This window comes from Chaetura pelagica, unplaced genomic scaffold, assembly GCF_000747805.2.
Source record: "Chaetura pelagica isolate M959 unplaced genomic scaffold, ChaPel_1.0 scaffold344, whole genome shotgun sequence".
NCBI lineage: Eukaryota > Metazoa > Chordata > Aves > Apodiformes > Apodidae > Chaetura > Chaetura pelagica.
Genome location: NW_009953098.1, coordinates 3,176,227 through 3,232,084, shown reverse-complemented (window position 1 = coordinate 3,232,084; position 55,858 = coordinate 3,176,227). Strand labels below are relative to the sequence as shown.

At 36.9% G+C, this 55,858-nt stretch overlaps 1 protein-coding gene across 2 annotated transcripts; it reads right to left on the bottom strand.

The window, feature by feature from the left end:
• Nucleotides 1-25,501: 25,501 nt before the first annotated feature.
• On the bottom strand, nucleotides 25,502-48,029 carry FMR1 (fragile X mental retardation 1). Of its 2 annotated transcripts, none has more exons than XM_009997096.1 (14): nucleotides 47,973-48,029; nucleotides 47,070-47,163; nucleotides 46,015-46,086; nucleotides 45,603-45,751; nucleotides 44,438-44,531; nucleotides 44,232-44,348; nucleotides 40,893-41,063; nucleotides 40,709-40,787; nucleotides 38,768-38,877; nucleotides 36,024-36,110; nucleotides 32,833-33,028; nucleotides 31,376-31,555; nucleotides 29,987-30,069; nucleotides 25,502-28,175 (listed from the first exon to the last, which is right to left on the bottom strand). In XM_009997096.1, exons 3-14 carry the CDS (start codon nucleotides 46,027-46,029, stop codon nucleotides 28,065-28,067), a joined length of 1,392 nt encoding a protein of 463 aa, XP_009995398.1. In that variant the 5' UTR covers nucleotides 46,030-46,086; nucleotides 47,070-47,163; nucleotides 47,973-48,029; the 3' UTR covers nucleotides 25,502-28,064. The 2 variants fall into 2 exon arrangements, with proteins under 2 accessions (XP_009995398.1, XP_009995397.1); XM_009997095.1 differs by having other exon boundaries at nucleotides 25,974-28,226.
• Nucleotides 48,030-55,858: the final 7,829 nt, after the last annotated feature.

The following is a 55,858-nucleotide window of genomic DNA, read 5'->3' as shown; positions in this document are numbered from 1 at the left end:
GAATCACGTTCACTAAATGAGCAACGATTCAATAATTTCTCCTTCTGTCACTGTTCATTACTGGTCTAGAGCCTTATTTTCTGCATACTATTTAGACCAAGTTCTAAACTGAGTGCTGTTTCTGTGTCTGCCAGTGCAGTATCAGACCATTTCCAATACACTAATTGACTAATTCTCGCAATTTCCCTGTGAGATAAGGGGTTTTATTATTCTCATTTAGAAATGCCAAACTAAGCTATCGAGTTCTATTGTGCATGTGGCACAAGCTGAAGGAATTCAAAGCAAGTACAGGGGAGAAAAAATAAAAGCCCTGTATGTGTAACTACTGACCACGCTCACAAATTGGAGAATTGGATCCATGCCTAACATTGCATTTCCACACACAACTAATTGAACCTGCAAAGATGTGAGCCCCATTATCTGCAAACACAAGATGCCAATAACACTTAAGCACCAAGGCTAACAGTCTGGTTTGCAAAGCTCTACTAGCTTGTGAGGACATGCTCACTTGCAGTGAGGAAATGAATGTATTGATGTTACTAAGGAGTGAAACAGAAAGTTGCACAAGATCTACCACAGCCTGACAGACTGTGGGCTGCCATCAAACACGTGCTGAGCAATTTACAAACCAAACTGAGCTCCCAACCAAACAGGCACCAGCGTGGTTTGGCCAAAATGCTCAGCAGTTTGTTCCAGCTCTACATGGACATTCTAATGAAGGCCATTTCTGAAGGCATCCCTGGCTGCTGAGGAGGAGCCTGCAGCAGCCCTTAAGCCTCCATAGCCCCTGAAGTTGCAGGCAGGGCTGGAGCAGCTGTGCTGCTCAGGAAAACAGCAATTCCATTAAACCAACAGCTGGGAACAGAGCAAGAATTTACTTCACTGTGACTTTGTTTTCTGTGATTTTTATCTACTTATCTTTACTGAATAAAGCAATTTAAGTCTGATTTTATTGTCTCATCGCTCAGACTAACAGGTGTCCCAGTTACAAGAGCCCCCAGTGAATGCATGTTTCCTCTGAAACTGAAGGAACAACTTCAGACCTTTTTTTTGGTTCTGTATAAAAGGGATTTTTCAGAGAGGAAGAATCAACAGGGTTTATTTTAAATTTTATTTAAATATTAGCAGAAGACATTAATTGATAAGAACAGCCCAGTATTATTGTAAACATAGAAAAGGCATAAAAATGGAATTTCTCAAAGTGAGGTAATAAAACACTACCCTTGTGATACTAAGCTTTAGTCTGTGTGGGCTGACAGTACCACCACATTTACTGCATGCTGACAGCTGAGTTAAAAAGTGTAACACCATGATACAGAGGTGTCAAGATTGCTGAAATTAATAGTGGGATGTGTGGTGTTTAGCTTGTTGGCTCAGCTGACTTAGGTGTGTTAGAGAAGCAGTATCATATGACGGCAGAGGCACTGCAATTTAGCATAAAGTAAAGCTATTTCTTTCTGGAAAGATTTCAGATGCTTTCTTAGAAAATGTATATTTTATAATAGACTTTTAGCTGAGGATATCAGTTTCCTGCACAGGCATATGCCTGTTATTACAGATGGGGAAAATGTAGCAGAGATGGAGCTACTCAGAAGGAGAGCAGCCAAGTGAATGATTTAGGATTCTGAATTACGATGCTCTACTGCCATTCCCCCATGGAAGACAAAGGCTTTTTACTGTTACAATAAGTGGCATTCTTTCAGAGCTCAGTCATTGTCACTGGGCTGAACAAGATGACTCAGAAACTTGATGAATTTCCCTAAAACACCCATGTTGCAGAATAGCCTCCTGGGGGCTGGATCACCTCAGGCTGAGCAAGAAACTAAATGCAAATCTCTCCTAGTCTGGGCATGTGCTGTGACCACTGGCTGTTGTGCAAAGCCCTCTCCTCAGAACCTCTCCTTCTGAGTGTATTTTCAAACAGGGGAAGGGGGGAAAACAACCTCACCACTACTCATGGTCTCCACACAGCTCACTCAAAATGTATGGAGTAAATTGCAGTCTTTCCCTTAGTCCCAACAGTATTAATGTAGCCATGTTAAGCTTTCAATAGGTCAGTAGGTGTTGTAAGCTCTGCAGCTTGTTACTGCTTCAAACAAGGACCTTACCACCTGATCTTGCATGCACTGAAGCTAATGACAGAACTCCTATTAGCCATTCAAGGACACACTAAGTCATTGTGCAAGTTTGGCATTTAGGGTGTCCATAGAATAGAATTTAATTTGAATAACCAATAAAACATTACAAAAATGAAAACTATAAAAGATGTGCCTTGCTGCTCTAAATCAGGAGACTTACACCACACCTACTAAACAGAAATCATAAGAATATTGCAGAAGAAACGGAAGTACAGGTCTTGCAAAACTGTCACTCTTCTCTCTTACTATATGGAGAAGGAGAACACACATTCCACTGAGAAACTCTTAGAATTGCCTCCAGGAAACACATTTCTGTCATTCACATGTCTTAGGGTAAGCTTGAATCCAAAATGTAAACATCTAAGGAAAACTTGAGTAGGGCTTGGTCCAGCTAAAATTAGGGGGTTACTTAGCCTGACTAGGTACATCAGAAATGATAACACAGAGCTGTGAAAGACAAATTAACAAAGAACAGTTTTAAAGTTAATCTGACATGCAGAAGGCAAGTGATTAATTTCTTGTTTCTGCTCTATGCAAGTAAAGATACTATACACTTAAATCTATCTATGAGTTCAGCTTGAAATTTTCTTCTTGGTTTAAAAATATTTCACTGGGCTACCAGCTACAGCAGAAGGAAAATTACCAAAATGTCTCAAACATCTTAGACAGCCACATGTGTTAGCTTATCATAACATGCATAGAGATATTTACGTTCCAGGCTCTACAGCAGTCACATTATGGCTTTAAGTGTGTATCTCCTGCAGACAAAGAAATCTGAGGTTGTCAGTCATTACATTCATGCTACCTGAACATCTTGCTTTTTACTAAAGTTTCCATGAACAAGCAATATTAACATCTGTTTCAAGGATCTCTGCTGGAATTGTAGCTTCACACAGCCAAATTACCTATGCTTCCACTGAGGAAATGGCTATTTATTTTATGCAGCCATCTGGGCTCTAAATAGTATATTTTGTCATTTGTGGTCTTGTTTTCCAGGGTTTCTTGTGCAAAATTTGTTTACCTTCATAACTTATTTCTTCCATAAATTACATTTTTTTCATAATCAAACTTGTGAATGAACGTTTCATATGAGACTTACAACATCAGTGTCAATTCATAAATATTTTGGATGTATAGCCAAACCCTAATTGCAACTGCTTTGATGGCCTAGATTTTTTTTTCTGTAGAATCATATGTAAAAATAGTCTTTACAACACCCTCTTCCAGTTAGATGAATTACATATGTTGTTGCAGAATTTAATACTTCAAGGATGTTTTTTGCATGGTTTGAACACAGACCTTTGTTGCAGTCTCAGAGCCCAGGCCCATCTTTTTAAACAAAGGGACCTATGATAATGACTAGCAGCAGAAATATTCACAGCATTTACCTACAGTCTACTATTTTTACTTGGATTATGACAGAAATGCAAACACTTCTTTCCTTCCTCATATCATACCTTCTCAGATTTCCCCTGAATTTATTTTAGTCTCAGAGTTACATGCCCCAATCCAGAAAGTATCAGGTATCCTGGAAGGCCACTTGTGGAAAGGGTAAGAAATCCTGAATTACAGAAGACAACAGCTGACAGTCCCAATGTCTTTTTGCTGTAGTCACAAGCTCATTTGTGTTACACCACAGAGCTCACAACACAAAGGAACCAAGAACAGGGCTCCAAGCACTCTCAAATCTGTTTACCGTTCTCTGGATACACAACCAGTATTTCACTGTTACTCATGAGAAACAGCTCTCTGTAAACATTGATCTAACACTCCATCTGTCCACAAAAAACAAACTAAGAGGTCTCTTCTCCCAGAGATCTACCTGGCAAAGGAGCCAAGACCACAACAGTCCATCCTCTACAGCCTGGTACACCTCTTCCCTACCCACATCCTCCAGCAATGGGGATTTTCTCACTCTTCCCACCATGGGGTTAGTTTTCTTCCCACACAGCCACACAAAACAGCTGACACTGCCCAAGCTGCCCTTTCCTCTTTCTGAAATGGTGGAGAGAATAGAGCAAGTAACAAGCTACACCACAAAGAATGAAGAGACTATAGGGAAGCACACAGCTAAATCAGGCTGCTCAAGCTTGTTCAGTTCACTTACCTCCTCCTCCCAGCCTAATCACCAAGCAGAAGAAACAGCCCCATTCTCTCTCTCCCCTCTCCATCCACTATGTTATATCCACTCCTATAGACCCTAAACATAGGTTCCAGACTTCAGGAAATACAGAAGAACACATTGCTATCAACTGTCTAGATCAATTTCTTTTGTTTCCCTTACCTTCACTGTCACTTGTCTTCCTCACCAGCTCTGCAAAATCCATTCTGTTTCTCCTCATTCTTGTTCTTTAACTTCTTTTCATGCAGGTGCAGTGGCCCAATCATCAGGTTCATCATCTTCACCTGGACTAGCCACGAAGTGGTAAACAGCTGCTGGCAAATGCTGCAATGTCAGTCTCTTCCTCTAAGCTATTTCTTAAAACCTCTTCTTCCAAGAATTGTTTTACATAATCAACACATCTTCAAAGACAAAGAATTAATGATCCCTACAGAAAACCCAAAGCCTGTTGCATTCAAGCAGAATGCAAAAAGGAAGAGTATCTTGAGTAACCTAAGACTATATGTAGTACGCAGAAATTCCACAAAATTCCATAAAGCATCAATTTAATACTGACCTTTTCTGGAGCTGGTATGCAGTTTCTCTTCCTTCCAAGCATCACTCAATTTCAAACTACTCTTCCAATCTATCAAACCATGACTGGGATAGGAAGAGTCTATCACAAACCCAGAGAGAGGTCCAGAGCATTTGTAAGAAGACAAATCTGAAAGGAAACAAGCCCCTTTCCTTGATCCATTCAGACAACCAGGTGAAATAATTATTCTTTCTTCCAAAGCTAAACTCAGACAGATCGGCAGAATTCTCCCCTTGCTCAGCAGAAGTAAATATAAGTAAAATGGGCTTGAGCAGTTTTGCTACTTCAGGAGCCTTGGCTATGTAGGAAGTTTTACCTAGCTTCACCTTAGACTGTGACATTAACCACTGGTCTCTTAAATGCCTGCATACTTTCCTTTAACAGGAGTCATTGAGCCCAGAAAAGTGACATCTAGAATATTTGGTGATTATCTGTGTGGATGATCTAGTTCAAAACTAGAAGACAATTAACAGCCAGATGCAGATGTGAAAGGCACTGGTTGGAAGGGTGTATAACACCTGCCCGCACCAGCTCTAAAACTGGAAGTAGTACTAAAACAGCAGAACAGCTGAAGCAGGTAAGTGTTAAAGCAGCTATTCTACTCACACAACTAGTGTGAGGACCTGAACATCCTGCCCTGACCATTGGAGGTCATAGTAAAGTGAACAATCCTCTGGATGGTAAAAATACACCCACTAAACAAGGAAAACTCAGTTACTAGTTACACCTCTTGCTGCTGTTTCAAATAATTGCATAAAGGTGAGATTCATGCTGTAACAAATCTAACCAGTTGACCTACAGATTATGTTTTAAATTTACCATAATATTTTTTGCAGACTTTACAGATTCTAAGCACATCATTCTGTATTGGCTGCATGCTTCTTATTAACAGCATTCAGCAAATAAAGAACCAATTGTTCTAAGAAAAAAGGTTTGTTGAAATATATGAAAATTGCTGCAGTAGATAGCAATAACTCCTTTGGGTTTATCCTTGCATTCTTAACAGTATATATTACTTAATTGATACATCATAACAACTCATTTAGAGCTATTAGGTCTATTGCATAAATATGTGGTCAAGAGCTCTTTAATGCACACCACTTACTGTAGACCGTAACAGCTGCTTTGGAGCTATCAGCCTAGTTTGTCACAATCTCTTTTAATCTGAAAAAAAAAATAAATTAATAATAAAAAAAATAATCTCTTTTACTTTGTAGTTGCCAACATGCAACTTAAGCTGATTGGTATCATAGCTTAACACTGAGCATGGGAGATGAAATACTGAAGCAACTCTGAAGACCAGGCACCACTACCATCAGACAAATCACAGGGGACTCAACTTCAAAGTTAATGATGGAGATGCTTGCCATATGTTTACAGAGAGCAAACAATGAGGAAAGATAAGATGAGAGACAGATTATTTCTCTGTTTAACTCTGTACTCAGCTAGTTTAAAACCTATGAGGAACCATTATGCTACATTTATAGTTAAAAAGCAATATCTGCTTAATACCCTCACTTCCCAGCTCAACTCTCTACTGCCAGCCAGCTAAGAAAGCTCTGCTGGGAAAGGGGGTGCAGCTCAGCTGTCCTGGTTTGAGCCAGGATAAAGCCAATTTTTCTTTTTACTGATTTTTTTTCCTTCAGTAAGCTTTCTTGTAACTAGCAACAGTGTGTTCTGCTAGGCTGATAAGACAGTGGAATGTTTTTCTAACTACTGAGGCTTCAAGGCTGCACCGGCACTCTGCCGGCTCAGACACTACAGGGAGATCTGTGACCCCCCCGTAGGAGGCTGAGTTAGACAGACAGCAAAATTGGCCAATGATATTCCATTCCATATATCTATGTAAGCTCAAAGGAAGGTCAGAGATCACAGAAGACAACTTCCTTCCTTCTTTTTCTTCCCTTCTCTTCCGTCCATGGCCGGCGTCCAGGGAGGACTCTGTTCATCCATCACCGTCGATCCTCAGGCTTGATCTCTCGTGACCCCCATAACTCTCTGCTCTTTTCCAGCAGCAGCTCCGGGATTCCTCGGGACTCTTCCCAGTTCAGGGAAGTGCTGTGGGAGTTGCTGGGGTGGGGGGAGGCGAGAGGCTTTTTGCCTACACCTGAATATATATCTGTATATAATTGTATATATTTTCTTGTATCATTCATTAGTGTTTTAATTAAAGCTGTGTAGTTTAGTTTTCAATCCAGCCAAGTCTCTCTCTGTTTCTCTCTCTCCTTCCCTACCTGGGTTGGGGGGAGGGGGGATCGAGAGCATTGTTGTCGGACCTAAGTCAAACGGTGACAAAAATTTATTGGTGCCCAACGTGGGGCTCAAACCCTCAACCCTGAGATAAAAAGTTCCCTGCTCTACCAACTGAGCTAGGCAGGCACCAATAAGTTGTTGGCCAATTTTGCTGTCTGTCTAACTCAGCCTCCTACGGGGGGGTCACAGATCTCCCCATAGTGTCTGAGCCGGCAGAGTGCAGGTGCAGCCTTGAAGCCTCAGTAGTTAGAAAAACATTCCACTGTCTTATCAGCCTAGCAGAACACACTGTTGCTAGTTACAAGAAAGCTTACTGAAGGAAAAAAAAATCAGTAAAAAGAAAAATTGGCTTTATCCTGGCTCAAACCAGGACATCAGCTCATCTACTGCAGCAACAAGTTTGGATCTACTAACATATTGAGAGCTTCCAGCACAGGAAATCAACAGAAAAAGTGATGCCATCTCTTCCTGTCATTTGGCCCTTTGGCACATTACATTCCGTCTCCTCTGCTCCGTAAGTACAGACAAGTGGTTGAGAAGGTCAGAATTTGATGCATAACTTTTCAGGTAAGACATGTACGGGGCCCAGGAAGTAGATTTCAGCTGTTCAGGTAAAAGCTATTATAAATGCCCAGGAAATCCAGCTGTCTGTGTCTACCTGTCTCTTTGCTCAAAATGTGATGGTCTATAATCATGTCATTCAAAGAGACTTTTGCTAAGTACTGAGGGAAAAATGGTTTCCTTTGGTGAGGGGAGGAAAATGCTTGTTGCTGCAAGCTATCCATCACCTTAAAAGAGTCTAAGATGTTCTAAAGCTCTCTAAATTTTTATTCACAACAGAGCCGGAGAAGACCAGTGTTTTCTTGATAGGTGCTCCTCCCATGTCAAAATCTGCTTCTCAGAGCAGTTTTGCAGGCATCCACCTGCCTGCTAGGTTGGATAAGAAATAAAAGCTCATCACATCTTTATTTGAGAAAGATTTTCTTATTGCTGCTTTATTCTTTTTCCTTACACATTTGGGCAAAGACACCCTTCCCCCCAGCCAGGAAATAACCATTTTGAGGTAAGACCTTAAAATTGATGATTTTGAAAGTTTTCCCTATTGCCATGCTGTTCTGCTCCTGCATTCCTGTGGTGCCAACAGATGAAGTTGTAAGCCTGCTTGCCTCCCTGCATCTAATCCTGATACTACGCAGCAGCAGGGAAGGTGGGCAAATGTTCACTAGCAGTTGTTGGCAAAGAAACACAGCAGGATTTAAACTGGATGATGCCGCTGCATGTGTAAAACAACCATTTGAGCAAATGCTGCTATAGTAACATCTCTAACTAGTAAAACAGAATTTGCTCTTAACCTTTTGCTTCCTAGCTAGCTGCACTGATGAGTTAAGATTAATTGGAGTTGTACTTTAAAAAGACACAAAAGGCTTATTGATAAAAATATAAGATAAATGCTTGTAGCAGTTGATGTGACAGACTTTTATATGTGACTGCACTAACAAAAATAAAGTGCAAAAGCCAAAAGGGAATTAGATTGTTATATTGTGGTAAAATATTCCACTTTATTTTACACAAGGGCATTTTCTCCATGATCTTCTCTTTCTTCCCTTCCAGTTTGCAAAGCCTGGTCTTTAGTTGATGCACCCCAATCCCAGATGTTTCACGGTTTAACCATAGTAATTTTACAGCATTCTAGGACTGTTATGAATGCAGAGCACCATAACAGTAATTTGCCATGCTTATCCACTATTTAAGAGCTACTGTGTCATCAAAATATCTGGTCAACACCATCCCAATAACTGTTTTTCCCCAGAATCTCAGGTTTCCTTGCTTCTGATAGCTGTTCATACATAATAGCTCCCTCTCCTTCCAACTAACCTCCATCATTCTTTAAAGTTACCAGTTGGGTAATGAGAAAGAAAACTAGAAATATCAGCTAACAATGCATCCAAAGTTAGGAACAGGAATGAAATTTTTCCTGACTTTCCTTGAAGATGATGGGAAAAGATGCATCACACAGCCAACCACAATTCTTACATGCTTAGTTACTGCAATTCATAAGGGGATGTTTAACTGAAGAAATCGCTTTTCAGTAATGCTGCTACCTGCCTGGTGCATTTAACTGAAACAAGGCTCTTCTATTAGGAAATTCTCAAAAGACCATTGTGTACCTGTGCATTATAGTATCATGGAATGGTTTGGGTTGGAAGGGACCTTAAAGGTCATCTAGTTCAAATCTCCCTGCATGGGCAGGGACACCTCCTACAAGAACAGGTTGCTCAGAGCCCCATACAACCTGGCCCTGAACACTTCCATGGATGGGGCATCCACAACAACCCTGGGCATCCAGCTGAGCCATCCAGTGTCTCATCACCCTCACAGTGAAGAATTTCTTCCTAAATTTCCCCTCTTCCAGTTTAAATCCATTATCCCTTATCCTGTCACTACACGCCCTTGTAAAAAGTCAATTCCCAACTTTCCTGTATCCCCCTTCAGATACTGGAAGGCCACTATAAGCTCTCCCAAGAGCCTTCTCTTCTCCAGGCTGAACAACCCCAACTTTCTCAGCTTGTCTTCATAGAAGAGCTGCTCCAGCCCTCTAACCATCTTCATGGCTCTCCTCTGGACTCACTCCAAGACCTCCACGTCCTTCTTCTGTAGTATCTGACATTGCATGAATCTCAGATGGGTAAAACATGTATCAGAACTGAAGAACCTCAAGCCTTTAAAAACATGAGTTCTCCCATCACAGGGATTTTGTTTAAATACAAATTTGTATATGGCTTTGATTTTTTGAGGGTTTTGGTTAAAATAAGTTCTCTCACTATAACTCTGAGAAGCTTGGGTTTCAGTCCATTGTATTTATTTCTTAAGTTCAGTTCTCATGACTTGGAAAGCTTTCTAAAGGTCAGATGGAGAGAAGTACCACAAATTGCCACAAGTACCTGCAGTGTATGTAGTAATTTCATACAGCTTTAAAGCTTCCCAAAAATCTTCTAAACCTTTTATCTTCATCTTACAGAATGTGGTTAAAGGTGTGGGTTAGGTTTCAGAGGGAGCAGAAAGTGAGAAAACCCCTTTGCTATTAGACATGGCACAGGCTCCAGATGTGATAAAAGAGCTGCACTACTGTGGAAGCCTCATGACAGCTCCTGTCTCCAGGGTAGAAGCATCCACTCTTGGACACAGTTATTGTGCATTGGAGCAGGTTGTTTAGCTTTGTATTTACGTAATCTTTGTGAAGATAAAGAGGGATGTTCCAGTGAGAGCTCTTTTGTTTCACTCTGTATCAGTTCAATAGGAGAGAGAGCAGATCTAAAGCCACAAGCAATGGTTTGTATACCTTGTAAGTCTTCTAAAGCCTTGTCATCATATGCTGTATTATGTTGTCTTTTTTACTGAGTGACCACTGCTCTATTGTACACTATCTGCCTTTTGTGACTTGATGAACCACATTGTAAAAGGCAGCAATCAATAGTTCTCCAGAAAGCAAAGCCACTGAGAGAAAAATGTTTTCCTGCAGCACCATCTTGTGGTCTCTGATTTTAATACTGAAAGTCTCTCTCCCTGCTTGGGAAGCGAGGTCTGCTCTGCAGGATCGGGAACCACACCCAGCCCTAAACAGCTTCTTTTACTAGCCCCTCCTCCCTGTGAGGAGCCTTGTAGGAAGGTTTGTGCCTTCTTCTAGCTGACCTAAGCACTAATCGAGATATTTGAAGGGATAGAAAGGTCAAAGAAAAATGGAATTTGGCTCAGCAACATGCTGGTGGGTATACAAGATACATACCTGCAGTTTAGGTACTGGGGAAAAGTCATCTTCCAAGTAAATCTGAAATAACCCCATGTTGAAATTGTTCTGTAGTATGCTAAGGTCCAGAAACATAAAAGCAAACAAGAAATAACTATCAAAGTGACCTGTGAACATAAGCAGCTGATTAAAACATCCACATTTGTCACAATGTTAGTTGTTAGCATCACACATGGGCCTGTTAATCAATGTCTGTGATTTGACTCTAAGGTGATAATATTGACCTTCAATAACAATGAAATAGCTATTATGCCATTTTAGGCACTGTTAACAGTAGTTTATGCAGTACACATGCTTGACAGCTACTGATTCAATGAATTGTCAATCTACTATAGAAATCAAAATTTAAAATCAAAGTTTTTGTCTTCTCCAATCAAAAAGCAAAACTTCCAGCCTTTAGAACACCTTTATAGTAAAGCTTCTATGTGAAAAAGGACATGACCCAAGTCTATGCCCTGAGCTCTTGAATACTGTCCTACTAGCGGAATATAACCCTCGTTGTGTCTTTTTAAACTCACCTCATCCTCTTACAATGCATTTATTTTGCTTATGCTCATCTAGTTCTGGTGCTGCCAGATACAGTTACTGCAGACACCTGGGATTGCTTACTGTTAAATACAGTTGTTTTATCAGCATGTGTCCCTTTGTCAGAATGTTATGTGACATTGGAAGCAGTTGTGCTGTCAATAGCATGGAAACACAGAAATTATTACCCTTCACGTCAAAATCATGAAGCACCATATGAAGCCTAACTTTTTCCAGAGCACAGATCTCTTTCTCCATAATCACCATCATCCATGAGGATCTATGTGATTTGTCACATGCACATTTCAGCTGTGACAGTGTCTAAATTCATGCAGCAGGAAACTCTTTTCATCTTTGTCAAAATGTCTCTATACATACTTCCAGATTCAGAAAGGTTAACACCAAGAAAGAGCACTTACACACCAGATCTGGGAGGCAAAGACTCTTATCTGCTCCTCTACATTAAAAGAATCATAATACTTTTGCTTACAAAATTATAACAAAATAATCTGTAATACAGTGCTACTGGTAATGGCTGCTATGTCAGGCTTTAAACCTCCTGCATATATTCATGTCTGACCATCAGTAAGTACTCTGACAAGTCCATGAGATTGCCTATATGCATATTCTACCTCTATTACACTTGGATTTTAAGTAATGCCTAAGACAAATTTATTAATGGGAAATCCTGAAAGTACACAGTTTCTAAGAATCACTCATAATCTCTCTCCAGCTTAAGAGCAAGGCTCCATTCCTCCAGTTGGTAGCCCTTGGAAATTCTGCTCAATGGACTTCACAGACCAAAACAAAGAACATCAGTGATTGGATTATTATGGGTGATACCGATTTCTACCGACACTCTTATTTTGTACTCAGCTACTGAAAGCTCCTACATGTTTGTTTCTTTTATTTTTGTTACACTACAGAGAAATGAAAAGAAACTGCATTTTAAAATCAGCTACCTTGGGAGACAGGTCATCCAAAGATCAAAGAAAGTTCTGTGCTGCAGTGATGTCCTGCAGAGAGAAACAACACCAAAGAAAATACTACCACATTTCCTCAAGTACTTCGTATTTTTGCCAAGCATATCTTTAAAGCAACAGCCCGACAATAAATCCTCTGTAAGGAATTAGCCATTTTCCTCAGTAAGAGTATCTAATAGTGAAACAGTAAACTTGCAGCCTTATATCCCTCCACAGGGATGTTATATTAGTAAAAGAAGACTGGTGTCATTATTCAGTTGTCACAAGCAGCATTTATCTTTTTGTTTCAGTGTTTCTTAATGAGCATGAAGAACTAGAAATGAAGACCTGTTGCAAAATCAATAGCATTGTTAATAATATATGTTGACAAGATTTTATTATTTTGATACTGAACCAAAATATCTAGTATTCTAGGGCATACTCAAGTAATCCTGGTGTGCTTCTGCTTGAGGACTCCATTCTGAAGTCAATTCAGTAAAGGTTCATAAACACTTCCTCTCTCTGCTCTTTTCTTCACAACTTGTTTTACTTTCTTGTTTGCATTTCGTAAAGGATTGAAACATCGACTGCAACATATTAAAACAGCATATGAATTTGGTTGACTTCCAAAGAAGGAATTTAGAGATGATCACCATGAAATCCTAGCTCCAGTGGGGAAAAAAAAAAAGCAAAGCTACAGTTGATTTCAGGGGCCATCACAAGATTTTACCAGTAGAACACAGATTAGGGCTAGGAACAGCATTTCAATGAGCTTTTCCCACCTCTTACATTTTCTTTATCAATTTAAGCACAACTTCATATTGATAAAATGCAATCATGACCAGAAGTTTCCCCAGTAACAAGTCAACTAAATTCCATGGCTTGCTTCCCACAGCTGTACTAGGAATTCAGCAGAAGGAAATGCAAACTCTTCTAATTCTCAATTTTAAACATGTACACAGTATTACAAAAATACATCACTAGTTAAGTGTACTTGTATTTTCCTAGCCTTTTAGACCTTAATATACCCATCATTGCAGGTGGCTGTTAATGAAAACTAACAGAACCGAGAGAAGATAGGATAGCACAGTTATGGAGATAGCACAAGCATCAGAGAACACAGCTCATGGAGAGAGATACTACGTTGATGGCCCCCAAGAGAAATGCTCAGTTACCAGGGAACAGTACACTCTGCTTCCTGCAAGAAAAGTACCATTAGAGTGGGGATACAGCAGTAACAAAGTCCCACTGACTTGGGAATTTCTAGTTCTGCTCAGGTGTGGCATGGTGAGGAACACTCAGCTCCCTCTGTCAATTTTACAGGAATTCCATGCTCCTGGACACTTTATGGAATTACTTCTGCTGTCCTAGTCCTGGGCATCTCTTCACAAACAGCCCCAGCTACACAGCACAAGTGGCTGCAAGAGCTTTCCAAGGCCAGTACTCTGGTTTGGTGCCTTTTAAAAAAAATAAATACCAACATCTGTGGGATACCTTGGAATTTGCTCTAGAAGAGGCATAGCAGAACTAATCAATCACCTCAAATTTCATCAGCAAGATCCCTCTCACTCTTTTGATAACTCTAGGGAATATTTTTTACTCTTGTGCATGCCCATTCCAGTACCATTTTTGCATTGTATGCTGGAGCCTCTCAACAATGGCCTTACAACCTTGGAAATAAAAGAATTTATATTCAGAGAGAAGGTTTTAGGCTTATTAGAGGAATGTTTTTCAAACCGTATCCTCTATCAGCTGTCTCTAAAACTGCTAAGACTCAAACTTACAATCTTACAGGATTGCTCCTTTCCTAGAACTCAAATATATGACGTTGGAAACTAAAACCATTTAGCATCTGGTTAATCACTGCATTAAAAAAACAAAGCAAAACCCATGCCATAACAGAACAGCAATATTCCTAGTTTCACCGGCTATGAAAAAAACACAGAAATGTTCATTTAAACATTAAGGTGAATTCTCTCAAAATGAACACATTAATCCATTTTCCAGAAAATTTACGATAATTTAATGTTAATTCTTTGCCTCCTGTTTTCAGAGTCACTGATGACTCAGTGCAGCTATCTGTATGCTGAACATCAGCTGTTCAGCACAGTGCAAGATGTAATGTGGAGATTTTCACAGCAGGCTTTGTCTAAATGTGGAACTCCATAGCAAACAGCCATCTGCTGAGCAGCCACATTAGTGAAGTCTATGTGTGTGTACGTGCATGTGTATGATGTCACACAGTCTACTAATACCTTAGTAAAGCAAAAGTTTAATACCTGGAGAAAAATAAAAAATCTTCACAAAAAAAAGATGACTCTGTCACATTAACCAAGCTATAGCATTTGCCATTCCATATGAACTACCACCTTAGAAAAATAAAGCACAGTTATGTTAATACATTCCACCTTAGTTTAAAGATTTTGATGTTGCAGAGCTTACATTTTCCATTATCATAAGAACAAACACATGCTGAAACTCTTCATAATATCAAACAGTAAACTGCTTGCATAGCACTCACAGGCTGTAATGTGCCCTATACATTAAAAAAACCCACTGTGCTGCACATTAGAAGCATTAGAGATAATTAATTCACTCTTCTCCCAAGCACACTCCCAGCCCGTGGCTCTTACTCGATTCAGGTCTACTACTTTGTTCTTTTCTTCTGTGTCCTACTACATAACTATAGATCTAGCTCACAGAGACACAATTCTACTTGTTCATCTTTACAGACTCCTTTTCTCATTAATTTCTTCCCTATTGTTTTTCAGATAAATAATTCCTGCTTGGATATGTTATTTCCTGTGCTGCAGTCAATTGCTTACCATAGGTAATGTCACTCTTTGTACAAGAGCCTTTGAAGGCAGTGGTAAAAGAATCATCTCCCTGTGATTTTTGAGAGCTAAGGCAAGTTGCAGTAAGCTTTCTCTTGTTTCTATTTAAACTTCAGTAACAAAGTGAAATCAACTTCTCCTCAAAACTTTCCTCGTCTTTTTTTTTTACTGGGTTTTCTTTGCACTCTAATACAGTGTGTCCTAAAACCTATTCTGGATTGAATAGGATGAGCTGTGTGCAGTGTTACAGACTGCCTGATAGTTTGGTCTGCTCATTTCCCACATTTTTTGCTCACACTTGTTGGTTGCCTTCCTCCCAAAGAGAATGAAAACTAGGTTCCTTTAACATATATGGATATACCAACCTTTGGTGGGGAGCAGGGGCAGAAAGTGGTGCCAGGTAAGTGGAGCTAAGGGAGCAAAAGCCTGGTCTTTCATTTCTCAGTATACTGGCCCAGGAAAAGATCTGCTTCCTGCAGAGCTGAACCCACCTGCTGCACAAGCTCCACTCAAGGCTTTCTGCACAGACTTACTTTCTAACCTGCGAGCTGTGTGCCTCATGTTTTACTTGCTGCTTTCCAAGCAAGAGAGGAAAGAATAAGTCCAAGTCCTTTAAAACTAGGCCTTTTGATATTAACAAACTTTTTTTCTTAAGGCATGTTTGATCTGTTTTATGCAGCTTCAAAAAAGAAGGAATAATTTTTTAATGTTCATACATTAGTTTCTTGCCTTTTTTTTTTCAAGTCTTCTCCTCTCACCAGTTGTCATGTATGCCAGTTGTCCATATTTGTAGATACGGTGCTTAGAGACATGGTTTAGTGGCAGAGTTGGCAGTGTGCTGGGTTAACAGCTGGACCTGATGACCTTAACAGTCTTTTCCAAAAAAAATGATTCCACAATTCTATGATTTTTTATGTTTAGAAGCAGTACATCATGAATTCTGTCTGGTCATATGCTAATGCTTACCTTCTCTGCAAACAGATTGGTAGACATCCCAAAATCAGAAACCCTCCTGCCACAAGCAGAAGCAGTCGAAATGTCAGTAGCATACCTGTAGAGTCAGCATAAGTTTGCATTAGTTTGGAATCATTCCAAGAGATATATTGATGTAGTGATGACTGAGACTAGACTCCAAGACCAGCAACATAATGGGATGAAGTAGGTTAGAAATGAGCTTAGATGAGAAAGATAGTCTCAAATTTGACCTAAGTTTTAATACTGCTGATGTTTGGTTAGCTTCAGATTTGAGTGAGCCCAGCCCATGGTGGAGGGAAAAAAAAAAAAAAAAAGCAAAAAAAAGCGCCATTTAAAAGCTTCTTTAGGAATGGAAACAAAATAATGCAAATGAATGCTATTTATTTTAGTTAATAACTTTTGCAGCGTTTTCCTAAAGCCTCATCTTATTCCTAGTGAAATTCAAGACAAAACTCCCAGCAAAGAAGCAGCCTGCATTTTAAAATAAACAAGTGCCATGAGTCTAATATCTGCTAAGTGCTTGTATTTTGTCAACAGATTGCTACAAGGCAAACAGCATTGGCTCCCAGGGCAGTAACTGTTCATATTTTCTTTGGACATATGTTGTACATCCAGGAGCATTCAAGTAGCTAATTAATCTATGAACAAATAATTCTGTAAAACAGTCAGTCCTTGATATTTATGTCCAAACAATAAAAGCTTAACTAGAATGAGGAATCAAGCATTCACAGCTGAATAAGCCTATTTAACATTTGCTTGAGAATGTCTGAAAAATGAGAAGAGCTGTAATTTTCACTGTATAGCTTCTTTTCTTGCTAGACCAAAGTGTCTTTTATGTATAAAGGCCCAAGTGGGCAACTAGTATTATTAAAGTGTTTCATTGCTGCAGTATGCTCCTAACAGATTTTGATGGCCTCATGCTGAAGGTACTTCCATCTAAAGTTACCTAGCTAGTAGTAATTACAGCTGCCCTAGCACTGCAATGTGGAGCTGCTGAACAACAAGAAACATCTCAAAGCTTGATCCTGACCTCTGCTTGCTTCTGAGCAAGTACAAACAAGCAGAAAGTGAATTCATGTTAGCATACCAGTATTTTCCTAGGGTTTCAAATCTATATTAAATCAACTCTTCCTGAAAACTGGGAATCATCTCTTGAGATAAATGCAGGTATGCTGACTTACATCAGGAAGACCTAAACCTCTAAGCTCTAGATTACGTTCTTTTTACTAACTTAACATACAAATCTGGCAAGCCAGCCTGTGTCTGAGACAGCTGAAATGTTAATGAAAAAGGATACAATTTAACAGGAATTGCTGTGTTAGAAAAAGCATGGTAATATTTGGCTCTGTTCCTATTTAAGTCTACAATGACTCTTCAAGTATCACTCTAATACCTTGACAATGTTCTTGACAAAAAATAATGATATCTATCTAGTGTCAGGGTATGAGACAAAGTACACAAATTAAGATGCAAATTCCATCTGAAGATAAGATTTTTATTAAATAACCAATCAGCCTCCACAACATTAAATACATCCATTTCCTTCATCTTCATAGCACCTTCACAAAGTCACTACTACTTTGGGTTAAACCCCCTCTCCACAAATGAAGTCTTCCCTCCATTCTTTGTACTAAGATAAATTGCTGGATTTATTTGTATCACATCATTTGTCCTTCGCTTGTGCTGGTGTTGGCAAGATTTCCAGACCATTCTTTATCAACAAATTTCTGTACTAACATATGTGCAGAAATAAATGCAAGCTTACACTTACTTTGAAGAGAGTGGTGATCTGAAAAATTAAAGAAACAGCAATGAAAACTGCATTGTCTGACCAGAAGCAGCGTTTGGCTGTGAGGCAGTAACCTGCAGAATACTTACCATCTTTAAATGGCCTGTAACACTTGAGCTTCTTGCTGTCTTTGTAAGTACAACATTTATTTTTCAAGCATTCAGTTGTGTTAAGGTCCTCTCCTACACTACAAGGAACTAAGGTGTGTTCACCTTTGTGACGGCATGCTTCAAAAAAAGAAATAATACATAAGGTCTGTATTCCAGGAACAATGCTGAAGTAGAAGGGAATTATCATTTTGGTGTCCCTAGTATGCTTTTGAAAGGCTACATTTGCCACAACACAGTATCATACTTTCAAGTATGTTCTTTCCAAAAAACAAATCATTTTTTTATATTAACAGAAAAGCTAAAATCATGTCACACAAAATCCGAAGTTATTTCCATTGTTTCTGTAAGAAGTATTTACAAAACTGCAACTAAATACCCACATTGTGACACTTTTTTGTATCTTGGTTTGTAAAGTAAGAAAGACAAACTAAATTTTCTCACTGGACTGCTTCTAATTAAAAAAAGAAAACTGTAATTTAAGACAAATTTCTTTTTTTTTTGTTTTGTTTAAGGGCCCAGCATAGAATATACAATGAACCATCTCTCCATTGGCCACTAATTGCATTTTGAAGAGATCTAGTGAATTTTATAGCATCAGACTGAGGGTTTTAAATACAATAAATGCTGACAGGTAGGAGTGCGAGGGTGGACTTGGAAGTGAGGCAGTCAGTAGCAAAATGGAAGAGAGAAACAGTGCTGCAGTGATACTTACTCATTGGCCTGAAGAAGCTTACAACACTTTGAAACATTTCCTTCAGTTTCACATTAAGCATGCTGCATGCCACTTCATTTTTTTCTAAAACATGCTCAGTTGGTGATGCAAAACCTGAAAGCTCATAATGATTAGCTCATTACCACCAAAATATCTGTAATTAATTAAATGCAATGACATTTTCATACTGATTATCTTTCATTACAAAGGCATTTATAGTCATTATGAATTGTGACTACTGATGGCTAGCAAGGTTAGGATAGATGTTGTTCTGTTGCAGTCACTTATATTACTTCAAATTGCTTCATGAACCACAATGAGTAAAGAACTAAAGCTGTGAAATTTAAATTAAAGAAGCCATTCAGGTGGAAATTGTCAAGATAAAAAGTCCTACTGTTCACCTATAATCATAGAATCATCATGGTTGGAAAAGACCTCTAAGATCATCAAGTCCAACCATCAACCCAACACCACCATACCCACTAAACCATGTCCTGAAGTGCCATGTCTACACGTTTTTTGAACACCTCCAGGGATGGCAACACCGCCAACTCCCTGGGGCAGCCTGTTCCAATGCTTGACCGCTTTTTCAGTAAATAAATGTTTCCTAATATCCCATCTAAACCTCCCCTGGCACAACTTGAGGCCACTTGACCCCAGCCCCCTCACCTTCTGCTGCTCCTCAAAAGACTTGTGCTGCAAAAGTGAGGTGGAGGTTACATGAAAACTATTGTATCTACAGATGTATTCCTCTTAATGTTTGCAAACAGAATTTTCAGCCTTTTAAAGATCAAATCCCAACTGAAATACAGAAAGGCAGTTTTATCTTACACAACCAAACAAGCATCTATCCCAACATCTTCTTTCAGACAGCAACCTACAGCAGTTGCATAAAAAAGGGGAAAATAGCCCCAAATAGAGAGATACTGAGTATCTCAGTATATTGAGAGTATTTTCTGAAACCCCAGTGATTTCACAGAATCACAGAATGCCAGGTTGGAAGGGACCTCAAGGATCATCTGGTCCAACCTTCTTAGGTACGACTATATGCTACTATAGTTTATATGAGGTGGCTCAGCACCCCGTCAAGCTGAGATTTTTACCTTGTTTCCAACTGGAATCTCTCCAAATCAACTTGTGCCCATTACCCCATGTCTTTTCCATGTGACTACCTATAAACAGGGAGTCTTCATCTTCTCGGTAGCCACCTTTTAAGTACCAGAACATTGTAATAAGGTCTCCCCTAAGCCTTCTTTTCTCAAGGCTGACTAAACCCATTTTTCTCAGCAGGTCCTGCAGTCCTCTCATCATACTTGTCCCTTCTCTGGGACCTCTCCAGACTGTCTGCAACCATTTTTAATACATTTGTGGCTGTAGGACTTGACCACCTTTCATTTACACTGCTCCAAAAATCATGGCATTAGTAAACCTTGCTGCCTCACTATGTCTTTTTCATTAAACCAGAAGTAAAAATGACAGAATTCTACTCACAATCAACCACCCCACAACGAGGAAAAAAAGCAACCTCAGTATTCCTAGTTGCTTGCCTTTTTTCTCTCTGTATAAGAAATTTACACCATTACATTTTTGATAGCTTTCAGTTTATTGAAAGCCATTCCACAGTTTTATAGAACCTTGTGAAAAAGTGAGATCATGACCTAACAAAAAACTATGATATGGATAAACTTCTGTCTCTTGGATGGAAAGCTAGTCTTCGGCTAGCAGCATCAGGAGCATAAATTCTCTACGTGTCCTGGGGACATTGTGCCTTTTCTGTGCCATATAAAACTCGCTTGGAAAAAAGGAATGTTATGAGTAGACAAAATTGAACATACGTGAAGAGGGAGAACCTGAAACTAATGTATAACAGAAATGTGACCAGTGAAGTTCACACTAACAGTTATATCACAGTCCCCCTCCCTGCCAGTACTCAAGAGAGAAGAACAGAAAAATTCAAAGATTTTTGTAATGATTTCATAGGAAGTTCATGAGATGAGTATCTGAAAACATGATGATGGTTGTCCTACACATCACTCTCTTACATGAGTTTAAAGAGACACAAGCCATATACAGAAGTTGAATGGGCACCGCCAAGCAAAATAAGCTGCATCACATACTTAAAGATCACATCAATATCTATGTTAGAGCTCACACACATACATATCCTGGAAAAATCTTTGCCTTTATTTTTTAAGACAGAACAACCTTCCCATCTAGGTATCATAGAAAAAGTTGAAAATGACAATCGCAGCAACCAACAGCCTTTTACCAAGATTTGAAAAGGTAATTTCCGAACTCTGGTTTCCTAACACATAAAGGATCAAATGCAAACTTAATATGTGGGGCTCACCCTTTACACACAAGTCAGATGATGAAATTTAACTTCTGGTGTGACTGCAAGTTACCAGCCAAAAATCTTTGATAACTATTTTAAGCCACCTGCTGTAGTAAGCAAATACATCAAAAGTCAACAGGTTATAAGAACACCTATAACTGTATGCTGGGGAAAAAAAGTCTAACTGGAGAAAAAAAGAATGTATAAGAAAAGGTAAAGCAAAAGGAAGATACACTGCCAGGGATTAAATGAGTATGTGTTCCTCATATAGATACACAAGGAGAGAAATGGCAACTATAGCTGGGGGAACAAATGCGTATCTTGCTATATTTAAGTGTCAGGACTGGTGAATCTCATCTGGACTAATTATCTGCTTGCAATATTTTTCAGTCATTTAATATTTTTCAATCATTACCAAGCCATCAAATTCTAAACTCCTTGCTAGTAAAAGTACTTGCTATTTCTATGAAAATGTTTTTCTCCTTGCAATACTTACTTGAATTGATGCTACAAAGCAGTATCAGTACCACACAGTTCCATGCTAGGCAGGTGCAAATTAGCATTACTGCAATAAAACCAACAGTAACAATAGGTATGTGGTTACGTGTAAAGAAATTATTGATCTTAACTTCATTTTTATGGTAAAGAACAAACATGCAGCAGATCAGTAAGCAGTATCAGTACCACACAGTTCCATGCTAGGCAGGTGCAAATTAGCATTACTGCAATAAAACCAACAGTAACAATAGGTATGTGGTTACGTGTAAAGAAATTATTGATCTTAACTTCATTTTTATGGTAAAGAACAAACATGCAGCAGATCAGTGTTTTTTTTTTTTTGCAATGAGTAGCAGAAGACGTTTTTGCAGTAAGAACTTCTGAAAAAATTACTAATTTAGAGAGCTTAAAAGGAGACATCTTATTAACAGAGACTAGCCAAAAAATGATCTCTCTGTAGTGTCCCAGAACTGGGCACCTGACACCTTGAAAAGATCACTTTTAGCTGAAAAATTCAATCCAGATTTAACAAACAGAATTAAGACTGAAGAACTAAAAATTGTTGGAACATTACAACTGGATTCTAGGTTAGGTTGTTGAATTTCCCAGTCTTTTCAAAATCAGAGTGTATGAGATGCTTTGGATAAGAACATTTAAAAAGGCAATTCAAAATGCTATTATGGATAAAAATACTTTTAGAAAACCCCAAGTAATTCATAGCAGTTTAACAGCAGGTTTAAGCTAGCTTTTTTACCTTCAGCCAACCTCTGAAGACTGCTTTGCCAAACGCTGTTTCACTTTGTCTGCTACTCCTGTTATCCTAGAAAGATCTTTTTCAATTATTACCACATATATTTAGTTGTTAAAACAGCTTAAACCTGGAGATTATTTTGTTGGCATTGGTGAGGAGAGCCCCACTTTCTGAAGAGCTATACAGGGAAAGAAAGATTGTATTTTACACAAGTATTGGCCTTTGAAGTGTCTGTTCTCTCTGCACTCCTGCTGCTAAATGAGGAAAGCTTTCCTACTATTAGAATGTACCTGTTCTGTAGAGTAATTCTGTCCCATAGAGAAACTTTGCTTTGACAGTTAAATGTGAAATTATTTCTGAAAAGGACAAGAATAATGTTTTCCATGCTACCCATTAAAAACTAATGCCATCCAGGACAAATCAGGAAGAGGAGAACACTTCCTGGGAGAAGGAAAGCAAGGGAAGCAAGAGACAATTCCAGTTTTCCCCATTACGTACTTCTTTTACTGCCTTCTCCACTTCTGTTGAAATGGGAAGACCACAGCCATCCCGAGACCAGCAATCACACACTTGTATTCCATGTGGAATCACAGCTCGTCACAATGGGCTCCCTGTTACTAGGATGCAATTCTGAATGAACTGTACAAATGGAATAAATGCATTAACAGAAGAGCCAGAAAAAGCAGCAGTGTTTGAAAAAAATTAACCTCCAACTGTTACAAAGCCTCTTAGTCTTCTAATTCACCAAGTAAACCCCAAATTTATGCTATTACCAACCACACTTCAGTAACACAAATACAAAACAATCATACAGACCAGGTACCTCAGAACATCAAAATACACTCCTCTAAAAACAAAGTCTGGTCAGAGTGCTTAAGCTACCCAATAATTCATTAAATGTGAATTAATTAGGTAACAGGATCATCCCACAAGTTCACCAAGTATCTGCATACTGAAGTAAACCCACAGTTTGACACAAATCTTTGACATTTCCATTCCTTTTATTAAGGAAAGGCTCTTTGAATACACTAGGAACAGTGTTTTAAAAAATACAGAAACCTAAACACAGATGCCTGTGAATCAGCAGTTCTTCAAACAACTGAGCTGCATAAACCATTTTGTTATGTTTTAAAAAACATATGCTACAACAGTCATCTGAACAGGTAAGTGGTCTTGAAAAGTTACATATTCACATGCAAATTTCTGAGTTGTTTAATTTCGTTTGAGTAATGAGTTTAAAGGGTGACATTAATTTGTATGCAGAATTAGCTTGCTAATAATATAAGCAACAATATCCAGTACCCTGTATTTCCTTGTTTCATTCTGCACATAGACTAGACAGTCTCAATAGTACCAATGAGGAAATACATAAGATATGTCTAATACAGAACAAACTTTCCTTATTTTCTGAAGCATACGATTTCATGAGCAATTAAGATTTTCCACGTTGATTTCTCTTACTGCATAACTGCATAACTTGTGATGCATTTCTAATGCTTAAATATGGGACTTTCAGATGGCTAAGAATCTGAAAAAATGCCCCATTTTATGTTGACCCCTTGATTTTCATTTAATTAATTTTAAGACTATTGACTTTCCTTGTTGTAACTGTAGTCTATGTTGAAGGCTCAACCTGAGTCCACTAGCTAAATATGCAAACCCAATATTCCAAACCACCCCAAAAATTCCTTGTTATGCCATTTCTGCAGTCAGCTTCCTAGTCATTTATACAGATTACATCCATGGGTTGTTTTTTTAGGGTTGTTTTTTTTTTGCTTTGTTATAATACTTGTATTGGAAATCCATTTCTTATACTCAGTGTAAAAAATTTAAGTCTTGTCCTGCTGACCCCTCAGCAGACACACAAAACAATAATTTATGATTGCTGCTATTTTTTTTATCCACTTCCATTCAGTATTTGAAGCACACAAAAATTGCTTTGAAGCCTACTGTAATTTTTAATCAATGGTAAAAAGTAATAGCAGCAACTAATTCATACTCATGGTTTAGTAGCATTTCTCTCCAAAACAAATTGCTCAAGATGGATCATCTTCATAACCATGAAAGCAGGAGTAACAGATATGGGATACATCTAAAAAAAATTGTTAGTAGAAAAAAAGATGCAACCCTGATGCAGGCACAGTGTCCATAGGCTGCTGAGAAAGCCTTGTACTGCTGAAGAGTAAAGAGCTGTTGTATTCAATCTAACTCTTTCAATGGTGGAAACAACATCACAATGTGACATGAAAGCTACACTGCATTCAAGCCTAGTGAAATTCTGGCAAGAAAAACCTTGGCAGCTCCAACAGGAATCAATTCAGAACACATAACTCAGAAGAACTAACTTCACTTTTCATAACATATAAAGCTTATGGTCTTGGACAAGGTATTAAAAGTTCTTGGAGTCACCTTGATTTTCATGGATGTGACCATGTCTGGAAAATACTCTTTGGCCAGCATCTTTTAGGATGAAAACCTAAATACTGTTAAGTTCAAGTGGATGATAAACAAGCTCATTACACACTACTGCAGAAACTACATCAAGCTAAACCTTATCACTTTTTGAAACAATCCTTTGAAGCAGCCACCAGAACCAGTATTAACATCTTCCCTCACCCCTCAATATAGGTATTCCACTACAAGTTTTACTGTTTCTGGAAACAGAACCTCTAACAATACATAAGACGAAAAAAAATCAAGACCCACATTTCCTCTTGCAGATTACTACAAAATGCCACTTACCAGAACCACATAGTAGGGTTCCTGAAATGACTGAGGAACTCTCATGGGAAGCTAATTAATCAATTATCTTTTAATACTGAAGGTTTTGCAGAGAAACCTACTGCAGTTCAGGAAAACAAGTTATCTTTCACAGTAGTGATCCTATGAAGAACAAAGTCTACACTCAGTATCACAGCACTTAATTTTGTTTCTGCACTGTTGTAAAAAGCACAGCACACAATAATTGACATAAAAGACAAAAGGCTAAAAAAAGCTATCTATAAGTAATTTAAATAACTTTTGTATTGAAGAAACAAAACCTATGTGCTTCTTTAACTCATGAATGCTCATAGAGATTTTTATCTGTTTCAAAAAACCTTACAAAAATATTTTTTCTTTGATAAGGTTTTATACCAACTCTGAAAATCTCAACTTCCCACCACCAATACCAAAAATGCGTTTAGTAAAGAAAGGAAACACAAGCCTTCTATTTCCATAAGCATTTGTTAATTTATAGGCTTTGAGCTTAGCCCTATTGAATTTAGGCCTTGGCATCATTCACAAATACCTCTCGCTCTTTTTAAAGATCTTTATTTTAAAAATAATTTTAATTCATGAGACCATACTTTATAAGTTACCAATAGGACGGACCTGAACTCACGCAGACATTTGTTGCACTTTCAAGTTTTGTAACAACAGGACTTTGCAAAATAAAATTGTACAATTAGATTCACAGTTTAATTTGCTGAAATAACATTTTAAAACACCGGAATTTGAATTGAAAGGGATACATGTTAAGCACACAAATACTGAAAAAGGTCATAACCCCAAAATGCACTTGAAAATGGAATGCAGTTAATTAGACTGTAGTTTAGTAATTTCACATTTAATCTAGTTAGCACCTTAGTGAACTCAACCACTGGATGTGAAGAAATATAGTACATGTAGTGTGACAGCTCAACAGGTACTGTGCCATTCCATGAGACATGTTTTCTTGAGCATTGTGTGCCATATTTTTGAAAACTGGTAGTATTTTATAAGTCTTCTAAAATGTATAAATCAACAATGGCTACAGTTAAAGCCTAAACAAAGAAATAATTTCTAATTTCTGTAAGTTGAGATTTTTAAAAGCAATCATTTATAAGGATTGCATCAACATCAGTTAGCAGAGGAAGATCAAACTTTATTGAAACTGCTTGCATACAAAATATATTGCACTATAACCAAACAAATGTCAACATAAAATCCAATCTGTTGTAGCTAATATGTACAGAGAATATTGCCCAAGAGCAGTTACATTACAAGGTCAGTCTACCTTGGTTAATTATCTACAGTATTTTAAACCAAACAGCTTACAGATGATGTGTGCAAGGTACCAATTTCTGTTTTCAAATACTATACATTCCCAAAATAAATAACTAGAAATCAACATTAATGTTTGGCAATACTTTTTAAGACATTTTTATATTTGTTAATTCATGTGCAGTTTGTTGCCATTATTAGGATGCTCACCTGTATACAAAGGAAAGTGAGAATGAAAAAAGCAAAGAAACAAAACTCACAAAATACATCAGAGGCAAGGTCAAGTTTGTACAATTCTGTACATATACAGTGGCTCTCCTTCTGGAGTAATACGAATAAAAATGGATTAAAATTAACGTCCTTATACAGTTTTATCCAATAAGTTTAATGTGTGATCAGAAATTAAAGAAATCACAGCTCCTCCCACCACTTCCCACCCTTTCCTGGTATATGACTGTACCTTTGGATCAAATTCTGTGACACCTTCAAATTGGCTGGTAATTCAGGCCTTGCACCTCAAAATATGATGAATTTTTGTTCTACCTCCAGTATCTCCAACTACTCCATCTGTACTTTCCAGGGCATTACAGATGGTGATTTTCTTCCCACCTCTCCTGAGACAGCCCCTGAATAAAATAAGGAATTCAAAAAAGTCTGGGAGGATGAAAAACATCAGCGCTTTGAACTGGTCATCTGGCCAAACAGCAGGCACACATTACTAGCTTGTGAACACGTTACACTTGTTCCCTCAGTAACAATGACTTTTTTAGTTTTCCACAATGGAAACGTTTTTTATTTTATTTTTTTTTTTTAAAAAAAAAGCTTACTGTACGGCCTACAAAGAAAAAATTACACCCCCTTTTCAATAACACTATTTGCCAAATCTTCAGTGCAAAATAAATTTCCTATTCTTATAACTGCCTAACCCAATGTTTATGTAAGGAAAAAATTATGGAAAGCATGCACTTGTCTATAAAGTACTAACGCCTGACAAGGATTGCTACATATATTTTACATTTAGTGTTACCAACTCATCTTCCCTGATTTCTGCATCCAAATATAATATTCCTACCTGCCAAGATATAAAAAAGGCACAGATCATACAACTTTTTTGCTAATGAAAATGACAATTGTTACATCACACATATTCCAGGGTCCACTAAAATATTGAAAAAGGTGGACCAGAATGTGAACTGACACAGGACATAAAACGACATAGCATTTCATGAAGAACTTGTAAGTTAGATTGAAAACAGAAGCCAATTTGATTACTGCAAACACTATTTATTCTGAAAATTGAAATTGAGCAGTGAATTTGACCCGATGTGTTAAAATGGTACAACTGAACAGAAAATTTACCAATGCACAGCTCAGTATTTTTAAAACAAACAAAAAGAATCTTTCATTGTTTGAACTGCAATATGTACTTGAAAGCGACTTTCGGAAATCCAGGTATTTTTATGCAAATATTTGAATAACTTCTTAGTCTGAAAACAACTGCATACTGTTGATGTTAAAAAAGGCTAACAGAGAACATATGTTCATTTCATGCCCTGCGCCGTCTTGCCTACTATTTGTCTTTGGCCTAACAAGTTTCTCTAACATGGAATAGGAATTACTGAAACAGTATAGGAAATATGACTTCAGAATTATGCAGTTTAGGGTACTCCGTTCACCAGCGGCTGCTGCCCGTCTGCGCTGTCCGTCTTCTCTTTCTTCTGGTTACGTTCCTTACCCGTGCGCAGCCGACTACCTTCATGGGAGGTATTCTGTAATGTTTTAGTGTGGACACTTCTTTCATTATTGCAGTCAATTCTGATCTGGAACAAGTCAGAGTTATATAAAGCATTCTCTTCCTTGTATCTACCCCTTAGGCATTTCCTATCTGAGCCGCCCGGGAGGGGCACTATTTATTAAATAGTCAGAAGCCACAAACAGTACCACGCCCTTATGGCTTCATTATATGCATCCAGCTGAAATGGAGTGTGTGAAATCTTTCCTGTTAAAAAATGTCACATTTGTATCCTAAAAAAAAGGAAAAAACAAAACAAACTCCCATCCACCTAGACTTGGAAGCTAAAAAATTATTTTCCAGTGTTTGTGCAAGAGAAAGTAAAAGAACTAATAGCAAATGGAACTTCAAAACATCATTCCACTTGCAATAATTCAATTTTCTGCTTGTTGTACACAAACTTAAAAAAAAATAATGTAGTAAAGCTGCTATGAAATTACATTAGCACTCAAAAAAATCTACTTGGCCATCTTTCAAATTGGAAAAACTTTAATTTAATCCAAAAAGATTCTGCAGCTTTTTTAAGTGGTCATAAAAATTTGAAAAATATATTCTGAAAGCATAATTTTTATGCTTGTAAAAGGGGTAAGCCTTAAAATATTACAAAATCTTTCCAAGTTGATCAGCTGGGTTCCAATGATACGCAAATACTTATTTTCCTCTTGACTCCCATCTAAATCTCAAAGCAAGAGAAAAAAAATAATGACTTACTGGTTTCTCTCCTTGATTTATTTTTCAGCACCACAACTCTCCACTGTCTACTTCAAACTTTCTAAATTAGTTACTAATTAACTATACAAGTTGTGTGGCCATAAAATTTTTTTGGCATGTTGATTGTTTGCATTTCAGATGTGTATTCAGGTACTACACCTTCGAGTACAGCACTCCCACTTGGAAAATTGTTTGGCCTCTTGATCCATATTTTCTCCTCTCCTTTCTTAAACAGTCTTTCTAAAACCAAATCAAAAGTCATCTCAAGTCTCCCAAGGGAACCATGACACCTGGTACCAACATGCAGAAGGCAGCAACTTGCAGCTGCTCATTAGTTCTTCCTCCTAACATAACTCATCCTATGTGTTAAGAGATGGTAGAAGGCTTGCATGTTACCATTTGAAGCAAGAACAGTTTCTATGTGGTGAAACTTCACAAACATACATATCAGCCTGAGTAACTTTATACAGCAAAATATAGTTGAAAAAAATTGCAGAAATATCTTTACGAAAATATTTAATGATATAAAGTATTTCAATATGACTTGTATAGTTTTTTGATATGCAGTTTTAACTTACTTTCTAGATTGCAGAGCCTTCAATTGCAAATGTTTCATTTATGAGTGGAGGAAGTTTCTGAAGTTTAATCTTTCTTACTCTGAAGAGTCTGGCTACAACACTCCTTACACAAACTGTTAAGGATTCTCCTCCCTCAGGTATATAGTGATAGACAACTATACATAACGTAGGAAGAATGAAAAGCTGAAGACAAATAGCTCATAAGAACAAAGACTAAAATCAAGCTGGTTAGTAAATCCTTGGGACTCACGGTCATAGTCCTAACCAAGGGGATAGCTCAGCTAACGTTACGCAAGTTGCATCTTTAAGCAACTTGATCTATCGACAGACCTGTGCGTGTTAAAAAATGACATGGAAATCTTGCAGATCTGATGAGGGAATTAGGGAATAAAGAACTGTAAGGCTACTGTGTTGCCTGTGGCTTTGAAGACTCTGATGTCAGTATATGATGCTTATGCAATTTTAAACACTGCAGACTTTTAAATAAGAGAAAAATTACCTCAAGAGATCCATCTGCTGTTCTTCCTTTCGCGTCTCTTGAGTTACGCTGACGGTTTTCTGTTCGTGACTGTTCGTCGTTTCCTGTAAGGAGAATTAATCAATGAAGTTGTCCAACCAGAACATACAAACTTAAAATTTATGCAAGCATAATAGGGAATTACTTCAAAATGTTCATGCTAAAGAACATTAAACATATCTTCTTACTAACATATAACAACTTGAACTCTTGGCCAAGAATACTAAAGAAAACATTCTCAGGTGTTATTCAAATATAAAACTAGTGTTTAAAAACCACCACAATTGACAAGAGACTCTCTACTGACTAAGGAAAAACACCTCTCAAAATTATTAACCATAGGAGAGAAGTAAACAGTCAATTTAGTAAGGTCCCATTTCTTCTAATGGCTTATGAGCTTTCTAAATTCCACATCACCTTTTTTTCAAAAAATCTTATTAAGCAATATCTATATTTTGAAAAAAACATTTCAAGAAACAGGAAGAATTGCAAACAAAAACATCAAGAAGTACTAAAAAATATCACATTACAAAATATAAGTTAAAGTTCTCCCATCTTACTTCTGCCTGGTCCTTTCCACTGAAAACAAATTATAATCTTATATAATCCTGTTATATGAAAATCAAATACAAGAAGATGGGAAGGTAGACACTTGAATAAGAGAGATACTACACCATTTATCTGTATCCATTGACAAACATGAACTTCATTCCTTGACCTCCATGTATAATGGCACTGCCCACAAACTTCAGTTAAGATTGAGAATGCTATCCTAATTTATTTGTATCAAGAAGGGGTACTTTATTTGTAAGGAGAGACAGTGGGATGCAATGCCTGCTCAGCAAATCTGCAGATGACACCTAACTGTGGGAAGTGGTTTGAGACATTGGGGGGGTCAGACCTGCTAATCACAAGGACGTCAACGTGCTGAAGGAATGGGTTGACAGAAAACTCATTAGCTTTACAGATTAATCTCAACTCCCACAGCTTCAACAGGATAAACCCATGCAGTAGTCCACACACTGTGGACTGTGTATGAAGCAGCTCCACACAGAAGGAGATGTCCTGTCAGACAACTTGAATAAGACATGAGCATGCTCTCATAACAATGACAGCTGACTGAATAATGGGTTGTGTTAGTAGGAGTGTGGCCAACAGGTCAAAAGAAGAAATTATTCTCTGCTACTCAACATTCAACACACCTGAAACAAAATATTTAATTTAAGAGACTGACAAAATAGAGAAAATTCAGGACAGGGCCACGAGGTGACGAGGAGGCTGGAACAGATGACTAAACAAGAGGCTGACAGAAATGAGTCTGCTTAAGGATTCCAATACTAACCTCTTTTTCCAAATTAAGGCTAAATTTACCTTTGAATCCTCCGCGACCCCTCCCTCCTTGCCCTCTGCCACCCCCTCCGCGTCTTCGCCCATCTCCTCTGCGAAGGTAGTTTTCTCGCTCCTCTTCTGCTGGGGCTGCTGACCAATCGCTAAGTTCATCTCTGTGATCAGATTCTGTTTCAGAAGCATTTGATGCTTCAGAATTAGTGCCTATCAAGAGGATACAAAAAAATCCAAACACACCAGTGTAGCTTAGCGTGAAAACACCATAAAATAAAACCCCCTAAATATTAAGTATTTTTCTTCATTTTTGTGTTTTAATAAACAGTTCTGGAATTTTTTGCCTCCCAACCTCTATAGCATACATAATGCAGGAATGTGTACTTTATACATTACTACTTCAAAAAGTCAAGCCAGATATAAATAAAAGTTAGTGTTTCAGGTTGAATAATTAAGTATACCACATATTTATGTTACTTGGTGTTATCAGCTTATTAATATATTATTGCATCTACTATGCAAATGTATTAAGTCTAGTAAAATGTAAGAAGTCTTATAGACATATTTCATATTTCTAAAACTGGAAGTTCTGAATATGAATTGTCCTGTCTCCCCTCATTACCACAACTCCTCTATGAAAAGAAAAAAACTGCACCACAAAACAGCCTGTAACTCACACTACAAAAGCAGAGAACCACGCTAGAATACTAGCAATTTTTTTAAAATCCAAAATAGTTGGCCATTACAATAGTTCCAGTTAGCAGATCACCTTCACTTTTTTTTTTCCCCAGTATTTCTCCCTTTTAACTCCATTACTATACAGGTGGTATCTTCTAAAAATAGTATAAGGGCTTCAGCACAAAAACATTAATTCTGTTTTATGAAGACTGTCTTTTCAAGCTCATACTACAGACCTTTCAGCCAGGACAAACAGCAGCTGACCTACATTATCCATAAGGAAGTGATTGTTCTCAAGAAGCACAATCCCGAAAACTATTCCTTAATGAACTATACAAGGTTTTAAAGAGGAACACTAGATTTTGGTGACTATGTTCTTCTAGCAAAAACATAAAAAGTCTAATTTGAGAAAACAGCTTTTCTGCAGATTGAGCAATATAGTATTTTTACTTATAACTATATTCATACTAAGATAACCTCTTGCAGGCTCAAACGAAAACAGGCTTCATCACAAGGAAATATTCGAAATACAGAAAAAAACAACAATCCTTGCCCTAAAGTGTTCATAATGTAGAAGACATAAGCATTCTGAGACAGGAACTGCATGGAAATAAGTTTAGATTACATACAAGCACACTATTTTACTTCAGAATATTTTCTACAGCATAAACCTCTATTTAATCTTCAAAAATTAATACTTAAGGTTAACTGAATTTCTATTTTAACAGTTTGCAAGTAAAGTCTTTTACATGAAATCAAAAGACCAAAAGGCCACTCCTAAAACTGTAAGTGTAATTCTGGTTACCCACCTGAAGCATAGCCTGGACCACGCCTGCTATGCCCTCTGTTTCTGTAAGGTCGACTGCCGCGCCCAAGTCCTGGCCCATCATCAGTCATGTACCCTTTTTCCTTATCTGTGCGATTTGGTGGTGGCCTAGAAGTAGCTCCAATTTGTCGGAGCTGCTCATCAATCTGCAATCTTTCCAAACGCAGCTGGTCCACTTCCTACACAAACACAAGCATAACCAGTCATACATAACCAATATTTAATCATCTGAACGTGCAGACATATAGTTCTCTGAAAAAGCACTTCAGTACTGCAACTAGTAATCTATTTAATACTTAAAATAGTAACTCAACTTTGAGATAATTTGTTTACCAAAAAAAAAACAACCTTTCAAATGCTCAAAACTGTTTGTCACCAATACAATTCTCCCTGTTGCACAGATGGAAAGTTTATTTAAAACAGATGTAAAGAAAAAGCACTCAGATCAACTGTTTTCAGATTATACAATTAACTACACTTCAATATTAAATTTATGAGAACTTTATCCTCAAAGAAGTTAAACATTCTTTAAACAGAGTAATTATTATTATTCCTTTACTTCTAAACACAGTAATATAACCCTATATATCTACAGCATTCCAACAATGGCATAATTGAAACTTTTTGAGTATCCAACACAAGCTTCATAGACTGTTGCACATAAAAATATCAAAGTTACTAAATAATCATGATATCATAGTATTCTTCCATACAAAAGGCTAGAGGTCACACTGCTGTTAAATTCTACTTAATTATAATGAATAATACCAAGGAAGTGAGGAAGCACAAAAGCACAGAGAGCAAACTGCTGTAACTCAGGCACAGAAAGACAGCCAGTAAATAGAATTTTTACTACACACAACTAATGAGATAAATACAAACAATAATTATATACAGTGACACATATTCAGTACTTTTGTCAGCCTCAGATGTTGCCTATCTACCATCAAAAACTGGCAACCACTTTTTCTTTCAAGTCGGGAGAAAGCTATTTATGGAAATTTCAGTTATGATATTGGAAGGGACCTCTGGAGGTCACCTAGTTCAGCCAGGACTTGGACAAGTTCCCTCGTCACTGCAGGATGCATCCCATCAGATCCCACTGACTTATGTCTTCCTTTTTTAACCCTGGATGTTCCCTAACGTAATCTTCCTTTAGGATGGGTAAGTCTTCATTGCTCCAGATTCTCCCACTGGTTTCAGAGGCCTGGTGTTCCTCAGGCAAATTGTATAAATGAAAAACGGAAGTGAAGAGGACATTCAGTACCTCATCTTTTTCCTTTGTGATAAAGTTCCCTATACTCCACTCAGCAGCAGGCCTGCGTTTTCTGGAGCATTCTCTTTGCTGCTGATATACCTATGGAAGCCTTCCTTGTTGCCCTTCACATCCCTTGCCATGCTCAGCCCCAGATGGACTTTGGCTGTCCCACATTCATCCCTCACTCAGATTGTCTTTATAGTCTTCCTGGGTCACTTGTCCTTATTTTCACCCCTCATATGCTTCCTTTTTATATTTGCATTTTGTCAGAGGCAACTTGTTCATCCATGCAGACTTGTTCTTCCAAGCAGACCTTTGAACAGGCCTAAGTCCATTCTCCTGAAGTCTGGGGCTGTGATCCAGGTATCAGTCTCTTTTCTTCCTCTCAGAATCCTTTAACTTCACTATAGAACAGTCACTCCAGCAAAGTCTGCTTTCTTCTTTTATAGAAAAATTCACTACTTTGAGTTGATATAGTAAATTTCATGTTGATGCCCTATTGTCTATCTTTTACAAAAAGTTTCCTTAATAAACTTTGCCTGGAGACAAAGAAACACAGGAAATCTTAAAGGAATAAGTCAGTTCCATTTCTTGTTAGTGAACTGGAAGACATTTTCCTGAAACTGAACAAGGCAACAGGTCACCAAGATGATGTTTTGTGTGTGTTTCTGTATGTTAAACTGGGTGAGAAGCCCAAGATCAAAACCTCCAAGATAAGAATCTATCCTCTCGTTGTTAAAAAGACTGATGAACCAATTCAGGAAGGTTAGAAGCACAGTACTAAGATAAAGTTACCCTAATAGAAAATGAACTAAAGAATCTAAAAAAGCTGCTGGGATAGTAAGCACTTTCCACTCATGTGTCAGTACCTGTTAAAGTACTGACTCATGTGCAAGTACCATGGCAGCCAAATAAGTTAAACCACAAATATCTTCTGAAACATTGTAAACATGCAAGAAAGGAGCTCGATTCAAGTACTAGCTTTCATCTGATCCTTCTATGCCTCTACTACCTGATAACAGAAAAGCTTCTGTATTGCTGCTCCAAAACAGATAATCCAAATGCTCTACAAGCAGGATTAAAAGGTATAGTTATTGAGTAGGTAAGGAAACAAAAGTTGTTTCTTCTTCTAAATTCTATGATACCTAAACTGGTAGGTTTCTTTTAGCTATGCAGAGAAATTTCAGCATTCTACACAATTCCATCATAGTTACTGCGCAGACTGGACATGTATCAGATTATGAATGACCTAGAGGTTTCAAAAGAGATGCAAGACTATGTTTAATTAAATAAACTCAAAGTAGTCCCTACTGTTAGCATCTGTCCCTGCCAAAGACTGGGCACCTGGCCATAATAACCATAAGCAAAAACGAACTATAAGCAATAATGTGGGATATTTTTTGCTCCCTATATAAGAGACAACAAGCAATGCAGACTACTGAAGAAGTTATGGAGCCAAGAGGAAGACAAAGATGAATTGCCTATAAAGCATCCTCAAGTATGAAATGTCAATTAGCTACAGAAAATTAACTTAGGGTTTTAGAAAAAAAAAGCCCACTGTATACAAGATCTGTGCATAGAATGCTGCTTGCTTTGCAGGTGCATGAGGGACAAAATATACCTTTTATAAAGTTGCCTGCGTTTTTTGAGATAGGTTCTAAACTTATTTTCTTATTCCTTTGTATTTTGCAGACTGAAGATAAATTGGTTTTCACCCCATCCTTCAGATAAATTATTCTTTTAAAAAACACAGCTTTTACAAGAAGCTTTTTTAGACTGAAAACCTATTAGAACATCAACTTTTCAACAGCCTTCGGGGACCAAACAGATTTTGATCACCGCCTTATTTTTACCATCTGAAGTTTTGAAGTTTTGACAGAAAAATTTCAGTGGTAAAGAGGCATCTTTTTCCTCACCTTTAAATAATTAAGATGATAATCCAGAAGGACAGTTGCATTAGTGATGCTATCCTTGGTTCCCACAAACACAAATGGTACCATTCCCTAAAACACAGAAACAGTAGTCCTATGGTTATTGATTAGGCATCAAATACTGAAGAGAACCAAATACATCACTCAGAAATTGTTTTCAACTTTTAACAACATATATGAAAAACTGAGACAACAGCATATTTCAATTTTGATGATCATTGCCTCAATCACAGACTAATTTCCTTATGCAAAGAACATTTCTTTAAAATAAGAAAATGTAAACCATATGCATCACAATGCCAACATTCATTTTTTTCTGACTGAGAAAAAAAAAGAAAGAAGTTCAAAACACTTCAGGCTTCCTCCCTGCCAAATTAATACAGCCTTTGCTGGTCACACATCTACTCTCTCACAACAGGTTCTTTTAAGCTACACATCAGTAAAGAAACCTTTAATCTTTTAAAAAAGTAAATAAAATTAACAGTCATAAATCAAAACTTGATCTTTCTTGAGGATCTCTCATTTTGTAAAAGGCAAACAAAAAATACTCAAGAAACAGATATTGTACTTGAGGTAATGATTGTTAACTTACATGTCTATTACTTCTGCAAAGTTTCCTTTAAGCAATTGAACAAATACCAGAAAAATGTAAAGCTGGAAATTCTAATGCTTGAAATTATGACACTTAGAGGTAAAAATACCTGAAGACTAACTTAGGCAGCCAAACCAGGCTAAGAAATCTACCTAAAAGGCCCTCTCGAGTGCTGAACACAACTGAACTTTAGCAGATATAAGGATAATTTCCACACTAAAGCTCCTGACACTAAAATAGTTCTACGCAGCATTTCAGAGGTGTGACTGCAGCCCACCAGACCTTATGAGCTAGCTTTAGACTTCTTGACTCTCCTACCAGCTGCAGCTTCACCTTAACAGTGTAAGTTTCACAGTGGAATGCAGAAATCAATCTGAAAGTCTTACCAACAGCTGCTGAAACCCATGCCAGTGCAGCCCCAGTGCTTGGCTACATCTACTGAATTCATTAAAATTTTGTTTTGCTATCTCACCACAGCCTCTTAAAGACACCTTCAGTTTTCAACGTACGCACACCCTTTACAGAACTGCATTCCAGAGGAGACTTTTTTTGCAGAAGTTCAGTGATTTGAGATGTTTGTGTCTTAAAAAAAATAACACATACACAGAATGTTACTCAAAAGTGGCAAGTCTGCAATTTGTCTCTGCTTTTTAGGGTTTTAATGCACATATTTCAAAATGTGAAATACAAATAAGCTGAAAAGAACAAACTCTTCTCTGCCAAGATTTGATACTGACCAGGTTTCTCTGTTGCTTTGGGCATGACACAACTAACACGGGAAGCAGTGTAAGCAATGCCAGTGTTAACAATGTCATTAACAGGTAAAACAGAGATGTATAAATTAAGAGCTTGGCAGGTAAAAATGTTTTCAAGCCAATATTTAGAAGCTGTGTTTTTGGATTGAAGAACATCAACAAATATGCTTTCCCAAGCCAGAATAAAACACAGAAAACCTGACATAGTAATTGTAGCCTTGACTACTTGCTCTTTTTACCTTTTTGTCTGTTGGCTGACACATGAAAAACATTCAAAGTTTTAGCCTGCTGCAGTAATAGCACCCTCTTGCTTACTGAGCTAGTTCAGGATTTTATGCTGCAAACATTTATGATGAGACAGAATATGACATAGCAGTGAATCCTTTAAATCCAAACATTGACTACTCTACCTCTTCGGTTAGATGTAAAAATAGTAAAGTAGTACAAAAAACTTAATTTCTTAACCACCATTTACAGAAAGATAGAAGTTGAATTGTGGGTATATACTGTCTTCAGTAATAGTTCTACAGCAATAATACAGAAGACAAAATAACAACCCAGACTAGAACGTAAGAGTTCCCAAAAAGCATTTCATATCTTATTTAAAGTAGCAAAGGCTCCTTACCTGGTACATATTCAGATTTCCAAGTAAACTAAAGACAGTTCAGTTTTCTTTAAGTACATTTCATGTTTGAAATTGGAGGTAATCTTTTTGCATTGAGATGTTTAAAGCTTCAAACCTGAAGCTTTCCTTGCAAACCTGCAACCCTTCCCCTCAACACAGCCTCACATAGAAGCATCTCAAATTCATTCAAGATTTAATCAAGGCCCTTTACAAGGCTGACAGCATTCCTGGGCTAACCTGGAGTTTCACACTCTTCATGCTTGCTTTTTTTCTTTAGGTTACAATTCACACGCTATCATGAATTTAGGTAATATTTTAAAGAAGAGCAGCTTACACATACAGCAAAAGCTTTTCAGTACAATCTAATAACTTAGTAATAAAAATTTACTCCAGGTAAAACCTTAAATGATCAAACTTGAAGCAAACTAATGAACGAAAACAGTTTCACATATACTGGTTTACAGTTTAGCAAGTGCTAGGAAACAGAGTCACTGCTTCTAACAGGAATAAATGAAATCTCCAAGGTGCATCACCAAAAAATGTCACAAAGCATTTTTCAAACCCACGTAACAAAGTGAATTCATATACAAAAATGCCCCTCAGCATTAACAGGGAAATGCAGATTCCATCAGAAAAACACACACTAATCAAAGCTTTGTCCTACCACTATGAAGGTACATGGAAGAATTTATTTTATCACTGGGTAGGAATGCAATCCCCACTTAACACAGAAAAATCACAGTAACTGAAAACATACCTCCTCTTGGGGAATATTTTTATCATTTTCCGCCTCAATTCTCACTCTTACAACACCAGACTTGTCGACTATCTCCTGGATCAGTTTTCCATTTTTTCCTATTACTTTTCCTACAGAAAGAACATACAGAACAGTCTACCTTTAGAGTTTTTCCCCAGATCTGAGAGTATTACTATAATCAAACAAGAGTATTTAGTACCAGACCAGGAACTTGTAAAAAATTACTTAATGCTACATAACCAAAATTTAGTTAACAAGCCACAAATTGAAATGACTAAGTAAGCTTGGGGTGTTAACTTTGATAATGTCCCAAAGCAATCATTGCAGCATTCAGGAAGAGAGCTACTTTATTATCAAAGTTTGCTAGTGAGTATAGTTTCTTTATTTTCCAAAGCTCCTATAAGAGAACAAAGGAAATTTAATCAGAAATGCCTTACCTTTATATAAAATTATTTTAAATTACACATCTTGATTTCAGAAATATTCATTTTTTTTGCATGCTTATTTGGCTTTGCTTTGATAAGTTTAAACTAGCTTCAATGATTTACAAAAAAGAAAACATTGCTGGTTGCATATAAAAGAACAAAACCAACAAAACATAAAACCAGCAAAAACAACTCCCCCCTTAACAATGCCCTAACATTTGCTGCAACTACCTTTTGGGTAGAGAACAAAGGAAAACTCTTAAGATTCACAAAAAAATTTAGTTTATTAATTGTTCTGATACTAACAGAGATACCACTTGAATTTTCTTTGGATAAAAAATTCAGCATATCAACAACCAAGTAAAAGGAAAACAGCTTTCTGCCTTTTTGAAGCAAATTATTTCATTTTCTGGCAAATTATTAGAAAATATAAGCAAATTATCAAACATTGCTTATTTTGGATGCAATATATGGTTCAGCCAATTTTATTTTCTAAAGAAGCCAGGCCAAGAATCAGCATAGAAATTAACTGCCAAGAAAGAAATAAATGCAAAATTTTAAACAGAAAACAGAAACAAAGAAATTAAAACCTCAAGTTAAAAAAAGGGCACCTTATAATTTTTCCTTATCACCAGCAGAATCAGGAAGGAGTAGGAAACGGAAAATGACTGATTTAAAATAATTTTCGAGCTGAGATGCCACATTTCTCAACCCCACTGCAGAATTTCACACTTTTTCAACACCAGCTTTCATACACTGCTTGACATCCTATTAAAGTATTTGCTTTTAGAAGTATGTAATACCACATAGTATTTTTCCTGTTCTTATCTACTGAATTAAACTATGTATTTTTATGTTGCTTTGTTACATGAAAAGCTCATTAAAAGATACACACACACATCTCCTGCCTACAGAAAGGCTGCAAGCATTCATGAGGACTTTTTTTAGGGTGTTTGACAATGCAAATCTATTAGATTGTCTTTGACATATTTTCTTGATCACTGGGTACCTTAACTAGGTGTTCAGCTCATCCTACAGGACTGCTTCTAAATAAACTGTATTTCATATGTATAATGACAGGAAAGAGAGAAATACAAGTCAAATACACTATTTAAAATACACTAGGAACCTATGAGACTGCAGATTAATCTGCTGTAGAGCTGAACTAATCTCTGGACATTTTTGGAGGAAGTAATTTAATTCTTGGATCAATCCAAAAGCTATTTTATTTTGTATTTAAAGACTAGAATATTGTTTCTAGTTCAAGATATCCCTGAACTGCAAACCAGGAGATAATTTCTTTCACTATACTGAAGCTAAACTTGTCTATAAGAATTTTGAATGGAACTGGAAAAACAAAAAAGCCTCAAACCCCAACACTTTGTACCATCTAGAACCCTTTCACAAAGATGGCTTCTTCAAACTTTTAACCTGCCACCCTTCTAGAAGAAAAGAAACCGTTCTCAGAAGGCATTTTTCCTGATTATCACACAGTTAGCGTCCAGAATTTACATACCTACTAAATTTCTTGGGACTTGTATGACATCTTCAGCAAATTCAAGGTAACTTCTTGCTTTTTTCACTGCATCTTGATCCTAAAATAGACAGAGGTATGAGAGAAACGAGATCCATTTTCTCAAGGAATGTTTTGTTATTTGCTTGTTGTTTTTTTTTATAAAAGGTTAAATAAGGGAATTCACCTCTCCATAAATATGGAATGTGCAAGTGTCTTCATCAAGATCAATGGCAGTCACTCCAGGGACTTTTCTGGCTTGCTGAATATTAGCACCATGAGTGCCAATGGCCAAACCCATTAGGTCTTCACGTACAACAAACTGTTCGTGAAATCGAGATGCAAGCTGTCTAGAACTCTGAAGAACAAGACAATGTTAGTTTACTTTGTTTTTTAGTACACCAGAGAGAAATCAACATAAATATACAGCCAATTCTTTAATCAGGTACTTAGCCTATTTTTTATTTTAATCAATCCTTTTAATGCACTTCTTTTCACTTCAGGAGCACTGAATATTGCTCAGTAGTCTTAATATTGCCTTTTAAATATGAATATAAGTCTAGCCTCTAGCTGTGTTGACACCCCTCTGTTGTGAATTACCACAGAGTACCTACAGCTATCGAGTGCTACTAGGTAAGATAGCATTTGTGTAAGTTAGTAAAATAGAATCATAGAATGGTGTGGGTTGGAGCTCTGTTGGTTAGTAAAGCGAACACATCTCTAGCGAAAAAAAACCTGCTCCTGTTTCAACAGGTAGAAGGAAACAGCAATAACTTAATCACTAGACAGGTTACGAAGAAAGCACTAACTGTGGGTATCTACTGCACTTAAAAAGAAATTCAAACCTTTCTGCATCACAGTTAAAGCTGTAACTACTATAAAGACATCTATACAAGCATGTTTTAAATTGGCTGCTTAACCTCAGCAACATGAGACCCTACAAAAGTTGAGAAACATCAACAAAGTGCCAACAGCAAGCCCTGCTCTGCCCCAGCTAAACTGCTACAGTTACCTGACTTGTCCTGCTTAAAGCTGTTGATAAATATCCTGTGCTAAATCACAGTCAGAGAGAATTGGCTCCAGCAGATAGTGGTATAAGCATTCAAGTGCCATTAAATACTTCATATACTCAGAGCTCTGTCCAACACTTCACTAACTAGATTACAGACAACTCAGAAAGCAAACATGTTTAATGCTTCCAGATCTACATTCTAACGGATAATCCAAATGCTGATTTACTAGTTGGCATCTGTTCTAGACTGCCAGACGAGAAAAAGATGAAGTTATATCATCACTGGGTGCCTTGGCTAAGACAGACAAACTGTAGCTACATTCCTTATACTAAAATATCATTAACATTTCTGTAAGTTATGTATTACAAGATGTGTTTTATTTTAACATAGAAAATTCTGTATTCTACTTTCCTCCAATAAATGATTAAAAAACAGCTATGTGAATAATGTATTAGCACCTACTTAGAAGCCATAACTGAACTTCATTTAGAAAGAATACAAACTAGAATGCAAATTTGTAAACTTAGGAATTTTACTATGTCAAAAAAACAACTAAGCCACACCTACTGGGAAATAATGCAAACAAAAAATAATTGGTTATTTTACTTTACGCTCCAAAGGCCATGTTTGAGAAGTAAAGCCATGAAAGTCAAGAAGCTAATATAAAAAAAAGAACATACAAGATACAACAAATGGGATAAAAAACCGAAGAAACAAAGAAGCTGGTCTTGCAGTTATGGCACAGAAAGCAGGAAAGGTAAAACTTCTAGAAGAAAAAAGTGGCAGACGTTTGAAGTTCACGGAGTGTAAGACACGGGAAAGAGCTGCTTTTATAGAAAGAACTATTAACAGTAGCGCAGTAAAAGCCCACAGTGTTCACTGAATATTTTTTCTGCAGATGGACACATACAGTCTGTTTGTCAGTGTCTCAAGAGAAATCATGCATATGATTTGTACTATTTGAAGCTCCTCTTTTCAGGTTTGATTGAAATCCATTTTAGATTTATGATAAGGAAACAAATGTCAATATGAAAAATTCCAACTAATATCTGTCACACAAATTATAACCATGTATGTTTACATCACAACCTTCATTTAAGTACTACTCAGATAGAAACTCAAGTTCAGTAATAGTTTTCTAGTGAGAACCAAATCAAATTCTCAAGTCCTTCACAGCAGCAAAAACGTTCTGCCTTAAAAATGACAGATAGAATCCAAGATTAGTTTGGGAAAGGAACAAATTACAACAGCTGTTGGTGCATGCATTTGTGGGGGCATGTAAAAAGAATTAGCTCTAAAGAGGCTGTTGTTCCCACCTCCAAAATAATACTTTGAACTTCAAGAGGTAAACTGCCCACACAATTCTCAGTTCTGGAGGGAAACAGAGAAGAGTGGATTACTGAAGAGCTATAATGGAGGGCTCAAGAGAAACACCAGGTGAGAAGGAATTGGTCCTCTCCTGGGCTTGAGAAAAATCGAGACCTACACATACCTGGATTCCAGCTCTGAAATATAGAAATCAAGAGACTAAAAAAACAGTGGAGAACCTCTTGTAACAGTGAGCACATCTACTGGATACAAGAGTCCCGAACTACTATTACTTCACCAGTTCAAGCTAAAAACAAACAGATGTAACCTTTGGGGTGGGTAGGATAAAAGCTGGCTCTAAAGTAACAGAGTGGTATACAGTGTAGAACTGAATTACAATAGTTCAAGTGGTACTTCTACTTCTTGACAGTGAATCTAAAAAGTTTTCAGAAATGCTGCTATTTTTTCTGATTTGGAGACAGGAGAAAGAAAAACCATGCAATGTTAATTCTACTGTAAGAAAAGATCCTGTTATTTCCTAGCCTACTCTTTTTTTTTTTATTATTATTATTTCCATGGACAAGTATGAGTCAAGCTTCTTGCCAGTCAACACCCACTCTCAAGTCACAGGACTATCTGAAGTTGTATCTGCTGTAAGATGAGTTCCTAACATTTTACCTGTAGACAAAATGATCCCTGTGTACATCCTACCAACATCAGTTCCACTCCTTCCATCCTGCATTTTCACTTTTGTTTTGCAAGATACAGTTCTAGTCTACCTCAGTACCCTGTCATATCCATTCTCATTTATTTTTAAAACAGTAATTCAAAGCTATTGAATATGTGGCACTATTTGTGTAACAATGGCAACTTATTTCATGCTTCAAGCAATGAAATATATACATTATATATATATATATATACACACACAGACATATTTGTATGTAACTCAACACAAAATGCTCCTGAATAAAACGAGATTTAGATAAAAATGAGTCTTCACAAGTACAGACCCTTTAAACAGAAACTTCTTTGCTGGCTTACATGTCCATCTACCTCTTTTTAACACCAAAGGTAATTTCAGTAAAAAACTACTTTCACTCCAATGCAAGCCCTATCAGGTAGGAAATGCATTAGTATTTTAATTGTTTTTTTTTTCATTATTTTTCCAATTCAAGTTACTTCAGGAAACCCAAACAACATACCTCCAGCTGTTTGCTAGCTTCTTCATTTCTCAGTATCAGGGATAACTTGGTACGAAGACTTCGAAAGTGCATATCAATCAGCATGTTTGCCCTCTTTGTTGTTACATCATTGATAGACTAAATTATAAAAAAGAGAATAAAATGTTTTACACATGTACTTCTGAAACAAACCACTGCCAATGATATAGTTATACATTTATGCTTACCAAAATAATAAGCTGGTGGTTTTCAGAATCATATGTTACAGAAAAAGCTCCAACTGCCTTTTTGAAGTCCTTATGTGCAGATTCTTTGGCACACCTAGGAATAAACCACTACAAAGTTAAAAGCAATAACTGCTGCATTTGTGGTTCACAGCCAAAAAGATTAATTTATTAATAAAAATGTCAATAAATATATCCAAGTTCTCCCTTTTAATGCAGGTGTTATTTTATTCTATTATCATTTGATTATTTTTTCTGTTTTCACACAAGTAGGATTAGAAATTTCAGAAAATTTCTGTATGCACATCTATGAACTGACAAACCAGTTAAGCAAAACTACATTAAAAAGCTGTAATTGTTACAATCAGCAAGTCCAAAACACACCATGAACCAGTATAATGCATGACTTCACTGTAAGCACTGCAGCATTCTAATGACCTTATGCTCATCTCATGCTGTACTTTGCTTCTCCAGGCTTCTTCTGTCCACTCACAACTTAGTGAACTTGTGTACTACAACATTAACTTCAGAAATTCCTGAATTTATAGCTTATTCCACATCGATGCAGTAATATGTATCTCAAAAAAGCTGAAAGTGATCTGAAGCTAAAACAGGGGAGTCAGTATTAATATGAGCTCTAGAGCTATATTTACATGAAAATGACATGTAAATTCTAGCAGTGTTCTAGGAGAAAACAAGCTGTTTCTGTATCACACTATGGGAGGTTTGATTATTGCAGAACTATTTTCACAGCCATTATCAAAATGCCTTATACCCTCCAACATGAGGCAGCGTTTTCTTTTGTTACTACAAACTTGCATAGATTGTCAGATACTCTATATCAATGAAAGAGTGACCACTTGACAATTATCAATAAAGTTGACAAAGAATGGATTCAGATTAATTTGTGCACATCACTGAACAGCTCTAAAAATAAAAATCTTAAATATATATTGCACACAAACCTTAAAGAAAGTATTTCTTCCTCCAGGTCTAAGCTGCATTTCAAAAATCATCTTTTCTCCAGAATGGGCAAGTCCACATTTGCATTTTCTACATTCTTACGAGAACTTTTAAAGTTAATTTAAAGCAGTAAAAAGCCTATTCTCTCAGGCTCAAAAAGTCACCCACATTTTGAAACAAGTTACAAAGAAATGCTTGTACTTACATTTGCCTTAAGTCTTCTGGAACTGCCAGTTTAATTTTATGAAACGTATCTTTCGTTGCGGGTTTATTGGGGTTCACAGATCTCAAACGCTCAATTGTGACAATTTCGTTGTATGTAGCATCACAGGCTGCATATTCTATTACGTAGAACTGATATAAAAATAATAAAATCATCCAAGCCACGCATTTTATGACAAGAGTAAGCATTACACTACTAAGCAAAAGGCACTTTTGTCAACTGCACAAGTCAAATTTCGACTCTTCTCATTGAGGTTGATGGTAATTGCAACAGTTCTAATCAAGAAACTTTGAAAATGAAGAGGGACAAACTAAGAACAGCATGCACATCAATAAACAAAACACAAGATAAATAAATATTAAATAAATATATATGTATATATGCATATTCCTACCTCACCCTTTATCATTCTCACTTTAGCCAACCACCAACAGCAGGGTTCTTTTTCATTTGCCCTGGAATAGACCTAAACAAAACACACACATTATCTATCTGCAACATTTTTAAAAGAGGTCACAAAAGCTGATACTAGCTAATATGATGAGGAACTCTACTATATAAACAAAATCCAGCAAAATATATTGGTATATGAAGTCTCTAATCTAAGCATTATATAGCAAGCATGTAACAGTTAAAATATCTATTTCAAATACTGGTAAGATCTAAAACTACATAGATAAGATTGTACAGATAAATAATATTGTACCCAATCTACTGGCATTAGCTTCAGTCTTGCATACAGTCAGAAGAGAGATAATTCAGTCTTTTATATCTGTTAATATTTCATCAACAATATTTCTAGTTGTGTTTAGATCTGATTAGGTCCTACTAGTGGGTGGAAGGGAGAGGACACATCTACACTTGTTAAGTACATAAATGGTATCAGCCACATCTGCACCAAAGTTTTGCCATTTTCTTATCTTTCAAATAGAAACACACTGAAATACAATGCAGGCAAAATGTAAATCTTAAAAGTTACTTTAATTTTTAAGTTATTATAAAAGTCACTTATTTAATAAAATAATTTTAAGATATGAGCTATATTAAAGGCAGTCTCTCTGTACATATAGAGTATTTACATGTACACATATTCTCATATATTATGCACACACATGCACACACATAAGGCAAATGATCTCATGCAGCTTAAATTTTTGGTAACAGACATTACTAACTTACAGCTGCAGAACTACAGCTGACCATCTATTTCTAGATTAATTCAGTTCTGGTAAGATTGATCTGTAACCAAAGAAATGCTGCTGATGCTTGTAAATTAGTACAGCAGTCATAGTACATGGAATTCAAAAATTGCATTTTATGTTGTACTTGCAATCAAGAAAGGTGACAGCATATAACATGGAGGCAAACCTTCCACTAGCTTAGTTGACTTTTTTTTACCTCAAGTTCTGTCACTTCTCAAAACAAGTGCTGTTAATGGAGCACACCTACCTCTACTTCATCGCTTTCATTTATATCTTTATTATAGCCTGCAGGTGGTGGAAACCTCACATCATGAAATGGTATTTGTCTCTCTGGTTGCCAGCTACAAATAAAAATACAGTGAATGGCCTAAACATTTTTACCTTTGTAATAGAAATGAGAAACATTTCCAAGCCATTAATTTACACCTTTACATTTCATGGAGCTTTTGTACATATATTTTTGTACATATGTATTAAAGGTAACATGATCCAGTGTATATACAGTGAGAAGAAACACACCTAAGTGACCATTAAGTATCTTAAATGAATCCCTGATGCTACCTGCATTGTTTTGAAATCTCCCAGCAGCAGTTTTTATTCTATTTACAGTTATAGGTTTTAACCCCAACATTGGAATCGTAGAACAACAGGTTGGAGGGGACCTCAAAGATCGTTTGGTTCAATTTTTCTTGGCAAAAGCTTTATCTAAACAAGATGGTCCAACACTCCGTCTGGCTGAATTTTACAAGCATCCAATGTTGTGGAAACACTGGGATGGGGCACAGGTGTTTCCCCAGCACAACTTAAAAAACCTTTAATAACATGTTTGGACACTGTCTTCAAAATAAGTCTGTTTCTTCAGTTCTACTACAGATGAAGAAAACTTTACTTGTTCAAACACACTTTGTCATAATGTCAATTCAGTAACAGCATGCTTCCCAACAAAACTCTGGTGTCTATAGTTTTGTACTTAAAAATATTAAACAATTAAAAAACATTTATACAAAAATGTCATCACACAGTAAATATCAAACATAACTCTAAAACATATTAGAGTATTTCAAAGATGCTCCTCTACATTATTAACTTACTTTCAGGTTAATCAGGAGCAAGGTTGACACTCTTATTGTAACACAAGCAATGCACTTACTTGTTTTCAAATGCAACTGTTATGGAATCTTCATGAACATCCTTTACAAATGCCTGTGTAGAAAAAAGTTATAATTATGGCAGGCTTATGGATATTTTTTAAAGAATTTTAAATCCATACAATGCCATTCTTTCACAGATACTGATAAAACTCAATTTCAGTATGCTTTCAAGTCAGCCTTTTAAATTTTGCAATAGACTAATATAAAACACATTCTGGAAGCTGATAACCTCCTTAGGTTCATGACTGCCAGCATACTGATAAACAGATTGGCCAAGCTACACCTACATTCTTCCTACTTCTTAAGTAATGGAAGAGGTTACTAACAAATTACAAGATCATTCTGAATTGTTGCATAATGGAAGTTTAAAATGTTTCACTTTATAATAACATTTTTCTGTATTTTGATAAGCGTAGAAATTAAACTATATCAGTACTGCATAAAAAATAAAATTTAAAAAATCCTGTCTCTTCTCTCTTGTACTTCCATGTAACTTTGAATACCTCACCAGCAAATCTCATCTATGTTCATTTCAGCAGTTTTCCCCTTCTTTACTTCACACTTAACTTTGATAGTGCACAAACTTCAGCTGCCCTGCAGCTCTCCTTCACTTCTCTTCTGGGGGATGCAAAGCAGTTGTTCTATCTCCCATGCAATCACAAAGCAGAGCACAGAACTAAGATTCACAACCAAGGAGGCTTTTCTTACGTACTCAACTAACTGACCTTTGATCAATTTTCAGCCCAAGAGTCTCCCCCCAGGTACAAAACAGTAAGATCAATACTCAAAGAACTCTGGGATTTACCAATGATATCATTTTTCATAGCCTCAAATGATGGAGGTCATGGGGCAATCAGAAATGAAATGGGGCTTTTATGTTTCTTTCTTTTAAGAAATGTGTCTATGAACTACTGAAACAAATTAACATTGGAGAAGTGCTGAGTATTTCACAAATACTTGTCCATATATAGTAACTCCTATATATATATTTATATGTAAGGTAGGAAGATAAAAGCTCATGAGCAAAATGACCATAGAAGTTTGTTCTATGAATAGAGATCAGTCTTAGTAGATTAAAAATTCTCAGTAAATTGAACATAATTTAGCATTAACTATCATTTCTGAAGAAGAATTAGTTAATGAACTGTGGAACATTTTATTCTCCTCTCATTTCAAGTTTCCAAGACAAGAACAGCTCTTATCTCTTACAAGAAGGTATGTTTCTTTCTCAAATGGAATCTAAATGGTTTAGAAAGTCTTCTGGTGTTTTTCCTTTATAAAGTATTCCAAAGTATTTCCTGAGTTGCAGGACTATCTCAGTATCAAAGAAGAGTAATACCTGATGACTGATACACAGCTGCAAGACCTGCTTACACCTAAATTAAGCAGTACATGCACACAAGTGTCATTACTCAGAGACATTCAGTACAAGAAAGAAGGGAACTGCTAGTTAATTAAAGTAACTAATGCCACTTTGACTAGAAGTCAAGGCAAAGCCACAATGATAATAGCAAAAATGTTTTTTATACCTTGCTCACCTCTCAGTAGTGTAAGAATAAAGTTACTGGGAAGTTTATTATTGCTAGCACCTAAAGGAGTTATTAAACAGTTTCTAATAGTAATTACATATTTCAAAATTTCAAGGTATTCCTTCCAAGGGATTTACAAGCAGATATTGGTAGTTTTTTAATGACATGATACAAAACAGGCTTAAGACCACATCTCAGGATGATATTGGTAATAATACAGAAATGCTATTTACATCAAGAGGCAATAGAACTCAAGAGGTGATCATTACAGATACTGAACATTTATCTCATGTTTCATATTGCTGTGTGTCTGTAAGAAAATTCCACAACTGCATTTGCACTTGACAAATATTATGGTAGTCCTGACTCGTTTTGCAACCTTACACACATCACCTTCAAAGGCTCCACCCACATTTCTTCCAATGTTTGTCATGTGCAGCTCTGAAGCACCTATTCTTATAGACGTAGCAGAAATTGATGTCTTTAATACCTAAAAAATACTGTAATCACTATGAAATATTCGATAAGATTCTTTTACACCACAGGCTGGAAAAGGATAGGACTTAGTATTATTAGTAACACTTAAGTAAGCAAAAGCAAAGATTATTTTATAAAGCAAATCCAACAGAAGTGACACTGAGAATACTTAATAGCCTTGAGGAAAACAGGTAAGAGCAACTCAAGACAATGGCCTGAGAAACAATGTGATGATTCTTAATTTTCTTGTATTCACAAAGTAAAAATAAAATAAATCACTTTTCCTATGGGGAAGTTGTCCCTTCTGTGGTGATGAAAACACCAACAGATGCTCTAAAATAGGACTGCAAAAATTACAGGAAATGACAGAAAAATACACAAGCACAGCAGCAAAGAGCAAAACTGCATCTCATATTCAGGTAACAACCAACTCCTCAAGTAGAATCCTAGTGACTACAATATATGTCACTAGTGCTACATTAATAAGTAAACCAGATGGTGACACAAATACACATTAAGTTATCAAGTTGAAGAGTAGCCTAAGACCTTTAAACAGTCTAGTACTTATGTTATCTGGAAAAAGTAAAACTCGAGAGACAGCTAAATGGGAAAGTAGTGAACTATGCTCTCCTGTGTAAGCTCTCCTTAAGCAGGCCTTCAGCACTGCTTTGGTCACACCCAGAAACCTGAAGGAACCTGAACCAGTAGCACTTAAAGGGTAACTGTTGACCATACACGGGTAGCATCAATACACACACTGCTAGTGAAAATTATAAAACTGACAATTTCTTGAGTTTATACCATGTTCAGAAAACTCGACCACAAAAACAGATGAGATACCTTTTTTTTGACTCCACTCTGGCCAAAAAACTTGATGTCATAACACTGTTGTTTGCCTTTTAATTTCTAGCCTTGCAAAATTACAGAAATTGTAATGAATTTTTAATTAATTACAAAGTGAGTTATGTCTTTCAAAATACCTAGCTTCACACATGCAATATATACAGCACTTCTGCTCATGGCCATGTGAAATTTATGCTTAAAAAATTAAGCAAAGAAAATATATTAATACCCTAAATATTTGATTGTCTAATCTCATCCACCCACATAAAGGTGGTTTTCCTTGTTCTTCAGTTTCTTGTGACACACAAAAAATGTCAGAGATACTTATCACATCATTTTTCCCTAGTCTGTACCACAGCAGTATGTCACTTTTCCTCCAGTATAAATATTTAAATAGATCTGTAGTAAGTAAAATGTACTTGGACTCTACAGCACTACATATTTGTACACCTCCAAGTACAAAGAAACGTTTTCAAACATTTCTGGTTTTGTAAGAAAAAAATAATAATATGTTAGTACCTTTGGAAAACAAAAATTAAAGGTTCTCAAAACTGGCTGGCTTTTAAAAATCTGTGATATGTTTATATAAAAGGCTAAAAAGAAACAAGACATTTAAAACTAGAAGCCAAATTCAAAGTACTATGAAAAATATAGTAAACATTCATCAGTATTTTTTGAAATAAAGAGTCTAGGTTGGGCATGGAAATTCAAACATAAAGATGCATATGAGCAAGTTTGAATGCACATCCAGGAAGGGAGAGAACACTGGCTACGAAAAATGTGAAATTAGATGGAAGCGAAATGACGAAACAAAACACTGAAAGACTACAGCAGCTGGGATATCACTATCACTAGTAGCAGAGATATCAAATAAGAGTACACCAAGAAAATCAGAATCAGTGAACTATGTTTGCTTTTACTTCTGTGAACAGAAGCACTTATTACAGGGTCTAAGGATGATTCTTCCTCTCTATTGTGGAAAAAAAAAAAAAAAATCAAACATGGCAAGTATTCTACACCAAATTTTACTTTCAGCCACACAAACCACTATAATTTCTCTCCATGCTTCAGACATAAGTAAAATGTTTACAATGAAACGCTGATGTCTCAGCATCTCACAAAAACATGAGCATTCACATTCTAAGATGGTTATAAGCTATGTTGCTAGAAATGTGTACCTGTTTGCCTCATAGTTCTGTAACATTTTGTACCTGCTGGAAGAAGAAAGTCAAAAGGGAAATCACATGGCTAATCAAGTCTGAGAAAGATTTGAAAAAATCTTCAGAAATATTCACAGAATCACAGAAAGAAATAGAGTAGGAAAAGAGCAGTCACATAAATGGTAAAGAAGCTAGGGAAAAGGGTACAGGCCATCATTCTCAGAAGGACTGACTGACCAGGCTTGTGAACATACAAAGAGAATGGATATATTTGCTGAGGGTATGTCTGTAGGGAACAGTGGGAGAAAATACAAAATTGATACAGAAAGGAACAGAAGGCCAAAGAAACACTTGTTAATAGCGAGACGTAAAGTAACAAAGAACCAAGATGTATGATTTTGTCAGTTGTAGCTTTACCACAAATACTGTTAAGTATCCAAAAAAACAAGGAAAAAACCAGCAGTGTTGAAAACACTGGCATAAAAAAATGGATTTTTACCAAGGTTATAGAGCAAGAAGTGGCAAAAATTGGTCACAGTCAATACACAGATGTTAACAGCAAACATCGTTCCCCATTCCAAATCTGCCTCATAAACAGGCTAGTTTCAATCTTTAGAAGAGGTTACAAAGAGAATCACTACCAAACTGGAAAAGAAAAATGAAAGCCATGCTAGAAAGGGATCCAGCATGTCCCCTTTAAGAGGGAAATATCATCTAAAGCTAGTCTCAGGAAGATTAGGCAAAGGATTGTCTATTAGTCCTCTGGGAATGACATAAGAATGTCAAAACTCAGTTTACTACACCTCTACAAGTAAAGACAAGAAATGCCCTAACAGCACCTATCTTCAAGCTTTAGTTACTTAGCTGTAAGCTGCAAAAAGGCAGTTGCCTCCCCATAGGATTCACAGTCCTGGTGGTTTGTTGGACCGCCTTGTTAAATAAATAGGGGAATCTCATGTTTTCCTTCCAAGGATTCTGGCCCAGCAACATACCAAGTCATGACTAAGCATCTCCAGGTACTAGATTGTCAATTATTTCTGAATCATGCTCATTGATTGCACTGGACTTTCAAAGGAGTAATTCCTCTTAGCCAAAGAGAAAAAATTCATGAAAGTGCAAAGTAGTTACCAAGCAGTTTTAATTCCATTTAGGTAGAACTACTCTCCTCTACAGTGATCACATCAACACACTCCAGTACTCTGCCAAATGTAGTGCACCTGACCAGTATGAAATTTTAATTCAAATCTTCCAGTTGAGATGAATGCATCCTAAAACCATTTCCTATGCTTTGTGTGGAACATGATCCCACTAGATGTATCTCAGAATGCATTCTGGATCAAGTCCCACAGGTAATACAAGCAGAGAAAAGACAGGTTTATTACCCTCAGTAGGGCTTAGGTGACAATTAGGCACCAGTTTTCTACTGACAAGATGGGCAGATTACAAAATAAATCTAAGTGCTTAGGGGCTTGAATTTGCAAGGTCCTCAAACAGAGCTGCAAGGAAGATGTGAAAAACTGAAGTAGCAATTACGTGTCTACTTGTGCTACTTAGTCCCTCCATGACTCTAGCAGCCTCATGTTCATCCTCCCCCACATCTGAATATCAAGATAAAGGTGTATTTTGCTAAAACATTTACAAATTCTGATGAAGATCTTCAGAACTATTCAAAGCCAAATAAACTGTCACGTTATCAGTAAACCATGAGACTGAACAATTAATTTGCTTTTGATTTGTTTGCCATATTACTGGTACAAAATATTTTTCAGAGGTTGCTTACAGAAACTTTCTAAATGAAGAAAACAATCATCTTGCAATTAAATCTCACTTGACACCACCATACACTTCTTGTTATTCTGGGTCAATCAATTCCTTTAATAATAAAACTTCCTATCTGCAAGACAGGTAGAAAACTCACAAGAAAACTGTTATATAAACTAATTAATACCAGAGTGATACTCAGACATTATGATGAAAAATTATACCTAAAATTCAAGTAATTCAGGCTAGAGAAAAATTGCTGATTTACACTGAACATTACTGCATGAGGTTTGTTTTTTAAAATCTGTTCAGGTTAAAAAAATAATTTGCACTATTTATCTTAAGTGTAATGCTCCATCTAGACAGGTAATACAGATAAAAGCAAATAAATATGTGCCTCATTTGTACCCTCAGATAATTTAACCAAGTCCACTACAGTAGAGCTTAAGAAGGGATAAAAAAAAAAAACCTCCTATGTTTACATTTCTAAAAGTTAAAAGGCAAACAACATATACAACTCGGAGGCAATGTCTGTGTTATAACTTGTATACACTAAACCCTAAACAGTGAATTAAGAATTAATGAATTCCCATGAACATACCTGCTCAAATGAAATTCTCACCCAAACTACAACCAGAAATGTTATGTTACAGACAAAAGGGGTAGAAGACCCCATGATGTCAAAATTGAATGTAACCAAAAAAGTTACAGAAACTTTAAATTATCCCAGGTTTCTTTCATAATATTTGTCACTACAGAATGTACAATGAAATTTTCATCATCACGTATTTTGCATGATTGTGTAAATACTCATATAATCTGCTAAAAGCCTCATTAAAAGTTCTTTTATGCAACACATTTATGCTTTCTATTTCTTTCTGAGAAAATACTCTTAAGATTAAAAATGTAAAATTGATTTTGGAAAGTGCTAAATAATTTAATTCCAGGAAGAAATACAGAGAGCTAAGACTTTGGCTAGAACACTGCAAACTCACAGGATGTTTATTTATCATATTTACAAACTTGTTTCATACATACTTCTAAAAAATATTTTCAGACTAAGAGATCATCATAATTATTCTAAAAACAAACTTTTAAGAGGTTTCGGGGTTTTCTTCTTAGAAACACTCAAGAGCTGTTGGAACTCTATCATTTGGATATCAACCTGCCCTACCACACTAACATCAGAGTGTGAAATTCTACCTGTTCCTTCATTGCTACCATAAATATTGGATGTCGCACAATAACTAGGCCCATTTTTTAAAGAACTAGGAACATTTAAGCAACGGTAACTTGGAGAAACTGATCCATGTTTCTGGTACAGTGATAACTTGTCAATGATAGCAGGCCCAAACCCACTCTGTCCAAATTTAATTTTTCTGTGAACACAGTAAGCCCAAAAATTATGCCCTATTAATATGCTAATTAATACAACCCAACTCATGCGAAGCCCCAGCAATACTACAAAGCATCAATAAAAAAATTAAGTACTCAGCATATACATTCAAGGCTCAGTGCTGGCTTTATCCAGCACAGGGCTTGGCAACAAACATGGAATGCCATTAAGTAGTTTCACTAAGAAGTAGATTTGATAATTAATTGTATTTAGCAACTCAGCACGTATGCATCTGGGCAAGCAACGTTCTCTTTAACAACAGTAGGTAGTACCCCCTGCCATGGCATTAAAAGCAGGAATCCACGACAGCACTTTATCATGAACGTGTATTTAAGCAGCCCCCCCTCCTTCCTGCCTAGCCTTAAAGGCCGTGCACAGGCTCTCCTGGAAACCTAGAGAGCGAGAAAGACTTTCCTTAAGTAGCGACAAAAGCCGAGGATTTAGCCATTAATGCCCCATCCCCAGCCTTGATCCTCACTCCAGCGCCAAGGAGAGGGCGGCCCAGGGCTCTCCTCCTCGCCTCCCTCACCCCGGCAACGCGAGGGCCTCCCCTTCCCACAATAGGGGGAAGGCCCGAGGCCTCCTCGGACGCCGGGGCCCTCTCCCATCTTCCGTCTCTTCCTCCACATCAGGCCTCGAGTTCTCTCAGCCCTGGGGCAGCGGCAGCCCCGGCTCCTCTAATCCTAGAGACCCAGCTCCCTCTCCCAGACATCCATAGG

What these genes read in the sequence shown, in the direction of transcription:
- FMR1 (XM_009997095.1), bottom strand. An exon ending in ACCACCAGCTTATTATTTTG is followed by an intron (nt 44,349 to 44,437) that starts GTAAGCATAAAT and finishes TTTATAATTTAG; the next exon opens with TCTATCAATGATGTAACAAC. An exon ending in AAAATATTCCCCAAGAGGAG is followed by an intron (nt 36,111 to 38,767) that starts GTATGTTTTCAG and finishes TCTGTGTTTTAG; the next exon opens with GGAATGGTACCATTTGTGTT.